Source organism: Miscanthus floridulus, chromosome 8, assembly GCF_019320115.1.
Source record: "Miscanthus floridulus cultivar M001 chromosome 8, ASM1932011v1, whole genome shotgun sequence".
NCBI lineage: Eukaryota > Viridiplantae > Streptophyta > Magnoliopsida > Poales > Poaceae > Miscanthus > Miscanthus floridulus.
Genome location: NC_089587.1, coordinates 219,941,707 through 220,013,795, shown reverse-complemented (window position 1 = coordinate 220,013,795; position 72,089 = coordinate 219,941,707). Strand labels below are relative to the sequence as shown.

The 72,089-nt window shown below is 44.6% G+C and overlaps 3 protein-coding genes and 2 pseudogenes across 3 annotated transcripts; 2 read left to right on the top strand and 3 right to left on the bottom strand.

Annotated features, from left to right (window-relative positions):
- The first annotated feature begins 3,197 nt into the window (after window positions 1-3,197).
- On the top strand, window positions 3,198-8,417 carry LOC136478200 (ATP-dependent DNA helicase Q-like 3). The gene is made up of 21 exons (XM_066476552.1): window positions 3,198-3,522; window positions 3,600-3,701; window positions 3,792-3,939; window positions 4,056-4,163; window positions 4,262-4,269; window positions 4,356-4,439; window positions 4,666-4,806; window positions 4,898-4,932; window positions 5,013-5,096; window positions 5,189-5,277; window positions 5,587-5,739; window positions 5,843-5,939; window positions 6,102-6,105; window positions 6,190-6,339; window positions 6,406-6,498; window positions 6,581-6,646; window positions 6,720-6,847; window positions 6,968-7,056; window positions 7,161-7,291; window positions 7,480-7,589; window positions 7,780-8,417. Exons 1-21 carry the CDS (start codon window positions 3,514-3,516, stop codon window positions 8,294-8,296), a joined length of 2,346 nt encoding a protein of 781 aa, XP_066332649.1. The 5' UTR covers window positions 3,198-3,513; the 3' UTR covers window positions 8,297-8,417.
- On the bottom strand, window positions 8,371-12,713 carry LOC136478199 (uncharacterized; annotated as a pseudogene).
- Window positions 12,714-17,837: 5,124 nt separating this feature from the next.
- LOC136475029 (uncharacterized) lies at window positions 17,838-18,679 on the bottom strand. The gene has a single exon (XM_066472586.1). It carries the CDS (start codon window positions 18,423-18,425, stop codon window positions 18,093-18,095), a length of 333 nt encoding a protein of 110 aa, XP_066328683.1. The 5' UTR covers window positions 18,426-18,679; the 3' UTR covers window positions 17,838-18,092.
- A 2,485-nt stretch (window positions 18,680-21,164) lies between these two features.
- Window positions 21,165-22,175, bottom strand: LOC136470672 (uncharacterized mitochondrial protein AtMg00810-like). Its single transcript, XM_066468429.1, has one exon. It carries the CDS (start codon window positions 22,173-22,175, stop codon window positions 21,165-21,167), a length of 1,011 nt encoding a protein of 336 aa, XP_066324526.1.
- A 12,786-nt stretch (window positions 22,176-34,961) lies between these two features.
- Window positions 34,962-43,755, top strand: LOC136470671 (potassium channel AKT3-like; annotated as a pseudogene).
- The last annotated feature ends 28,334 nt before the right edge of the window (window positions 43,756-72,089 follow it).

The window sequence follows — 72,089 nt, the reverse complement described above, 5'->3', positions numbered from 1 at the left end:
TGATATTGCTGTAATTAGATAAACAATGAAAGCAATAAGCAATATCGGTAACTTAATGAATCTACCAAAGACTGCCATACTAAGATAGAGCCGATAACTTGACCTTAATCTAATTCAAACAGTGAGGTGTGAGGCAGAATCATATAAGCCATACTTGAATTAGACAAGAATTGATAACTAGCCTATACCAGAGTCGCAGTGAGGGTCGACCGGATCGATGCAACCATACGAACAGAGGTATAAACCATGACGATACTTACAAACAAGCAGTGGAGGTCGATCGGATCGATGTAGCCATACTCGCTGAAGAACTCGTCGAGATCTACTCTACTCCTACCCCTAAGGGGTGGCCGGAGCCGAAAAAAGTAATTGACTTTGTATTTGATTGATTGTTATTTTTACAATAGCCGGGGTTTAGTATTTATATCCGGAGTCTAAACATAAACCTTACTCGAGTACGACTCAATACAATCTCTGGTATAATGAAAATATTCTTAATTTAAGATAACTTGGACTCTAATCTTTTCCTTTTTGTAGAGTCCAGTATGTCTCATCCCAGCGCCGATCGTAGCCTCTGTCGTCATCTGTTGGCGCTATCTGAAGAAAGTCGACTCTAGTGCATCCGAATCAACTAGTTCCGATCTTCACGCAGCTGATTCCTTGATGACATGATTTTCAGGAGCTTCCGAACCCCTGCAACTCTTCTTTCAAATTCTGGTGTAAACAAATACTTTAATTTATTTTTTGCTGATGTAAATTATTTTAATTAATTTATATTTTCATGATAAATACTATATAAATAATGATTGATTAATTGATACATGTTGGATCTACGTCTAACATACAGTCAGCGTGTCACGTCAGCTTATAGAGTAGGTTAGACCAAATTTAGACATGGATGATACCGCTTGCCAAGTATAGGGACCTGCGGTGATCACCTTGAAAATTCAGGGACCACAATGACACCGTCAACTAAGTTTAGGATATGCGGTGATCATCTTAAAAGTTTAGGGACCTAAATGACATCGTGGGCTAAGTTTAGAAACCCACATATATCATTTTAGAAGTTTAACGATCTGGATGACACCGCCGGATGTTCAGGGACCGGCGGTCAATTTTCCTCTATTAACTGATTTGCAGCAGAGAATCTCGTGACATCTGTGGCGTCCCATTTTACTGCCTCAACTTTGACACCGCTATGGTGTGATGTGGCTAAATACGGCCGGGAACCAAGGACCCCGTTAGTCTTTTGCTCTTCACCTAAGCATTGGTAATCGCAATCAGCACTCAGTTGGTGGGAACATTAGAAATCTATCAAACGATGTGGCAATGTAGTTGGACAAGGCATGCAAAGCAGCAAAGGTGTCCGTTCTTGCTTTTGTTCTTCATTCAGGTGGCAGCTGCTGGCTAGGCTACTCATGGTAGCATCGTAGTACCATGCTTTTCTCCCTGCAGCTCACCGCCATTGCAGAATGCAGAGGGATAGTTTAGTTGGCGTTTTTTTTTTTTTTGAAAACGGTACTGTAGCACTTTCGTTGTTATTTGGCAATTAATGTTCAATCATAGTCTAATTAGGTTTAAAAGATTCGTCTCGTGAATTTCGTCTAAACTATGTAATTAGTTTTATTTTTTATTTATATTTAATACTTCATGCATGCGTCTAAAGATTCGATGTGACGGAGAATCTTGAAAAATTTTATAAAATTTTAGGAAGGGTGGCCATTTCGCCGTCTCTCCCTGACTTGGGTTTGACGCAGCATAGCAGTAGCAGATAGGTACGACGAGTGAGTATTATTTTGGCGACGTCGACCGATTGGGTGAGCCGTGCCTGTCGTTAGGCGAATAAAGCTCGTCGTGGATCAGCATCACCAGATCAGGGAAAACATAATGCCCGTCCTTTGGATTATCCTCCTATACACCTACCTGATGCGATCGATGATGCATAAATTGCAATTGCAACATTTCGTTCACGCCGCATGTTGCGGAGATGAGTGGCAAGGGGACCATTACAGCAGAGACGATGAGCTTCTCATCAAGTTACTAGAACATGAGCTGTGTAGATTGACAGATTGAAAATAATATGGATCCCAAACCTCTCAACCTTTATGACACACCGGTTATCGCTCTATAATCTATCACCTCTTATATCTCCAACCTCCAACCTTTATATATGGCACCGGATATCTCTCTATAATACTATTGTCTTTCTTGCTTTGAGTAAGAAACTGCAAAATCTTCGTTGACGTCGTCCTACTCATGTTATGGACTCGCTGCCTGATCCCATTCACGGATGTATGGCTCATCCTACTCATGTTAAAGACACAATAGTTTCACCTAAATTTGTAATGTCACGCGTGTGCGGACATATAACTAGTCATTCATCTTTCTTGAATGCACAATAGTTGCACACAATTGCCACATAATTAAGTTGATTGAGTCCGTACATTGTCAAATTCCCATATTTGATTAATCCTTTATTACACTAGCATTTATTATGTGCTTTGGAATTTATTTGATTTAAGGTTGGATCAAACCTAATTAAATCTAAATAAATTGCTAGCTCATTATCATTAGCACGAGCGCAGCAACAAATCATATATCCCATTAAAACACACGGGTATGTTTTTTTTTACTCCCGGCCTCCATCTTAAATTATAAGACGTTTTTTCTTTTCTAGATATATAGATTTTGCTATGTACTTAGATATACACTATTTCTAAATAATAGTTAAAGCAATATATATCTAAAAAGCCAAAAATTCTTATGATTTGGAACGGAGGGAGTACTAATTAGACAGAGTGAATTCTTCCGTCTGTCGTATTTTACTTCTTGCAATGTCTTTGCTGCATAAGTCTCCGAGTTACGAGTCATCCAAATAACTACATAACAAGCTGTACGTTGTCTTGTAACTCACCAATATGTTTGCTTTTTAAATCGCACGATATATTTGCTAGTATTATTTAATATAACTATTACTAAGGTTAGAAGGTATACAAATCATAACTGTTTCGGGACTTTTAACATTCGGGCCTATTGGGCTTATTCTAGCCCAGCACGACTTCCGGCCCAATATAATGCTTTTAAAAGCCCAACACAAGGCCTGGCCCGGAACCACCCAGACATTGACACCGTCGTCTGAATAATTAACTTTTTAGCAGACCTATAAGACGAGTGGTATATAACACGTGTCATCGGTAAGAGTGGTAAAAAATTAAATGCCTCCCCGTCGTCGTCGTCGTCCCCACGCAGCCGGTCCGCCTCCTGCTCACGGCAGCACCTCGTAGGCGCCGTCCTCCGCCACCACCCCCTCCCCCCTCGTACTGGTCTGCAGAGGACTGGAGATCCATCCATCCAGACTTTGCATTGATTCTTCTTTTGGTAAGGAAACCTAATCTGCTCCGACTATAAGAGGAGTGAGTTCTGAGCAATTATTCCGAAATCTTCCTTCCTCTCCTCCATTAATCCATTCATCAGTGGTCCGTTTACCTTCCTGAGTGGTGGCGTCTTAATCCGATGCAACATGTATGGTTGGGTCCAATTGATTTCTTCTTCGTCTTTTTTTTTCTCCTATTGATTGAATTTCTTCATCCGCGAGCAAGAGCCACCTCAGTCGATGCCATAGGGATTGGGACATAAGGTGTGGGTTCGAAGTTTGTTTTCCAAGAGATTGTGATTCAACTGAATCTCCACGCCACCCTGCAGTAAGCCTGTTCCTATTGCGTCACAACCGTCGCAATGCTTGAGGTGATCATGGCATTCTCTGATTCCTTCTTACGCATTGTGGTGTTCAGCTCAAAATGAAAGGCGTACTTCAGATTAAGGGGGCATTAGGGCGTGAAAAGAAGGCTCCTAAGGAGCTCGAGAGCGTCTTAAACCGATATTTTGGATATTCGGAATTTCGCGGAAAACAACTCGAAGCTATAGAAGCTGTTCTATCAGGTCTGCTCGCTTACTGTGCTTGTGTGTCCTTATATTTGTATTGGCTAGCACTTGTGTTGCTGAGATGTTTTCAACATTGTGGGTTTTGTTTAATATGTTAAACAATTTATCTGCAGGAAGAGATTGCTTTTGTTTGATGCCAACTGGTGGTGGAAAGTCGATGTGCTATCAGATTCCAGCTCTGGTGAAGACAGGCATTGTTCTTGTCATTTCACCCTTGATAGGTGAACTGATCCGTATATTTTCCATAATGTGATAGTGTTTATTACTTGGAAGTTTATACTAACAGTTCCTTGATTTGATTGATCAATCTGCTAACCAGCACTAATGGTAAGATTTATTAGCCATATATCTCGTTTTCCTGTTACTCTTTTAATGTGATGGAACATCATGTGCTCTGCATATGAAATTTACAGGAGAACCAGGTTGCCAGCTTGAAAAATAAAGGGATTCCAGCTGAATTTCTCTCTTCCACACAGGCATCTCACACTAAACAAAGGGTAAGGTCTCTACTCTGCTGGGATAGCTCAATTGATGTGCCAATTTTGGACCCTCCTGTAATCATTCCAACTGACATCATAACCTCAAGTTGTACACGGCTGATACTCTGAGATTTGGAATTTTTACTTTTGTTTCTGCACTGACCACTGTCTCTAGTAGCGAAATATGAATAGCTCTTCTTTTTGGAATTTACAATTTTATCGTATGTATGCTCTCTCTCCTCAGATACATGAAGACCTTGATACTGGCAATCCTTCTTTAAAGTTGCTATATGTCACTCCTGAGCTTGTTGCAACATCAGGCTTTACGGCAAAGCTAAAGAAGCTCTACAACAGAGGTCTTCTTGGTCTTGTTGCTATTGATGAGGTCTGAATTAAGCAATGCCTTAACACTTTGTTATTCTTTGATCTGTTATAAATGGCGTTTGTTGCTTATTTCTGTCACTTATTTCGTACAGGCTCACTGTATTTCAACTTGGGGCCATGATTTCAGGTATGCAGTGATTTGTATGTGTTTTGTGAATACTTACTGTCAATCTTAAAATTAGCAAAGTGCTGTTTTCATGAACGCAGACCTAGTTACCGCAAGCTTTCATCATTGAGGAAGCAGTTCCCGGATATCCCTTTGTTAGCTTTAACTGCAACTGCTGTCCCGATGTAATGCAACCTACCAACCTCATGTTTTATCTCTTTACCTTTTCCTTTCAAAGTTATTGTTGTCTCATTTGCTCATTCTTTTCCTACGCCAGGGTCCAGAAAGATGTGATATCATCACTGTGTCTGCAAAATCCAGTAATTCTTAGAGCTTCATTTAATCGACCCAATATATTCTATGAAGGTAGCTTTTTCATTTTATTGATAATTTATTTGCCTGGCGGTGCAAGAACTTGTCAACATGTCAACATGAAGGTAGCACTTAGCATCAAGACCCTATCCATTAGTATTCCACATAAGAAATCCATTATAGAAACTAATACAATTGTTGTTCCCATATAGATTAGGGTGCATTATTTTCTAAATTTCGACACTGTTATATATTTACTTTCTATAGGCCTTCAATTAATGACTCATTGTCGATTAAAATATTCATCTGCCTCTATGTTCTGTTCTCCCTTAATGTATGAATTATGTTATGAACTAATTGCAGTTCGTTACAAGGATCTTCTTGATGATGTTTACTCTGATATATCAAATTTACTGAAGTCAAGCGGAAATGTCTGCTCAATTATATATTGTCTTGAACGGGCAGCTTGTGATGATCTAAGCATGCATTTGTCACAGCAGGGTGTCTCTTCTGCTGGTATGCCGATTAAAGTCATAATTAGCAGTTAATGACTTCCAAGTTGTAGCAAGATTGTTGCACTGGAATTCCTCTGATGTTTCTATGTTCATCTCCTTAATAGCTTATCATGCTGGCCTAAATAGCAAAGTGCGAAGTTCTGTTCTCGATGACTGGCTTTCATCCAGAACTCAAGTTGTTGTTGCAACTGTAGCCTTTGGGTATTGCTTCTCTTCAGTTCTTTTTACGCCATTTCAGTCATTTGTATGCTGATTCCTTGTTCACAAGTTTCAATTCTTAGAACTAATGTTTTTCCATATTTCATGTATATTTCTGCTTCGATATGGCACTTTGTCTATTGGTTTGCGGATGCCGCTCCACAGGATGGTACAAATACTCCTGTTGCATTTTATCCTGTTCCTGTTTCTGCAGAAGTGCTTGTTCATATATTGTCCTTATTGTATTTTTCAGGGTATTGATAGACAAGATGTCCGTATTGTATGCCACTTCAACTTGCCTAAGTCAATGGAATCCTTCTACCAGGAGTCAGGTCGAGCTGGTCGTGATCAACGACCTTCAAGAAGTGTTTTGTATTACGGATTAGATGACCGGAGGAGAATGGTAACTAGTTTTCAAACAATATATTTTACATTTTGAACAGTAGAACTGACATGTGTGGTATGACAGGAATTCATTTTGAGAAACCCCAAAACTAACAAATCCCAGCCGTCTTCCTCTTCAAATGAGCTTTCTGAGAAGGCTCTAGCTGACTTCAGTCAGGTTCTTACTGTCAAAACATATATATTGGTCTACTGGGCCATGCGGTTGATTCAAGTCTATTATGTTGCTTCTCTTGATGCAGATTGTTGACTACTGTGAAAGTTCTAGCTGCCGGCGAAAAAAGATCATTGAGAGCTTTGGAGAGAAAGTATGAGAACAATCCTGAACTTGTCAATATGTTTTCTGCTTTATGTTACTGAATTATCTTTAAAATGGTTTAGGTTCAACCAACTTTATGCCAACGCTCATGCGATGCTTGCAAGCACCCAAACTTAGTGTCTTCACGTCTGGAGGAACTCCGTTGTGTGCCCAACTGTCGCTTTAATAAGATTTCCCCAGTGTTTCAAAGGTACTTGACAAGGCTTGGTTGTATTTGTTAGAATTTTATCTGCTTGATTGATGATTGTAAGTGGGTTTATCCTTTACACTGGCATTTTCTATGCATTGATTTTTTTTGTCTGCATGACAGCTCAGTTAAACCAGCACACTTGGACACAGAATTCTGGAATCGGGAAGATGAGGCAAGCATATCGGCTGAAGACATCTCAGATTCTGATGGTAGAATAGTAGAACATTACTCTTTTCATTTCATATTAAGAAGATACCTCTGGTTGTTATTTGGAGGACTGGAGCGCACTAATATATGCAGTTCTTTATGGCAGATGGGAATGAGGTTGTGAGTAATATAGCCATTTCAAAGGTTCCAGCAAAAGCTGGTCTGGATGCAAAATTTAAAGCCCTGGAGCGTGCTGAAAATGCTTATTACCAAGGCAAAGCTCAGACCAAGCAGCAGGTGATTCAAATGCTGCCCCTTTGTTTTTGGTTATTGTTTGGAATCTCAAAACCTAAGTGACGTACGGGGTGGTTTTTGTATTTCTTCCATTAATGAAATACTAGTTTTCTATTTGAAAAAACCCTCCCCCTTGTTAGAGCTTTCATAACTTAATTACTAATTCTGATTTCAAATGGTGACTATTACAGGGTGGTGGCCTTGCTGACAAGAAAAGCATCTCTCAGACGCTAAGAGATGCATGCCAGAAAAGATTGTTGGACGCTCTTGGACAAGCAAAGCTGCGACTTGGGAATATCCCGTAAGTCTGCTTCCAGTTTGGCACTGTTTGAAAGTGTGGTTTTGACCATAAGTCACTTTGCCCAAACTGCTAACTAAAGCATGAGATGCATTGTGTTCTGAAGTTGTTTTTCTCATACACCGTATGACTTGCAGAAAACCTTCGATTTTTACATACTTGTTTGTTGTTCCATGACTTGTCATGCTATCAGGTGCAACGACGAGGCTTCTGCTACACACCTTGAAACAGAGTGCTTCAAAAAATATGAGAAAGTGGGCAAGACGTTCTACAACTCACAGATTGCCGCCACAGTTCGGTGGCTGTCATCGGCAACATCCAGTCAGATGCACGACCGCCTCCATGCTCTTATCGACCAAACTAAAGATGAAGGTGCGTCAGGCTCCCCCGACATTGTCCCAGAGTCACCTCCAGCATATCCTAAAATCGTTGGTACAAGGCCAGGAGAAACCAGTAGCTATGAAGCCGACGACAAACCACAGCATATTTGTGAGTTGGAGAAGAGGGGGCATTCAGATGAGTCTGCAAAGTGTGCTGCGGCATCGACTGGGAACATGGAGCTCCCCGCGATACCAACGTTCAGAGAATTCTTGAGCCAAAAAGGAAGGGATCGGGCAAAGAGCTATTCAAATTCCCAGCCATCTGGTATTCGTAGGAAGTCTAGTGGTCAGGTTGATAAGGAAGAAACCAGCAAGAGGATGAAATCATGAATGTCTGTTGGGCAACTTGATTTTTTTTTTATTTTGTTGTCTTTTCATCATTGATCAAACATTGCAAATTTACGTTGTAGTGAAGCATTCCTGAATCCCCATGACTTTTCTCTTTCCTCTATATCTAGCTTGTACAATAAAAAGAGTGTTCTTAGCTTCTCGTACGGATGGAATGCATCAAGAAACACGGCACAGTAGAGTTGTGGCAAACAGGAATAAATTTAAGCAAGTTAGACACACATGTCGGACCTAGCATCCTATTTGATCAGCTCTTACAATGGTCAATAACTACACCGGACTATCTGTATTGAACTCCTGGATCGAACTATGTAGTGTTGAGCCTATCACCCATAGGATCCGAGGAATCCTTCTCAAGCTCAGCGATCAGCTGCTCAATGTTTCTTCTGTATATAGGCATGTAATGATCATTGATCATCATTTTCGAAAGCCTCAGTTTGCCGTACAGAGATCTTGGTGTCAAGAAGATTCCCATGCTGCTATGTGACTCCCCATTCGTCGCATCGTCCTGTTGAACATCAGGCTCCTCTTCATGAGCTGCTTCTTCCCTGCTGGAGGTTAATATATGCATGATTTTTCCAGGAGGGTAGAACCTATGCACTTCCTTGGTCTCACTGAGCACATCTTCAGCCACGCCACACACCTCCTCAGCAATTGTACTTTCAGTCATCTTCCACTATGTCATCATCTTCTCCCTCCCTCTTCCGGTACAACTCACTTTTAAGTTGCTGCCACAGCTCCACATCAGTCATCCTGTCCTCGTCATGGTGATCGGCGATGTCATCATCGCTATCTACCTTGTCATCTACCAAGCCAATAGCATCGACCGCCACAGCAACGGAACTCTGAACCTCTTCTGGTACAGCTTCTAATGTAACTGTCTCTGAGGTTTCAACGGTTGTTTCAGTCAACAGCGAAGTCGATTCAGATCCACCGCTTGTAGATGTTCTTATTTCATCTGATGTGACAGTTGAAGTAGATGAAACATTATTTCGCCGTCTTGGCCCAATACAAGCCCATGTGGATAGTTGCAGTCCGGGTCTTGTCCATGCTGCCTGCGCTACACTGCGAGCTCTCCTCATTACAACCTGGCCATAAGAATATTATCACTGGAGTTCAAGGACAGTGCAAATGTTTCAAACTAGAATACAACTAAGCTTCCTGAAGATGGTGTAACATATGAAGCTCTGAAGGTAACCTGCGTCCCAGTAGATACAGGTCTTAAGATGGCGCCAGCACCAGCTACTCTTGCTTTACCATTTGCCATAGAAGGAAGTCGCGATCCCAAGGCTGATGCTGAACGATAAAAAGTGCTTAGGATTCTGGTTTGTTCAATTTGGTGACAGAGATCATTTAGCCAAGCAGATGCTGTAACCTGTTATAAAGGGATATTGTCATCATCTCATGTTCTTACAAAAGAAGTACAGTCAATGCACGTGCGCTAATAAATTTCTAGAAAAGAAAAGCTAATTATCATGCGGGATTAACAAAGTCAGGAATATCAGTAAGAAACCTCTGAACGAAGATCATCTACTGATGCAGCAGAAAATGTTGGAACTAAATCAGCTCCGTTGATGACTGTAGTTATAAAACGCATTCCTGACTCTGCCAGTTCCCATGTCATACATGCAGCTGCAAAACAGAGCATCGTCTAAGAAACACATATATTCCTTTAATATTTCTACATAGTTAAATGGAATTTAAGTTTTGTCCAAGATTCTAGTATGATAAAAACATCAAATTTAGGATACAAAACTTATAACAGCTCCAATCATAATATTAGCTAAGGACTTATCTACAGCATACTTCTAACATTTGGATTTTATCAATAAAGTTACAGCACCAATCACAAGTTCAGAAGCAGTCTGTACTATCTAATATACCAACCTGCCCCTGTGAGTATGAAAACATGACACAAGCAAGCAAGTATATAAGGTAACAAAAATGAGAAAATGCCAATTAAAATTAGAAAGAATGCACAGATCGTTTTCATGATTTGGTCGAGAAATTAGTGTTCTAAAAGAAAAAACAAACATAGCATGTAAACCTGGAGCAAACGCCACACAAGTAGTAGAGGTAAACTCCTGCTCCCTCAGGATGTATGTCAACAGAGCAGCTGCACCACCCCCCAGTGAATGTCCAACAACCTACATAGATTTGCCAATTGCTATGAGCACTCATTGATTGCAATAATTTGAAAGAGAAATGCAAACATAGTTATGATGCATTAAAGGGCGTACCCAGTGCAAAGAGCTCCCGCTCTGGTCTGGGGAAGGGTGTCAGTGGCAAGTCTTACCCTCGTCTATGCAATGCGAGGAGACCGTGACTCGAACCCGGGACCTTCCGGTCACAGGCGGTAAGACTCTACCGCTTGCACCAGGCCCGCCCTTCATAGTTATGATGCATTAAGTCCTAAAAAGGTTATGCTGTAGTGATGCTCATACTCTAGCATCAGAAAATAAAAAAGAGCTATGAAACAACTAATACCTTTATTTGGAAGTCTGGGTACATGTGCAATGCTTGTGCCAGACAAGGCCCTGAGAGCTTTGCAATCCACCTAACAGCTGCAACCATCCCAAAATGAGCATATCCTAGTACTAAGTCACTAACACCACCTTCCTGTACAATTGTATGGTGGAATGGAACCACAGCACCAGTGGCAGCTGTTAATGTATCTCTGATGCTATGAGTACCCCTAATTAATAGAAGTATGGTCTTTTTGTCTCTATCAAGCAAAATGGTGAAAGCTGGCTTCAAAATCTGCAAGGAAACCACAGAAATTCCAGGATCAATGCAAAGTAGACACTGTTCTTATGCTTAACTATTGGAATACAAAATCAGCAAAAAAAATGGCCATAAGAAAACAACAGAAGTTTTCACTCACTCCTGCTTTAGGTTCTTGCATAAGAACATCCTCCGCGGTGTAGCCAGTCGCCTCCAAAAACAATGGGAATGGCTTTTTGGAGAAATGCCAGCAAAGTGTCAGCAAATTGAGAAGATACTTTAAGTCAGCAATCACTTCAGCTCCTTTGAGCTCCACACTATCATTTCCAGCGTATATGCTTGCTACAGATAAGTTTCCCTGGCACACATTTCACAAGCAGAACTATCAGAAAATTTGTATTAATTTGGCAATCACAGTGCAATCTGTATTTTCGGTTCATCAAATAACAGAACTAATCAAATTTCATAATAGACAGCTCTGTCCTGGTTATGTATTGTCATAGAGGAAGGCTTTAAAGGGTGACATAGGCTAAAAAAAAGGAGTGAAATGTAAATCCAAGCTTCAGTGTACAGCACTCCACATTGGTTTTCAACCTCCAAGAATCAGAACAAAATCAAATGGAAACAAAATTACCAACAAAGCGTGAGCCACCAACCTGTCTCTTGAGGAGGAAACTGATCCCGAAAGCCAGGTCACTGATCGGCCACTTCCCAAGGGTCTCCGAATACGTGAACCGCAGCGGCGGTTCAGCGTGTAGTAAAGCAGTGCTGCGGCCCCCGCTGCGGTTGCCATTGTCGCTGTCGCCATATCGTGGGGCGCAGGCCGTAGGGGGTTTCGTCAGTTGGCCAGTGGGTCACAGCGTCCAGTGCAGTTCAAACTTCAAACCCAGGTTATTAATGGCGCAGTCAGACAGCGTTATTTAACCCCCGCTCCGAGGCTTCCACTGGCGATGCGATCTTGATCCTTGGGGGCAGTACAAGGTCAAACCTGGTATCACAGACAGAAAAACCGAGTTTTTATTCCAGGGAGGCCATCGATTGGGTGGCACTGATCACGGATAGCCTTTTTTGTGGCAGTGGAATGAACAGTTGGAGCATTCCCACCAATCCCATCGAACACTAGCATACTAGAGTAAAGTAATTCACAGAAACAACCAACAGGTCCAAGTCCAAACAGGTGAATGAACTAAGAAGAAATTGCTTATGATTTCCGGGACAACTGAACACGGGAAAAGGGTACCGAGAATCAAAACAAGAAAATCATCGAGGAAGAGAGATGTTCGATTGGAGACGATACCTCGACGACTCAACAAATGGCGGCAGCGGTCAATCCGATTGCCCTGGGAGGCCGGAACCCGCTAGGGTTTTGGGAGGGGGAGCGGAGTCCAGGTGCGCCTACCTACCGGTGCGGATTTTGCGGGAGGAGGAGGGAGAGAGAAATAGGGAGGAGACGGGGGGGAGGCTGGAGATGGTGGCCTAATTCGCGTCGATTCTTGCGGGGCGGCGACGGCGGATGGGGAGGGGAAGAAGGGCTTCCGTCCCGCCGGACGAGGCGCGTTTCCTTTTGCCCTTTCCGGGAAGAAGCGGTTGCGCTTGGGGTGGCTTGACTGAGCTGCTGCCCGGTGGGGCCCGCCTTGGAGTGGTGGGTTTTCTTGTGTACTTTGCGGTGCGGCAGGGCAAAGCAGCCAGAGACAACACAACATAACAGGGTGGGTGGCCGACCCAGTACGCCAGCCGCGTTTGCAAGGTTGCTTCGAGGCCAAGGCCAAAAGCCCACGGGCGTTCCAAGGGGTTGTCGACAGAGCAGGCGCAGCCAGTTTGGACCCACAGGTCTACTTCCATGTCAAACGTGCTTCTCTCAGTTTAGTTTCATCATGGATTTAAAAATTCAAACGAGTATATACATCTATATTTATATTTTATCTACATACTTTATATATAATATTAAAGAGTAGAATTTTTTTTCTTCATCTATCACTATCTACATCTGTCCACGTTACTCTTACGTGTCTATGGTCTCCCACTTGAATATCCAATTATTCAGATATGGCAGAACACCAGATCACTATTTCCTTGCATGAGGTTAATTCGATAAAAATCACCTTTAAGCCTGACCTTGAGAAGTTTAGCGTGACCCATCTAGATGATTATGCCACAGCCCTCAAGAGCAAGAGAGTTGTTGATATGGCAAGCATTTTCTAGGACTAACGTGTGACCACTACACAAACATCGGGAAGGGGTTTAAGAAGACTTTTTGAAGAAAAAAAACGTTAACATTTGATGGATTACTTGGCAAAGAAAAATAAAATACATTATAAGAAATTAATCAGTTGGGTGGATATTCAAGAGAAGTAATTTAATTGGCTCTAATTCGTCCACACCTGTGAATTTTACGAACGAAAGTCTTTTTAGATGCAACTGGAAACCTTTTTTGTAGAGGTGGTTTTTTTTGGTTCGCCTCTACTTGGCTTAAAGAGGTGTAGAAATCCATCTCTAGATGCTGCCGAAACCCAACCTTGTCTAGAAATCAGTTTTTAGAATTTGTAAACTGAGCAAAAAAAAAAGAATTCCAAAATTATTAATCTTAAAATAGAATTTATGGGCCCAAAATGATTTCAAATGCAACTAAAAAGTTGCAGATCACTTCGAACTTTTATTTAGGTGGTTTCTCGAATTTGAAAATTTTAAAAACAAAATTTTTTGGCCTTAAATGATTTTAAATGGAAAAATCAACAACTACAAAGTTGTAGATTTCTTTGAGTAATATAGCTTTAATATAAAGTTTTTTTTTTCATCCGACGTGATTTGAAGAAATTATAATTTTTACCGTGATGCATTTATTTTTATAGGTGGGCCAATTTGCCAATCGCCTATAAAAATCCATTTCTAGAGACAACTATAATTTCAAGCCGCCTCTTGAAATGCCTCTAGTTCTAGAGGCGGCTGAAAAAATTAGCCGCCTTTGAAAACATTGAACATTTCTAGAGGCAGTCCCTTCTAAAAATTGATTTCCAGAGATAGTCCGACTCAAGCCATTTTTAGAGATGGATTTTATAGAGCCAGCTCTATTTTAAAAAGGAGGTTTTCTGTAGTAGTATGTTTAACGCCAACATGATTCAGTGTTTCAAGGAAGAAGACTCTCTTCTATACTATTAATTCAAGTCTAGGCAAAACTCATGTCAGCTTTACGTTCAAAAGATTCAGCGTTTCAAGGGATTTTTCTACATTTTTATATAAGTCTTAGGCGGTGTTCGGATACGGTGACTAAAATTTAGGAGGTGTGTCGGGAGGATGTTGCATGGGGTGTTCGGATACTAATAAAAAAACAAATTACATAATCTGTTAGTACTGCACGAGATGATTTTTTAAGCCTAATTAATCCGTCATTAGCACATGTTTACTGTAGCACCACATTGTCAAATCATGGACTAATTAGGCTTAAAAAATTCGTCTCGCAAATTAGTCGCAAACTATGTAATTGGTTTCGTAATTAGTCTATATTTAATACTCTATGCATGTGTCAAACATTCGATGGGACAACGACTAAAATTTAGGAGGAGCAACCCAACACCACCTTATATCATCTTACTATAGGTTTCACACAAACGTCACTTTAAATGTTGTTATGTCCACAAGTCAAAAGCTCTTACATACTGTTTTTCTTATCATCTTCGCTTTTCTTTGTTTCAGTATCTGCGACAAGGTTAATGGTTAGATCACCGGGAGGTGTGTGTGACTACGAAATGTAAGAGGGGCAGGGGCTCTACCGCTCTAGTGATGATTATTGATGGAGCATAGATCGTCCTTGGTGCAAGGAGAGGGCTGCTGACGTGATGGTAAAACAAACTGTAGTTTTCTGATTGTTAATTTCAGAGTTCAGTGATATTAGGAATTAGGATAATGGACTTTGTTTTATTTTGCTCAGTGGTACACATGGTATATCCAGGAGAAAGTGTTGTCTTGCTGGCTTGCTGCTGAACGGCGACCAGCTAGGCAGCTAGTAGGGTCTACCAATCCACCACCTAGCGTCTGGCGATACAAACCGAATTTCATCACTAATTCACCACAAAAAGGTTATTTACGACGAATGACAGTTCTACCATGACCAAAGTTGTTCGTCATGTATGTTTACATCCGTATTAGTGTTTGGCCACACTGGTTTTTTGTTTAAACCTGTCTTGGCAATGACTATGTGAGAAGAATAAACTGGTTGTGCTTGAAATTAGGAGATTATATTATTAAATGTTCGTTCAGCGAGAGAAGTAATTGCTTGGTGCCCCGAAAGATGAATGAAGGCAGGAAAGGTGCCATGGTTTCCTGCTCGTTGCTACGGCTCCTCATCCCGGCACGAGAACGGCCGCTGAACAAAAGAACAACACTAGCAACTGAATTAGGCATGAATGTCAAGAAATGCCATGAATCATGAGGAAGCCAGGTCAGTCCTGGGAATCATGGCCCATACTGGTGTATTCAGTGTAGGCGGAATTGTGAGGAAGGTCTGCTTCTGTCCTGGTGTCGAACTTTGCAAGCTTGTCACTCCACTGAACAAGTTGAAGCCTGGCCTGCCTACAAGGCTACAAGGACTGAAGCTTGTTGCTGAGTGGGTTCAGAAAGATTAGGAGAGAGTGCATTGTTGCTCAGGTACCGTTTAGATGGCAAAATTTTTGGCGAAATGCTACTGTAGCACTTTCGTTGTTATTTAGCAATTAGTGTCCAATCATAGTCTAATTAGGCTTAAAAGATTCGTCTCGTGAATTTCGCCTAAACTGTGTAATTAGTTTTATTTTTTATTTATATTTAATGCTTCATGCATGCGTCAAAGATTCAATGTGACGGGAAATCTTGAAAAATTTGGCATTTTAGAGTGGAACTAAACAGGGCCTCAGTGGACTGAAACTTACATCTGACAGTAAAGTTCAGAAATTAAGATTAGGAAAGAGAGTGCAATCGTATAGCTCGTGGGTTATCCCAATTAGCAATACAAACGGCGCACTGCAACTCCCGTGCTGTTTTGGAGCGAGAGTAGTGCTCCTTCTCCTCTAGGCGAGCTCACTGCAACTGATTGTAACATATCTTTTATATTGTATCGTATATAAGATCTCTGTTCTGCCAAAAAAAAAATGCTAAATTTGATTCAGGCAAATTCTAGTAACAGCCGCCATTGAGTTCTCTTGTTCATATGCACTTTGGCCTAGAGCCACAAGGATTTAATTGTGATGCGATGTGCTCAGATCCTAATATCATTATTGTATTGAATCTAATTCTAACAGAATCAAGAAAATCATGCATGCTATTTGTTGGAAGATTTGGAGTCATTACTGATTGGTATAGTCTGTCTCACCTGTCACATCACTTGTTGATGATGATTTTTTTTGCAAATAAAAATAAGAATTGTCTCGCTCCTTCTCTCGATCTCTCGAGTCTATTTGGCTTAAAGGCTTAAGCTAATTTATTTTGAGAGAAAAATATTGTTCGTTCGCTGAAAAGTACCGGTGAAGTAGTTCAAGCGAACAGGGCTTGCAATCGTTTGAAATGTGCAGTTGTGTCCAACATAGGCTCCGTTCGCTCCGCTGAAAAAATAAGTCGAAATACTGTTCCGACTGATTTGTCGTGAGAGAAAAACACTGTTTCGGCTAAAAAAACGAGCCGAAAAGTACCATAAAAGTACCATAAAAGTTGCGGTGTTTGTTTCCTAGTGCTCGTGTTGATTCCTTGGTGGATTATCGGTGTTGCGGACTTGCAGTTGTGTCCGATCGAAAAAGGATGTACTTGCCGGAGCGAGTGGTCATTGTCTTTCCCATCAGGGCCTACTGTAGGAAACAAACACTGCAACTGCAAGTCAGTCGTGGCGACAAGTACCGGCCCTGATGATACTGCTCTGGTTTCAACAAGACAGTCGTGGCGACATGAACCACAGGATCTTTGAAAGGAAAGATGCCAACCCATCAAGAAATGTCTCTGTTGTCGCCTCTCGGATCGGAGGGAGGAAGACGGTGGTGGCAACGTGTTTCATTTCAGATTTCACCGACATTATAGGGATATTTAAAGCTTGTCAAGTAGTAAGCAGGGCGGTCATGCGTGAGTCATAAACAATTAATAAAGAGTAAAAGAGAGCGAAATGGGGAGTAGTATATAGCTGATGAACTAACTAGCTTATTAGTTCTCTATAGACATATGGTGCATTATTGTATAATGTGGTGTGGGCGTGTGGCGTATATACAAGCAAATAAAGCACCGAGTTAAACTATTTTAATATGTTCCAAAGTATAATGAATATAATACTTTCTTTGTTTTTTTTGGGGAAAAAGAGACTAAAAAGCTAACACAAAATTTGAAAAGAAATTTGTACTGTTGGTCCTCTGAAAAAGAAAAAAATTGCATTATTTTTTGTTATATATTTCGCATCCATCCTGCCCCCGTGATTTCTGGATGAGTTTATCAGAAATACTACTATACTAGTAGATATAAAAATATTTCTATAACTATGCTACAAATAAAAACTTCATCATGTAAGTAATCAGTCAGGCGCATCGTACGACAATAAGAAAAAGAGAGCGCGTGTAGTACTGCACGGCGTATAATGCATCTGTTTCAAATATGTTATATAATTATTAATTAGTGTACGTATTATTGTAGGGTAAGAAGGGAAAAAAAGAGAACGTTCTTCTAGTACTATGTTGCGTGCGATGAATATGCAGGCAGAATGGCAAATAGAGAACTCCTTTTTTCTCTTTTAGAATTTTTTTTATCAATCAATAGAAACGTACGTATAGGAAATATGCATTATTATCAAGCAAATCTGAAACAAAGAGTTCTATTTCTTTTATTTGTTTGTGTACTCTTTCTGATTCTTGAGATCGATCCAGAAAGATGCCATGAAGTACACATGGAGAGATGAACAAGATTTGGCGTGCTAATTGTGAGATGGAGGAAAAGCGAGCAATAGAAAACGAGAGAGAGAGAGCGATCGAGATTCGAGAGAGATTGGCTCTATACAAGCAGACCTCCATACGGGCTCGCCGCATGCATGCAGCCGGCCAGACGTGAGAGCTCATCAGAGGCCGACGGTGACGACCGGCGCGAACGCGGTGCCGACGCAGTTGGCGCCGGCGGTCGGCCCGCGGAGGGAGCTGATGACGGCGGCGCCCTCGAGGAGGTCGTTGATCGCCGTGGCGTAGTAGGCGCGCAGCCGCCGCAGCGTGCGCCTGTACAGCATGGCCAGCCACCGCATCCGGAGCCGCCGGATTGCGCCAAAGAGCCTCCTTTTTCCCCCGAGCCTCGCCACGGCCATCTTCTTCTTCTTATTCCTTGGCCCCGCCGCAGGCACCGGCGGCGACGCTCCACCCGCCGCTCTGGCCACCAGTCTCCGCGGCACCCGGAACATCATCGGCCGCCGCGGGGCGACGCGGGCCGCCGCAACGAGCTGCTGGTCGTCGTCCCCCGTCAGATCACTGCGTGCTCTCCCCTCTCCCGCTTGGCTGTGCTTGCCCTGCAGGCAAGGCAAGGAGGAGGAGGCCAGCTAGCTATCAGTTGAGAGCCAATGGACAATGGCATGTGATGGTAGACGACCGTGATTTGTTCGGGAGTATGAGTAGTTTATAGGATACTGTTAGTTAATCACTTAAGCTTGCAGAGCATTGTTTATAGACTCTGCTCTCGGGAAATGGTAAGGTCAGAGAGGGCGTCGTGCTATATACTGCTGATAGCCTGCTATTACCAGCTCAATAAGCAAGAAATAAAACTAGGAAAGCACCTTGCTTAAACATGCAGGACTTAGCTAGTTTTTTTTTTTGAGAGAAATAAAGCTAGTAGTTTTGTTTCTTGTTACCAGTAAGTAGATAGGTAAAGAAGTGGGTTAATCTAAGATCAGGTTGTGGTCTACATGCACTGTGCACCGAACATTCAGCTTTCAGTTGTGCTGCTGCATGCTGCGTGTGGGAGAGGGATGTTCTGAGTGTATACGTTGACAGACAGCGACTGCTTGTGGAGCTATGCAAAGTAAAATAAAACTCCATGCAAATGATAGTGCATGGATATCAATTAATTTTGGTTCAATCTCAGCCATTCCCAACTGCTTGATGGAGACATATCTGAAATCTGAAGTGGAAGGGCCAAGAGTGGTGAGCGATGTCTCCTCAGGTAGCCATTCGTTTTCGATAGAAACTCATACAAAGCTGCGTAGGAATAGGATCAACAAGCCAGCTGAAACGTGATCCTGTTTTATCTGCGGATCATTGTCTTGGCACAGCATGACTTGAGGAGTATGCATGCATGGGAGTTAAAGAATGGGCAGCATGCGTCAGAGCTTACCTCGGTCGGTATCGGAATGCATGTTACTACAATGCAGCGCACCAACTGTACATTAGCATGCTGACGATGCTGACGATGTAATCATAGTACACGGCCGTTGTTGTTTATGGTATCAACCACTCGTCGAATCTCTAGGGTCTACAAGGTCAAAGCTTTATTATTATTATTATTATTATTATTATTATTATTATATATATATATATATATATATATATATATACACACACACACACACACACATGAAACACATGCTTGGCCTCATCGATCACAGGCACAGCGCGCGAGGATATGCTCTGCTTACTATGCGTTTTTTTTTTCTCGAATAGGTAAGAGCATTGATGCTTACTATGTGTTTTAAAATATTTAGTGAGGTACACGAAAGCTAGCTCAGAAACCAAAATAATAATAATTAAAATGATGACAAGATTTGCTGATTTTATATACGTGAGCGTCGCGTCCGTATTGGATTTCAAAAAAACATATCTATATACAATAGAATGGATTATTTTCGGTTCATTCTACCTTTAAAGTTCTTCTCAACATAATCGGGGTCTCTAACTGCCGGCGACGAAAGTGCAGATACCCACTTGCCGAGTGTACAACTAAGTATGCGCGGGGCATTAACCACAATCCAAGATATCACTGCCTCTGCTTACGATCAAGCGGAGCCAGATATGGCAACAACCTAAAGATCTGTCATCATCAGTACTATAAAAGCTGACTGTTAGAGGTGCCTTTTTTTTTTTTCTTTTTACACGAGGCTGTTAAGAGAATCATCTCTACTATCAGAGACGGTCCACATTTACGATCCAGACAATGAATTTTTTGAAGACATCACTAGCAAACTTTTTTATTTGAATTGGGTTTCTTTGCATTACTCAACAGCTGATTGTTCATCACTAGCAAACTAGAAGAGGTTTGTTATTCACTTCATCAATCGGGGTTATAATCATGAGGCAACAGGTAATCTACACAGGTTGTTAGACTGAAGCCTATAGTCGTTGAGCTAGTTTCCCATTCTGAAGTTTTAGCATATATATTGTTTCTACTTCCGTCTAAGTTTTAGCATATTGTTTCTGAAACATCATTAAAAAATGTATCTATGGTTGTCCAGGACCTCAGTTGCTTATTGCTAACTATATGTATCTCTGTGTAGGTTGTATACAGGATCCAAAAATTATTGAAGACTGCTCAGCTCGAACATACTGATCCAGTTGACGTGTATTATGAATCTGCGGGCAATGAGAAAAACACACTGGAAGAGATTTTAAAGTCACATGTAATTTACTACCGGTTGATCAATACAGTTATTGTTTTGGAATATCTTTTTGTTGGCCCCTGACCTCCTGTAGGGGTGAGTCGATCGCTCATCAATGTTGCCGACCACATACTATAGCTAGAGGTAGAAGAAAGAAGGGAGAACAGAGCACACACAGAGCACAAGCATCAGCGTTGGCCGGAGCTCTACAGAGGAGATGGCAAAACTAAACTCGTTCAATTTACTGAGTCGCAGTGGGAAGCTATATATATAACTCTACCCATCTAATCCTAGTACACAAACATGTCAGTCTGCCATGCTGCTACAGTCACTAGATGTGACAGCAGGTCTGGCTTTGATGTCTGCCCCTGTTGTGGCTACAGTGCGGCAGGAGAGCCTATCGACGCCTGCCCCTGCAGCGGCTACAGTGCCGCAGCAGGGAGCCTTTCGGTGTCTGTCCCTGCTGTGCGTTCATACAGGGGAGCAACAGATTACTTAACAATTCTTCACCTAATCCCACTACTAACCATAGAACCCCCTTCATGCTGATCATCTTCTTCAGCTCCGTGAATCGAAGACGGCTGAGCGGCTTGGTGAGGACGTCCGCGAGTTGCCGACCAGTTTCGATGAACTCGATGACGATCTACCCTCCATCGACACAGTCCCTGAGAAAGTGAAACTTAACTCGATGTGCTTGCTCCGGTCATGGAGAACCGGATTCTTCGCGAGGACGATGACGGGCTGGTTGTCCATCATCAGTGCTGGTGGGTGAGCTTTCACACCGGTCAGCTTGTCCAGCAGCCGGCGTAGCCACACAGCTTGGCACACCGCTGTGGCCGCCGCCACGTACTCTGCCTCGTACGTAGACAGCGCCACCACCTTCTGTTTCAGCGACAACCATGAGATTGGAACCGACCCGAGAAAGATGAGCACGACAGAGGTGCTCCGCCGTCCATCGATGTCCCCCGCCATGTCTGCATCGCTGAACACAGTGAGATACAACCCACTTCCGCTGGTCTTAGGGAAGACGATCCCCTGATCCACCATCCCCTTAACGTAGCGTAGCAACAACTTCACCGTGGCCCAGTGATCCTCTCGGGGATCCTCTATGAAGCGACTGACGTAGCCCACGGCGAACGTAATGTACGGCCTTATGTGGACTAGGTAGCGCAGACCGCCAACGATGCTTCGGTAGAGTGTTGCATCTAACTTTGCCGCGGCACTGGCCTTTGTCAGCTTTAGCCACTCCTCCACCGGAGTCACGCACGGCTTGCACTCAGCCATGCCACTCCGCTCCAACAGCTTCGAGGCATATGCGCTCTGACCGAGCATGAGCGCCTCCTTCCCTTGTCTCACCTTAATGCCGAGGTAGTAAGAGCGCACACCGAGATCTCTCATTTGAAAACGAGCCGCCATCTCGCGCTTGAAGCTATCGATGTCCTCCGCACATGCGCCGGTGACGATCAAGTCATCCATATACACGCCGACAATAAGCTCCTCCTTCCCCCATCGCCATGTGTAGAGCGCGTGTTCGGCTGCGCACCGCTTGAACCCAAGCTCGCCCAGCATGGCATCAAACTTGGCGTTCCACGCTCGCGGGGCTTGCCGCAGCCCGTAGAGCGAATTGCGCAGTTAGAGCACCCTGTGCTCTGCTCCCTTGATGATGAAACCCAGAGGTTGCTTGACGAAGACCGTCTCCGCTAGCTCGCCATTGAGAAAGGCCAATTTTACATCCAGGTGATGGACGCGCCAGTCCTTCACTGCTGCTAAAGCCAGCAATAGTTGGATAGACTCTATGCGTGCTACCGGTGCAAAGACTTCCTCAAAGTTGATGCCCTCGCGCTGGACAAAGCCTCAGGTGACGAGGCGTGCCTTGTGCTTGACAATGACGCCACGGTCGTCTCGCTTGACCTTGTATAGCCACTTCAGGCCAATCGGACAACATCCTAAAGGTGGATCAATGAGCTCCCAAGTCTTATTTTCCTCGATCGCCTTTATCTCCTCTAGCAACGCCCGTTGCCAATTTGCATCACGCTTGGCCAACGCGAATGTGGGTGGTTCCTCTACACTAATGAGAAGCAGCTCTAGGTCATTAAGCAGCCAACCCGCCAGGCCTGAGGACCTTGTGCCACTGATGATGTTGTCCAGTCTGCGGAAACTGCACCTCCTCACAATCATGGAAAGCATCCACAAACTCAGTGATGTCGCTTGAAGATGAGGCAAACTCGATCAGTGTCGGAGTCCCCTATTCTATCGGAGTGGTCGGCACAACACCTGGAGTGCTCGGCACCCTGGCTGCAGTGCTCGGCACTACTCCTGGACCGCTCATCACCACTCCTAGAGTGGTTTGCACACTACAGGAGTGCTCGGCACCAGTCTTAGAGTGGTCGGCACCACTGCAAAGCCTCTCGGCTCTGCTACGGAAGCATTCAGCACCCATCCTAGAGTGGTCGGCACCACTACCAGACTGCTTGGCACCACTCTTGGAGTGCTCGGCACCACCCCAGGAGTGCTCAGCTCTATTGCTGGAGTGGTCGGCACCTCCTTTCCAGTGTCTCCACCACCATGGATGACCAAGTGCTCGACAACGAAGGTGCTGGTGAAGCCGCCAGGTTCCCTCGTGCCTAGATTGTCCTAGTCCTAGGCCACCTTCTTATTGAACATGACATTCCATAAGACAACCACCTTGCCTCTGTGTGGGTCGTAGAGCCGGTATGCCTTGGTACCTTTCGCATAACCTAGGAGCACCATCGGTGTGCTCCTGTCCTCTAGCTTGGTGAGGATCAGCTTCGTCTTCCTGATGTGGCCAATGCAGCCAAATGTCCAAAGGAAGGACATGCTTGGCTTGTGCCCATACCAAGCTTTGAATGACATCTTGCCCTTTAGGGCCTTAGTGGGCGCGCGGTTGAGGATGAACACTACCATGGTCACTGCCTCACCCCAGAACCTTGCCGGCATGCTCTTGGCCTTTATCATGGATCAAGCCATGCCAACCACCATCTGGTTCCACCGCTCCACCATGCCATTCTGCTATGGCGAGTACGGTGCGGTGTGGTGTCATACCACACCCTGATCCATGCAGTATGCAGCAAACTCCACCGAAGTGAATTTGCCGCCGCGATCAGTTCACGACACGCGTAGCTTCTTGCTGCTCTCCACCTCCTCATGCTCCTTGAACTTCTTGATTGTCGCTGCCGCCTTGTCCTTGCTTGTCAAGAGTTGCAACCACATATAGTGACTACAATCATCCACGAGTAGGAGGAAGTACCGCCGACCCCCATTTGTGGCTGGCGTGATTGGCCCACAGAGATCACCATGGACGAGCTCGAGAGCGTCCACCATGCGGTACTTGGCCGTCTTTGGGAATGATAGCCTCCTCTGTTTCCTGGCCAGACAGCTTTCACACAGCTCACCTCTATGCTTGATGTGGGGTAGCCCTTAGACCATCTTCTCTAGCTGACTGAGCGCGTTGAAGCTACGAGGCCGAACTGGGCATGCCACAACAACGGCTCCTCGGTGTGCCGTGCTTCTAGGCACATCGGCTGCTCCACCTTCAAGTCAAGCAGGTATAATCAATTATGTGAGCGTTTTACCTTCATGAGAAGACGTCGCTCCTAATCCCGAATCTTTAGGATCCCGCTCTCGATTAGTACCTAACATCCACGCTCGTCTAACTGGCCAATGTTGATGATGCTTGAACACAGCTGTGAGATGTAATATACATCCGTTAGCGCGTGGTGCTCACTGTTGTGGCACCTGAAGATGATGGTGTTGTGCCCTCGGATCACCACCCTTAAGCCATCATCGAACTTCACCTTGTCGGTCATGTTGCCGTCGAGCTCAGAGAAGGCTTCCTTGGAGCCCATCATGTGGTTGCTGGCGCCGGAGTTTAGGTACCACCGCTGCTCCTATTCACCACCCACATGTCCAAGGTGGACTTGGGCACACGGTTCATAGAGGTAGACAACATTTAGAGCCTTGTCATGCCCTTCCACCACCATCACCTCTCCCTTCTCCTTCGCCTCAATATCATGCAGTGCATAGAACGTCGCCATCGGGAGAGTGGCCTCATCATCCTCATCAGCCTATGCTAAATGAGCCTTAGCCTTCTTCTCCTGCTTGCGATTTGGGCACTCCTTTGCCTAATGGCCTATCTTCCTGTAGCACCGGCAGGCGTTGGGGCCAACCTTCTTCTTCTTCTCCAAAGAAGCCTTACTGCATCGCTTGTCATTGCCACCGTGGCTAGGGGAGGCTTCCCCAGAGTTCCTCCGAGTAGCCTACTCTTCCTCTGTCAACAATAGCTTGCCATTGTCCATCGTTGTTGTGGAGTGCTCTATACGCTCGTCCACCGCCCATAGATGGCCTGTCACATCCTTAATGGTGAGAGTGGACAAGTCCAACATCGTCTCTATGGAGAGAGTGATCTTGATGTACTTCACCGGCATAGAGTGGAGGTACTTAGAGACCACCTCCTCTTCATCGATGGTGACACCACAGCTCCTTAGCTTGCTGATGAGCGACTGCAGGTGGAGGGAGAAGTCCTCCACTGATTCACCATCCTTGAACTTGAGGTTGGCATACTCCTGCTTTAGCAGCTAGGCCGTCGCCTTCTTTGCGTGGTTGGAGCCGACGCGCATCGCTGCAATGGCCTCCCACGCCTCCTTAGCAGAATTCTTCACCCCCAACGGCTCCCTGTACTCTACTGGCATAGCAGCGAGGATAGGCTCCAACACTGACATATCGTCTTCTTCATTGTCGGTGCCCTTATTAATAGCATTCTAGAGCCATCGGGCTATGAGCTTGACCTTCATGGTCACCGCCCACTCGCCATAGTTGGTGAGAGTCAGCATTGGCCAACTAGTGTCATTGACCTCCCACACCATGCGTAGGACGACCTCCTGTCATGGCTGGATAGCCACAGCAGCGCCGCTGCTATCGTCCATCTCCAAACCATCCATCATCGCTAGCAGTTAGTTCGGCGACGGCGCTTGTACGGCTTTGATACCACTTGTTGGCCCCTAGATCTCCGACAAGGGTGAGCTGACCAGACACTATGGCTAGAGGTAGAAGAAGGGAGGGAGAATAGAGCACACACACACAACACAAGCACCAGCGTTAGGCGGAGCTCTGTAGAAGAGATGGCAAAACTAAACTCGCTCTCTTTACTGAGTTGCAGTGGGAAGCTATATATACAACTCTACCCATCTAATTCTAGTACACAGACATGTCAGTCTGCCATGTTGCTACAGTGACTGGATATGACAGTAGGTCTGACTTTGGTGCCTGCTCCTGCTGTGGCTACAGTGCAGCAGGAGAGCCTTTCGGTGCCTGCCCCTACAACGGCTACAGTGCAGCAGCAGGGAGCCTTTCGGTGCCTGTCCCTATGTGCGTTCATATAGGGGAGCAGCAGATTACTTAACATATTTTTCCTAGAAACTATTTTATTCTGTACAGGGTCAGTATATTAGAGACACACTTGGTTCGACAATCGTTCTGAAGGAAATGGCACCAACGGATGTGGTAAGTTTCGATCCTCAATCCTTCTTTGGTTGCATTGGTGATCTTCAAATTCAGCTCAAATATTGCATCCTACTCAACCATTTGCACCCTTGGTATCTTCAGTTGTCCATTAGTATTTGCTTTTTGTTGTAGCTTAGTATACTACTTTATTTAGCAAGGCTCGTCTTATGTATTTTTTGCATGTTTTTGAACTGGTTCTGTACCATTTGTTCTTTAATAGAATGATACACAGCTCCCATGTGTATTCAGGGAATGTATTCTGAAAATGTCCTTTTGTTCCAAGGCAATATGCCTTCTTTTTTGTTTAAGTTTCTTGTAATAATATGCTCAAGTACAAACAAATATTTCTTTTGCTTGGCTTAACTTGCAAGTTTGACAAGCTATTTGATGGATAAATCAAACATGTTGTGCTTGTCTTATCTATGTTTGAGCCTATCATTTAGGATTACATGGGCAATATTTAGAGTTTATCAAACTGGTGTTTGCAGGTAGTACTTGGTGAGGAGTCACACAATGTACATGACATGTCATTTGTCCTATGCAGAGCAAGGTCCACCCCTATTCTTTCACCAGATCTTCTTCCTCGTGCCTCAGGACTCAAGTGAATCTTGCTGAATCCATAGTACAATTGTGAACTACCCATGCAGATACTAGCTATTTTAGTTTTGGTACCATGCGGTCCTGTGGACTATATGTGAATAATGTATGTGTGTACTTTGATGAAATAGGCAACCTTCTTCATAGCTCTCTGACCTTCCTCTTCTTCATCCTTCCTCTCCTCTTGTCGTTTTGGGACTGCTTGGGATTCTATGGATCCAAATTCTGGCATGATAATGATACGTTCTATACATTGAATCTTTTTGTGGGCAGAAGTCAATGAGTAAATCTTCCTAATGTTCATTTATTGCTGGAGTAGGTTTGCTCATGATAGTGAATTGTTAACGCAAGCTGACTTATTTACTCCCTGTGTATTTTACTTCTCTACAAAATGTGCTTATTTGTTCTCATGACATGCAAATCAGTTATACTAATTTTGGTCATAAGCAACTTGTTTGATGTTTTACCTTCATGCTATAAGTTGCTATGCAAAGTAATAGGAAATAAAAATGCAAACTTAATTTTTTGGCCTAATCTATCTATTGCGCTGCTTTGTTTTACAATTCATGGTCTCAATGATCAGTCATTGGTAGGTTCTTCTAAAACTTTAATTTTGGTTCAGTCATAAATAAAATTGTTCACTGAGTCCGAGTTTCTGAGTACGTATTGTTTTAAACGCTTCGATCTAGTTGAACAATTCTAGATAACATCAGTGACGTTGGTTTAAACCAACTAAATTTATCAATTACTATTGCTATTTTGTCTTTCCTATTAGACATATTTGTTATTTTGTCTTTTCATATTATTTAACAATATGTGAGAATTTGATATGCTGTGAATTTTCAGCTTTCAGAAAAAATGGAGACATGTGAGTCTATTAGTTAGGAAGATAACTTGCAAAGCGCATATGTGAATTGGAAGGATTATATCCCACTAACATCTGGTATGGTCTTGTCTAATCGGGATTGGTGAGATAGTACTTCTAAACATGATTTAATTGGTGACTATTTCTCAGCTGGCAGTGCTTCTTCTGATCATAAAAGTTTCAACCTAAAAATTGTATGTTTGTCTATCTTCTGTGTTGCAGGGACATGCATTGTTCGTGCTTTTAGCGAGGGCATTAGCTCTACAAGAAAGATAATGTCATTGAGAAACAGGGATTTGGTCAATATGGGTGGACACGTTTCCATTTCATTGCTAGTACATGAGTTAAGTGTTGGCTCTATCACTCGTGTTGGAGGAAAAAGCTTTAGAGGCCTATGAATTTATAGTAAAATATGGTGCGCTTCTTAAAAGGAGAAACAAGACAAGCAAGCGAGCATATATTAATGACTACATCCTAACAAATCTGGTGAACTTACAGTAGATTAAGATCTTTGATCTTCTTGATGTGCTTAACCAAGTTTAGTTTGCAAAAGCATTATAGCAAAGAGTAGTATTATTTAATGCAGGTTTGCGTTGGCCTTATGCAAATAGAGATGAATGGTCCATTTGTTGGAATATTTAATGCAGGTTTGCGTTAGCCTTATGCAAATAGAGGAGTATATTATGATGATTGTGGTGGTGCGGAACTCCTATCGAAGAAGGATGATTCCACAAATTATGGTATGTATACTACCCTAGTTGATGCTTCGACAACACAACCAATGACCCTTTTGCTGTTGAGTTTTTGCTGCAGGACAACATGAGTCCATTAGCTCATACAAAGGGGTTGTTGCATGAACATAAATTCCTTTAGAGGATACATTGCCTCAAATATTACATACAATGGTCCATCACTAGACAAATGCTGCCTTATACTTAGTAATTAATTGCCATCATTGATTTAGCTACTTCTATCTATTCCGGATTGTTCATGAGTTTCAATATCGTATTTCCATTTTTCACACTTGTTCTGAATATCACTATGTCTAAGAAAAAACAATCAATACCACCGATGAATTAGGATTTCTATATGCAGATTTGTTATTACAGTAACTTTTTTATATGCTCTAGGAATGAATATCCTCTTGGTTCTTCTATAAGGTGTCAAAACCTTATGGGGACTTTGATGTCTATGCTTATTTGTTATTACAGTAACTTTTTATGTGCTATAGGAATGAATATCCTCTTGGTTCTTCTATGAGGTGTAAAAACCTTATGGGGACTTTCTAGCTACCTAGGAGAAAATGACCAAGTGAAGTATGTTATATCATTTGCACAAGGATGGTGTGAGAATGTAGAAAAAGCTATGGATAATTTTGTGGTCTTTGTGAGGAGTGTATACAACAATTGGTTAATAAGTTTGATTTATCGACGTAGCAGTTCAATAGAAAGAATGATTCTACCAATCATACTGGATATGGAATATTGCTAGTACATAACACATAATGTGGTGTTAACATTTCTTTCGCAATATGTGGTTTACTAAGGTCCTATGAAGGGATATTTGTTGGGATTGCAATCCTGAATAGGTTTAGGAGGGAGAGTGGAGACAAGAGGTGGCGGAAATTAGGGTTTGCAAATGAGAGTGGGAGGGAGAGAGAGTCTCTCTTGCCCTCTTGCTCTTGCTCTATACATAGTCAATGATAATTTACATGTGGCCCTTTGGTGGGGGGATTTCACAAGTTACTACATAACTCCTATTAGACCTCTTCTATGGGAGACTTGGCCCATATGTCATATGGGCTCCCCCAACACTAGCCCCTGGTTATGGCCAATACACTACATGACATAGTATATGCTCATACAAGAATAGGCACAATATAACTCGAACCTTGGTTGCGAGGATCGCCCTTCACAACCTACACGTGAGCCTAACTAAAAACTCCATCCAAAAACCCTACTAGAAAAGGGCATGAAGAAAAGAACACATGCATGTCTCTATCCTAAACATGTTCTAACTCCAGAAGCTTATAGCTCCAAGTGCCTTGATGTTGATTTCCCCGATGTATCCATCTTCAAGCTTTGACTCCTTTTGTTGCTTCTATGACATGGTTCATCAGCTTTGCTTAGCGCATAGGTCTTCACTTCTAGGACCTTCTCAATGTATAGATCTTTGGCTTCTAAGGCCTTCTCAGCATGCATGTTTTCATTTTTGGTACTATCAGAAGTGTTTACTCTAGCAATATAGATCAACGTATTCATGCATAGGGAATCAGAAGGGTAGCACACAAGACAAAGGGTTTATACTAGTTTAGGTATGTGGTACCTATCGACAAAAGATGCTCGGTAGTCCACCAAGGGGGCTACCTACGATGGTAGATTGATCAGAGAGGTGAGCGAGATCAGGAGCAAGATGGTCACAAGACACAAGATTTATACAGGTTCAGGCCATCAGCTTGGCGTAATACCCTAATCCTGTGTCCCATCGGTTTGTATTGGCTATTGTATATAATTGTTGTAACACCCTCGGTGTTACACCCTAAATCATACTAAAACATGTCATGAGCATCATGTTTATGTGTTAATGTATGTGATAGAATGTGTAGATAAATTTCTTATAACTTAAAATGATCAACAAAAATGCTAAATAAAAGTTGATTTAATAGCTCATGTATATCAAGTAGGGTTGAAAACCAATTTTTATTAAGCAAAAATACTATAGAACATGTGTGTGATACTTAAATAAAGTTTGGAGTACAAACTTTGTAGATGACAGTAAAATACTTGCTATTGAAAAATGATATTACTAGCTAATATTTCTACTAGCCTAGAAATTGTAAATTGAAATCAAGTTTAGCTCAAAAACTTAGAAAATTTTCAAGTTTGTCAACAGCAAGACATTGCTATGTCTAGCAAATTATTTTGAGAGATTGGGTTAAGGGTTGGTGTAGTGTTATAGCTCAATTTGATAGTCTTACATGCCATCTTGAGTATGGTGAAGATGGTTTGGCTACTGAAACAATCGTTTAGTTATTTTGGATGCTTTAAAATTCATGCACGCCACATTCTTGGGCTGGCTCGTAGAGTGGACACGGTCACCAGGCTCGGGCGCTCAGCATCATCATGTAGGTCGTGCGTGCACGCATTGTCATGCGTGGCCGACTGTGGCTACCTCTGGCCTAGCTACGGCTCGGCCACCGCTGGCCCCACTACGTGGAGCCATCGCTGTTGTCGCCTGCCTCGCCCCATGTCACGATGGAGCCGCTATCGGTGCCATCACATCACCATCGCATCCGCACTACTACCCTGCCTCACATTGCCACTACCAATGCCACTGTGATGCTGTGCTGTGCTACCGCTCGCCTTGTCCTCACATGCACATTGGTTGTCCCCGCTGCCTCGTGCCGTCGCCTTGCCTTAATGGCGCTACGGCTGCGCATGTCGCGCATGCATGTGTTCTGGCCGCATTGTCACGTAGTGGGTGCATAGACGCCACCTCATGTTTGGCCAACCACCTGCCACCAAGGCGAGGACGAGTTGAGCCAGACCTACCCCTCCCTCTCTGCCACCATGACCGATCGACCCCGCTTGCTTAATTAGGCATGGTTGAGTCACCATCGCTCAATTCATCGTGTCCCTGGGTCGCCGTGCGCTGGGTCACCGGGGGTACGCGCTGGTGAATTGGGGAAAAGCCAGGTGGTTAAGTGAGAAGGTTTGAGAGAGGGGAAAATAGCGTTAGGACTTAGTTGTGATTCAGGAGAAGATTGAGGTCTCTTTTGCAAAGTTGTCGATGTGCGCGGGATTTCCCCGCCACGGGCCGTCTTTGTGTGGGCCAGCCTCACGTGGGCTGTGCCTACGGGCCGTTGCTTGCCCGCGTGCTGTGTCATGTGGGCCGCATGAGAGATTTTATTTTTCTTTTCCTAAGGAATTAGAAATAGTTTTCTAATTTAATTTTTGAGCTAATCTTTGGTAAATCATATAAAATCATGTAGGTGTTCAAAAATTATAAAACAAATTTTGTTAGATTCCTAAAATTGTGCTCTATCTATTAGTGTATTGATTTCATATATATATATGGATACTAGGAGCTATTAAGTCATTTGAGAGTGCTTAATATTATTAGGTTAAATGTTGTAGGAATTTTTGTGGTAAATTGGTGAGAGCTTTAGTCCTAAAATTTTTATGGTAGCTTCATTGTATTATTATGTGCTCACTGTAATTTTTATAGCCTTAGAATAGACTAAACATTAGGGTAGTAAATGCTCTTTGTTTTAAATATATATTAAATTATTAGTAGAAATAAATATATATCCTCCATTTGTAAAGCTAGGTGTTTGTTAGTTAAACCCAACACTTTGCTTCGTAAAGATGATAGTTAGCTTAGTGCCTTAGTCATGAGAGCTAGCTTAGTGGCTTAGTATGTGTATTCTTATTTTAAGAGTTGTTGTTGCATAAATACTAAGTGTTGCATCATCATCGCTTGCATGTAGAGAACGAGTTGGTGGAGATCGTGACCACCAACGATCTCGAGTTCGAGGAGATCATCGAGGAGTACGAGGAGATTCTCATGTAGGATGAGGTCCTAGAGTCGCCACCGACTGACTCAGCTGACACCGCGCCTGCCCAAGGCAAGCCCTGGTGCATAACCCCTTATTTTTTGATAATCACTGTTTATATATGTATGTGCATTTACGTTACAGGAATTTTATGGAAACCACATGCATAGATATACCTGTCGTAAGAGTCTTACTAGTATAGGTTTGAGTAGCTGCTATGCTTAGGTTTTGGTAGCATGAGTAACCTAACGTTACTCACATTAGGTGATTATTATTACTCTCATAATAAAATGATGAAAGGAAAAATACAGACAGAGTAGGGATATGGTATGGGTATTGGTGGGTGTAACAGGTTATGTCCCATAGCCAATGGGGCTTAGCTTGGTTACACTGTTTTCCCTATTCGTGTTGATTAAGGACCGTTCGTTGCTATGGATGGTAGTCAGGTCACAGACTTATTATCTTGAGCACATACTTGCTTATAGGAGCGGAAAGGCTCATTACGCTCTTGTCGTAGATTCCGGCTCTTTCCAAACTAACTGATTGGAGGTGGGGAAAGGTGGAGGTCTAAGCACCATGCTGAGACTAGGTCTCAAGTGTGGGGGCTTGGAGTCTAAGTTTGGATGAGGACCTAGACCCCTCGACAGGAGTGGAATGGGTTGGTCTTATTTGTGCCTGGGGTATAAATGGGACATGTGTTTCAGGGTACCTAGCTAGGATACATTGGTTTGTGAATCACCGTTTCCATGAGACGGCATGACTTGGTTATGGTCTAGCACCGTAGTAAGAATTAAAAGATGAAAGATGGTGAAATGGTTCTGATTGTTCAACCCTTGCTTGAAAGTAAAACATATGCTTACCTGGAATGGTAAGCTAATGATGTAATCTTGACTGCTAATAAAACTTGACTGTTAGGATGAACTATTAGTAATGCTTTTCGCAAACAAAAAGAAAACAACAAACCCATATTGCCTATCATACTCCTTGGAGTCGGGAAATTATTCCCACTAGTCGGGTAAGTGTTGCGAGTACATTATGTACTCAAGGTTTATTTTACCCCTGTTGCAGGTGCTGCTTGAGGAGTAGCTCTTGTGTGGAGGATTCTTCTGGTGGGCACAGATGGATCCTTGTATCATTTCCGTTGGATGTTTATTTTTATTTCACTGTTTAATTATCACACTCTAAACTCTGTTATTGTAATAAATAATTTCTAAGAACTCTTGTTGTATGAAATGGACTAAGTATTGTAAGCTCATACTCATTATTGGATTCTAGATATAAAACATGGATTGTTTTGAGTTCTCCCTTAGGGTGTGCTCGATGAAACTGTTCGATGTAGCTCACTTTCGAGGTGCTTAGTGTCTAGTGGAAGACGAGCGTCTCCAAAAGTGTGCTATTTTGGGCAGTTCTTCCATAATTGCGTGTGTTTTGAGGGGGTCCCCAACCCACCTTATATAGCCTAGTTGGTAGGGTTACATGCCGATCAGGTCAGAGTTCGATCGGGTAAGAGATAATCTATACATGGAATCATACATTCGGCATATCCTAATAGATTCTAAGCGATCTTCAGGATGCCACTGAGATGCCTTGCGGCGTGCACCGAGCTTTGTCGTGCACTGCAAGCCTTTGTCTTGTGGGCTGGACCATCTCTGTTGGTGTAGCCCATGTGCATCGCCATGGGTACTTGGGTCACACCCCCCACAGCTAGTCACCGAGTGCCTTGTATCTGCTTGTTAATGCCATCTTGATCAAGTCCGAGCAGTTTGCCATGAAGCCAATCAGTTCAACTGAAGATCCAAGTGATGAAAATGAAAGCCAACTAGTGTAGCTGGTGACCTGAGAGGTGAAAATGCTTGCTGACCAGCTTAACTGTCCTACTAACCTATAAGGACGGTTGTCGACTAGTTTGGCTACCCGGAAGACCTCAAACTTAGCCAAGTGAGGATCACCAATTAGGATGTAAGGAGCTCAAGACAAAAAATTGAGAATTCTTGGTCGATGAAGTGTGCACACTTATGTGCCAGCTGCAATTGCACCAATGACGAGGTCACCAAAGCAGAGCATAGGTATTTTCATGACAGACTTGGCGTAACCAGAACATCATGAAAAAACCAGCACATGCATAGCAAGATGCATTGTACACAATGTAGTCCCCAAGCCTGCTAGAAGATGAATGATGAATCTTGTAGTAGGTCGAGGAAAAATATGTAGTCGCCATCATAGCTGAGTATGCAACAAATTTTTGGTGTTGCCGAAGAAATTAAGCCATTAAGAAACCAGTACATTCACCACAAGATAAAGTGTATACACTTAGTCCCTAAGCCTGCTAAAAGATGAATAATGAATCTTGTAGCAGGGTCAAAGAAAAGCCTTAAAAATATGTCCCTAGACTGGAGAAAATCGTGTACTCAGTAATTGTGGCACACAACAATTCACCATGTACTTATTAATGGAGCAGATTAAGAAAATAGGCCGCCCGTTGGTGGCTTCCTGGCGAAGGCAAACAACGGCCCGTTGAACGGCCCATTAGTGAAGAAACAGAGAAAATAGAGAGACACGCAATTATTGTGGCTAACGTGTGCGCGGGGCGTGGTGACTGTGGGAGCGGGCGTTCGCTGTGCGGCATGGTTTCCCAAAAATCCTAGAGATGAAACGGCGAGGGCGAATCGTTATAAACCCATCGCAGTTCTAAAGTAGACGCCCCATTTCTCCACTTGCCCCCTCATCTTCATCATGCCTCATGTTCTGTCAGCTGCAACCACTCTGCCATTAGAGCAAATCCAAGCACCAAGCCACCACCACTCCCTAGATCTGCTCAATGGCATCGAAGAGAAGCTGTGGGGGCTCAAAGAAGGCAGTGCACGAGATCAACCATGATGAGGAGTGGGTGCGATCCATCAGCAATGAAGCAGCGCTGAACAACCTGGTGGTGTACGACATGTAGCCCGATAGGACGACAACAAGATGGTGGCCGGTGGCTGGTGATGACTTTCCCACTCCCTGTACTGATGAGTTGGTTGTGTTCGAGGTTTATTTCTTTCGTTGATTTGGTGTTCCTGTTCATCCTTTCTCCACAATATGATTACTTATTATTCACGTTGCAGGCGGGGCGGGCTCTTAACGAGACCCGCACGCTCGCCCCACAAAGTTTCCCTTTGTGGCTGTAGTGGCCCAGCTACAAATTTTTTGTGGCCCAACGTCTTCGAACCCGCCAAGCCCATTGGGCAATAGACAAAACCCGCAAGATCCACAACAAGCTCGCAAGAAGCCACGCGCACGAGGAAGCGGATCAGAGCATGCCACGATCTGGCGGCAGCACAGAGGAAGGGCAGTCGCATCGCGTGCATGGCTCGCCGCCGCCGGCCACAGTTACGTCGGGAACCAGCCACCACTAGGACGACCGAACGCGTGCGCCACGCCGTTGTGTTGCGGCGGTGGCAGCTCAGGGCGGCTGGCGGCCGGGACCACGAGCAGCCGGTACAGCACCGTGATCGGCGCGCTCCTGCCGCCGCTGGGCGCGCACGGTGACGGGTGTCGACTGCGGCTCCGTCTCCGTCTTCGGAGGTTCATCGTGTCCCCCTACGACCCACGGTACCTGGCATGGGAGAACTCGTTGGTGGCGCTGGTGGCGTACTACGCGTGGGTGGCGCCGTTCGAGTTCGGCTTCCTCCCGGATCCACGCGGCACGCTGGCCATCGCCGACAATGCCGTGAACGCGGCGTTCGCCGTGGACATCACGCTCACTTTCTTCGTGGCGTACACGGACGGCCGGACGTACCTGCTCCAGGACGACTCCCGGCGGATCGCGTGGCGGTACGCCCAGACCTGGCTCGCCCTCGACGTCGCCTCCACCGTGCCCATCGAGGTGTACCGCCGGATCTTGCCACGGCAGGCCAGGGACTACAACTTCTTTGGCATGCTCCGGCTCTGGCGCCTCCACCACATCGGCACCTTCTTCACACGGTACGCACACGCGCACGCTGCTTTCTAGATGGATTGTTCGATGCTTTTTTCTTGAACTGATCAACAATGGCATTGCTTTGCTTGGTTCGTTGATCTCTACCTAGACTGGAGAAGGACAGGAAGTTGAGCTACTTCTGGGTTCGATGCATAAGGCTCATCTACGTGACACTGTTCGCGGTGCACTGCGCGGGGTGCTTCTACTACCTGCTAGTGGATAGGTACCATGACCTGGCGCACATGTGGCTAAGCTCCTCCATGCCGGACTTCAAATAGCAGAGCGTGTGGAAGCGGTATGCGGCGTCCATGTACTGGTCCATCACCACGCTCACTACCGTCGGGTACGGTGACATGCACGCCGTCAACACAGGCGAGATGGTGTTCACCATGCTCTACATGCTCTTCAACCTCGACCTCACCGCCTACCTCATCGGCAACATGACCAACCTCGTCGTCCACGGCACCAGCCGCACTAGGAAATACATACGCACGCACGCTTGTTCTGCCACCGCCGTCGTCAGACGACACCTATAGCCCTGCCGCCCTGACATCTTCTTATCTGCGTGCACCGTCGCCATGGAAATGGACACCGATCGAATGAATGAATCTAGAGGGACGCGATCAAGGCAGCGACGAGCTTCGCGGTGCGGCACCAGCTACCGGCGCGGCTGCAGGAGCAGATGGTCTCCCACCTGAGCCTCAAGTTCAGGACCGACTCGGAGGGGCTGCAGCAGCAGGAGACGCTAGGCGCGCTGCCCAAGGCCATCTGCTCCGGCATCTCGCACCACCTCTTCTTTCGTTCTTCGCCCTCGTCAAGGGCATCTACCTCTTCCAGGGCGTCTCCAACGACCTCATCTTCCAGCTGGTAATTAGTAATTACCATTTACTGTAACGACGCCACCATCAGAGGCATTGGAACCTCCGATCCGTGCAGCTCTGAATACTGTACCATACGTCTTGCGGGACTTACGGGTTTTACATACAAATTTGTTGTTTCCGCGAAACACTTGTCCGCAAGATCACAGCTTTGTGACAAACCGTAAACCTGCTAATAAACTTTGTGGCAAGCAAGGCAGGTTAGCGGCCGGCCGCGAACGAGGCCGCTTACAAGTTGACTTATTATGGCATCAGTCTATGCAATCTTTCCCTGAACTCCATATTTCACGTTGCAATTTTTATCAATTTTTGTGAATCGTATTGGGAATTCTCCCCCATTTTGATCTATTCCACCATTTCTTCTACCTCAAAATCAAGGGGTTCTAGATCTAGGGTGGTTGGCAGTGCCTATCTATAGCTGTAGGATGGGATGGCAAGTCAGTACATCACTATCCCACTGAACACAAATATGAAGTACTAGGCCTGTAGATGGTTCTACATTAGGCAGGTGGAGCCATATGTGCCATGTGATGTCGATCAAGTCCTAGGGAGCGACCCCAAGTGGTTGGACTTGCCTAATTTTGATGGAATCGAGCAGGAGAGGGAGCTCCAGACACTGATAAATCACAAGAGGTTGGATGGAGTTGTGGTGGCGACGAACTTCACCTTCCACCGGATCTTGCCCTATAAAGAGAGGGCACATCCTAGATATGAATTCTGGGGAGACACTAATGGGATCCACAAGGTGCTCGAGGAGATCAATCGGAATGAAGTCATGCATCGCATCATGATGCTGTTCAACCTCGCGAGGTGCGCTTCGATCAAAGACCAGCAAAGGGCATATAGAATCACGAGCCTTCCCCGACGGTAAGAGTTTGCTTGTAACATGTAATTGATCTTTGTCTTTGTACATTGTATTCATTTGCGTTCTTGAAGATTCATGGATAGGACCGGGCGATGTACTTTTTGGCGATGCCATCTGAGGACTGGCCAAGGGTTGTAGACACCCAGCCGAGTAGTCCCTAGCTTTAGTCTAGCTTAGGGACTGGCGAGGAGATGTCGGACGGCACTGGTGATGGAGATGAAGCTGCACAGACTACCTATGTCCATGAGAAACTTCGAGGAAAATGACCTACATAGGATAAGCCATCCCCAAAGAGAAGGAAGAAGTTAGGCTCCTCCCATCATGAAGAGGGGCCAGTGAACATTGGGGGTGCCGCATAGCCCCGATGGTGGCATATGGTACTATCGGACTCGTCCTCTGATGAGACGGTGGTGCTTCCTCCTCTGACCACTGAGGCACCTCTACCAGCTGCATCAGCTAGAGTGGACATGAGGGAGAGGTGCTGAGCATGGGAGTCCACAACCATAGCCCCTAAGAGCGCTCAGATGACCTAGGCGACAACAGATGGGGCGGTGGCCACAGTCCCCGAAACTGCTCTGGCGACCCTGGCAACGGCCACCGAGACCTCTAGGCGTGTCCCTGAGCCTACGTAGGTGACCCCAGGAGTAGCAGCTGAGACCACCAGCCTAGGGAATTTGGAGACTCCAACTAGCCCTGCTGCTGGATAGGGTGGCTCTAGGCGAGCGTGCCGCTTTAGGACAACACGATGAGAATCACAGTTGTAAGTGTTTCTTCCATTGTGTTACTTTGTTAAGTTGATATTATTGTTTGACGAATCTGTTTCACTAGCTTAGCATGGAGACCACTACAGAGCTACACCCATCAGTTGCTGATGATGGTCAGCGTGAGGCAGAAACTAGAGCTCCCAATGCTACACAAGGACAAGTGGGAGTAGACCTAGGCGTCCTCATTGTGGAGGAGCCATCGGCTACCGGGCTGACCTCCCCTAGTGGTGGGCGCATGATGAGGGTGACCCCACGGATGTGCTAGGTGATGAAGGGGCATGGGCCATGACAGGTGGGCCGATGGAATCTACGGGAGCAGGAGCGGAGACCGCAGGGCCCATGATGGGAAGCACAACATAGAATCCTCCCACGACCATGGTGCATGCAGTGCCCAAGACATCGTTGGTGATGGAGGTAAGCCCCGAACATTCTATCCGGGCATAGCAGGGTCTGAGGAGATCTCCTCTGAGGATAGCTGCTATAGAAATTAAAGAAATACCATGGGAGCCTACTCGACCTCCTCAAGTTTTCCGCACGGTTATCCGGCGTAGAGACGAATTTGATTTGCTAGAAGAGGAGGATGCAACCACGGAGGTGAAGAGGTTGAGGGCCGACCTACCGGCAATGATGGGCCGGATTGAGGTAAGTTGATAACTATCTTGTTTGCTGCGTTCTGTCATGGATATATTTTTTGACAGATTGCTTCTGTAGAACGTGATGAAGACGTCCGAGCAACGCCGGTGGAAACTGGATGAGATGGCTCCGGTCCTAGAGAACAAGGAGTTGCAGTCGACGGTGAAGGACCTCAAGGTGAGGCTGACCTAAACACGCCATCAAGAAGAGGACTTGAAGGTTAAAGTCCTAGCGTTGGAGAAAGAGCACCAACTGCTAGAGGTAGAGAACCGGTCGTTGACCGAGCGGTTTAGTCATAGTTCCAACTAGCAGAAGGGTAAGATCTCCAGCGCTCACCCTATGACTGTTTGGTGTCATTACTTGCTTATGCACCTTTTCTTATGTAGAGCTAGAGATAGAGCTTAGCCTTTCTCGTGAGGCCGTCGCCCAACTCCAGAAGGAGAAGGAAGAGGTGGAGGAGAAAACCGATAGGGTCATGAGGGACCATGAAGGTGAGGGTAACTTTTGTAGAATCCATTCTTGTAGTGCTAGGAACATGCTCCAACATGTTAATGCCTTGTTGCAGAGTATCGGTATAATGCCCAAGTGCAATTTAGGGTCTTTGGAGACCAGGTGAAGGCCCAGGAGGATAAGCTAGTGGCAGTAATAGCAGGGATCAAACCCATACTCGACTATGTCAGCTTTGAACCACCCGAGGGGGCAACGTGGCTGCCTGGCGACATGCCCCCCCCGACCGATCCTAGATCGGTGCTAGAGGGCCTGGGTGGACTTCAAGGAGTTCACACACAGCGCCGCCCAAGGAGCTGTCATCCACATACTCGCGGTGCTACGGTCGCATTATCCTTCAGTGAAACCTAAAGTGATAATGACTGGTTATGCCCGAGGGATGAGTGCGGATGAAAATCTTGAAGCTAGGAGGACACGAGTTGGAGAAAGCAGGCGGTGAAGCTTGCCAGCGATGTCGACCTATTCGAAGAAAGACCAAAAAATGCCTAGTTGATTAGGAGAAATACTTATGTTTGAATTATGTACAGTGTCTTAGCGACTTTTGTTGAACACTAAATGTTGGTTTTGAAGCTATGTTTAGTTCATATGTTAGATATGTGTCGACATAGAATTTTTCGTCTCCGTGCCGAGGACACACGCAACAAGCCAAAAGGGTCTGCTCAATGGAGTAGATCCGCCTAGCTTCAGCGCAAGGGTGGTCGATCCTACACAATCCTCCTGAGATGTGCTAGTCAATTTGACCCTACAATTGACAAGGAGAGAAAGCTCATCAGTAATTAAGGGCAGAACATGTTGGTGTTGCCAGACAGTCCCAAATGTGTGGCTCGGAGAGCTGATATGAGAGGAGATCAACTAAATAGTCGATTCCAGCATATTCGTAAGAATAAATCAATTAAAACTCATGGGGTCGTATAAGAAGAATCAGTTATCATTTAGGATAAATATTATTTAAGCAAATATTAATCAATGGTAATAAGATATCAATGATGATCGGTTTATACTGAGCCAATGATTATAAGTAACCAAACTCCTTTTTGTATAAAGAGACAATTCAATACCACTTAACCATTTAATAAAGATAAATCTAATGAACATGTTAGATCTCATCCATCACCATGACCAGTGGGGCATGAGGTAGATTCAAGCAAGCCATAGTAACAACAATAGACTCGACGACCCTAACTCATTACCAATATCAGTGGGGCATGAGGCAGAATCATGCAAGCCATAATACAATAATAAGATCATGGGGCTAACATATCTTTCTAACTTATCTCTACTTTAATGATCTCATAATGTGAACTATTCATGAAAGCGCTCGATATTGGCTAAACAGCCAATTCAGGCATAGCACACAATTAAGGTCATGCCTTCTCAGGAATGGGTCTACCAACTAACAATCCCCACTCCATGGTGCCAATAGTGGGGAGAGAGGCAGAATCCCACAGGCCATGATGACGAGCCATGGAACAGGTTTTCATTAACTAATAGATCTACTCAAGATTGGACATGCCTTAACCGCACGCCATGCATGATTAAGATTGATGCAAAACAGCCTATAAAAACATAACTCATCGCTTAAGATGTAGATTAGATCAATTTTAAATTAGCAAATGATGAGTTAAACAAGATATAAGGCCGATCCAGATCAATCTCAATCGGGCAGAGTGATATTGCTGTAATTAGATAAACGATGAAAGCAATAAGTAATATTGGTAACTTAATGAATCTACCAAAGACTACCATACTAAGGTAGAGCCGATAACTTGACCTTGATCTAATTCAAGCAGTGGGGTGTGAGGCAGAATCACACATGCCATACTTGAATTAGACAAGAGTCGATAACTAGCCTATACCAGAGTCATAGTGGGGGTCGACCAGATCGATGCAACTATACAAACAAAGGTATAAACCATGATGGTACTTACAGACAAGAAGTGGAGGTTGACCGGATCGATGCAGTCGTACTCGCTAAAGAACTCACCGAGATCTACTCTACTCCTACTTCTAAGGGGTGACCTGAGCCGAAAAAAGTAATTGACTTATATTTGATTGATTATTATCTTTACAATAGTTAGGGTTTGGTATTTATATCCAGAGTCTAAACATGAATCCTACTCAAGCATGATTTGTTACAACATTTGGCATAAAATGAAAATATTTCTAATTTAAGATAACTTGGACTCTAATCTTTCCCTTTTTGTAGAGTCCAACATGTCTTGTCCCAGCGTCAATCATAGCCTCTATCGTTATCTACTCATGCTATTTGAAGAAAGCTAATTCTAGTGCTGCATCCGAATCAGCTGGTTCCGATCCGCACACAATCGATTCCTTGCTGACATGATTTTGGGAGCTCTCGAGCTTCTGAGATCCTCCTTCCAAATTCTAGTGTAAACACATGCCCTCCAATTTTGGGATAAAAGTATTTTTATTCCAAAATTATCCTTTCTACATCCCTGATTGGTCCACAGTCACGGGTAGAGAACCTTGATCTAGGGTCCACCATTTGTCGCCGCTTATGTCCATTCACGAGCCTATACCTCAAAACTTTTGCAAGAGCACCACTATTTTATGGGCATTTGGATTCATCTTCCTAGACTGGCTATAAAATGCTCGTCTGACCCTAGCGAGAGCAACTTGACACTTCAGCTATGTTTTTCTTCCATCCATCTTTTCGAGTGCTCCCAACTCCGCTGGACCCTCTATGGCCTATCTCTTTAAAGATCTTGAGCGGTTAGAAGAATTCTTGTGCATAGGGTGATTGTGTCACCCATTCTAGCACCTTGTTGAGCAAGAGGATCAGCTGCTACAGCTAAAAGAAGTCTTATGACACGCCTATGTCTTCTCACCATGCTCGTAAAGTTGTTCTAGTGTTTGCAAGGGCTAGAATGTGTGGACACTTTTCTCTTGTTCGTTCCATCAAATGCCTATCGGGAGAACCACAAGCTTCTTTCTAGCGGTTTCCCTAGTCATCGAGAAACCTGTGGGTATCTGCTAGTCAGACAGCCTTTCCCTTTCTTTGGCATAATCTTATTAATGGGCCGATGTGACTTGGTTTATGATGATCCTCGGCCTTGTGGGGATCCGGACTTTCTTTAATCCAAAAGAAGCCTTGGTGGGTTGATCTTTGCTCCATGTAAATTCTTTGTATCTGTCCCACGATGCTTCATAACTTGGGGAAGTGATAAGTTCGAATCTATTACCTTTCTATTATTCGTCCCCTGAATTCCTGTTGTGTTGATCCATTTTTGTCTCTAATTTCAATTTCATATCTCCGGCGAAACTGATTTTGCCTTCCTGGGCTATATATACGGGCCATGGCTTAAGGTCGAGCAACAATCCACTTCGTCTCAATCCCTTCGCATCCTCAATATAGCCCCTGTTGTTTCTGTAACCTTGAGATCATGGAAATCAGCAAGAGGTCTGCTGAGGGCGCTCTCGATGGATCTGTAACATCGCACCAGCGCATTCATCATCGAGAGGGTGCAGCCCGTGATGCACCCACTGCCTCAGGTCATAGGGCTGACTCTGTTCAGCCTCTGGGGTCTTCCTTATCAATAGCTTATTGCCAGCTTCCTTGCTACCTAGGGCGGCGGATCGGCAATGATGACCTGCTTGCCACCATTGACAGCCACGACCAGAGTCTTGCCGAATGTCTTTCTCTCGCAGAATCAACCCTAACCATGGCTTGATGCCGATCGCCTCTCATGGTTGATTCAGTAGATGATAAATTGGCCAAAGCCGAGGCTAGAATCATGGGTGAAACATCATAACCTTTGTTTTGTTTCAACTTCACCTTTAGGATTCTGATCATCTCCCTTTTGAACTTTTCAGATTTGTCCACTCAACTGGAGAGCCTTCAACTAGCTGCGGAGTACGCAGTAGGATTTGTCAATGCTAGAGGTGCCATCCCAATAGTTCACCTATATGACATCCCGAATCACATCAGGGAGGTCGCTCTTCATGGTGTCCATCATGGTGCTACCACGGCGTTGGCTGCTGCATAGGCTCATTCTAGCCATAATCTTCGGCTTCTTCCTCATTGTTTTCTAGATGCGGTGCACCCTGGGGATCACGAGCATTTGACTAAGGATTTCCTTAGCGCTGCCGACTCCGTGGCCTTCAACACCCTGGCCGATGATATAGTAGGCAAAGTGTCTTCTAGACCATAACTTGTAATAGGTGGTATTTAGCAAACAATTTCTTTGTCTTGAGTGATTTCTCCTTTGTTTTATATTCCACATTACACGCATCACTCTATCAGCATAATCGATATGCAATATACCGACTTTCACCCCTTCAGGTTTACTTTCTCGCTAGCAACGATACCCTTCCGGTATCGGCTACTAAAACTGATGACCGGGCAAATCGGTTGTTAAGTATCAATCCAAATGCTAAGGTAATATTCCTTCAAATATTTCCCATTTGATTGCTCTGCCGAATTTTCTTTCTCTTCTCAGTATCTACAAGCATCACCATGTGCATAACATTTGATCTGATAAGGTCCTTCCTAGTTGGCTAACCTTTCGCTGAACCTGCTGTTCCCTAACTTGATCGGTGACTTTATTTTCCTAGACTAAGTCTTCTTCAGAAAATTGCTTGATCTTGACCTTTTAATCATAATACCTTGCAATCCTCAGTTTATTGGCTTCAGTGTTTTTCAAGAGCATGCAGCCGAAGGCACCTCAAGTCTTTAAAGTCATCCATCACAAAATTCTGGTAGACTTTGGCTTGATAAATCATTTTGCAACGTAACACGCCTTGATCTAGTTTGAACTTCCCTAAAGAAAGACTGCATTGTGTTTATGCACAAGTCCATAAGGTGGTCATATTAGCTCCTCTGCTCTTGGTCATCAAGGACAACCTATTCTCAGCCCTCCCCAGAGTCTTGTCTCCCTTTTACATTTTTGAAGATCAGGTCCTGAAGGTGAAACAGGCTCAGAGGAGTTTGTTTGACTATGAAACCCCTTTGGCCAAGGGGCATTCGAATAGGCGGGAGGTTTAAAGAATCACTATAGTTGACTAATCACCTCCGCTTCGGCTAAAGAGCTAATTCTTTTGCAAATAACCGATTCTAGACTCCCGATCTCAATCCCACTTAGGTTTGAAAACACGGCTTTTGTCAAGAGAGCCCTTTGGTCTCCTATCCTCAGTTATATGGCATCGTATTTTGACATTTGTGGAGTGGCGTTTCGCCTTCTATTAATTGTAGTTGCCTTTTGCACATCCCAAGGCTGTCCGCCTATTCACTTCATGTCTTCAAATACCAACCGAGGGCTTTAGCTTCAAACGCCTCTCTATCTACAATTGTTCCTTCGCTTTCCTCTGTCTGCCAAAACCTTACAGTGGTTCAATTACTATTTTCTATAGATTCAATCATTCCTCATGGCCAGGCGAAGGTAATCAAGGTAAGCGCATGGCAGAGGAGATCCCGACAGAAGACATGTCGATGAACCAACGTCTCTAACGCATAAGGTAAGATTGGCAACCCCTGTTCATGATGATGATCTATTCCAACTTGCCTATAAACTCATTGTGAATGACAACCTTCACCCTTTTCCTAGCACTAACAATCCCACCGACACTACATCTTTCGCGCTGGCTTCATCGTCGGGTTCTTCCAACTCGTATAACAGTGATGATGCTCGGTGCTTCTTCCGAGAATGGAGGGTGGCCGAGGACCGCTATTCCGAGGTGATTCGGAACAACAACCAACTGGAGATTCGTCTGGGAGTCCTCCAGGCTGCACTTAATGCAGCGGAGGAGGAGACCAATGCCATATGAGCGTGGCTGGCTGAGTCTGATGCCACAATAGCAGGTAAGATGAGCTCCATGAATGTTCCCATTCTAGTTTCCGTTGCTTTTGTCTTGATATTCTTCTACAATCGCTAGCCCAAACGGTGCAATTGGAGTCTCTTCAATTAGCGGCGAACACGGCCATGAACGCCGTCAATGCCAGGGGTTCCCTCATTGACGCTCATCTCCAAGACATCCTGATCTGTGTCTAGGAGATTTCCCTTCATGGCGTTCGTCATAGCGTGTTGGTGGTGCTAGCTGCGGCGCAGGTCCAAACCGAGCATGATCTCCACACCATGGAGGTTGGCTTCCCGACCAACGATGGACCTGAGGGACATGAAGATCTGATAGAAGATTTCTCCACAGTAGCAGAGGCCATCATGGACATCACACCTACTCAGGATGTGGTGAATAAGGTCTTTGACTAGTTTGTATTTAGGATGAACTGATGAATGAAGACTCCTGTTCCTTTATGATTGTGCTTTAGTGTGACATCCTTGCGTATGACTGTTTTTTATTTTTGTTTTTGCTCTGTAGGTGATACATATCGTATTGACTTTTATTATCTTTGAAGATTTTTACTTTTTGAACTAGAGGCGATACCCTCCTGGTACCGGCTATTGGAGCCAAGAACGAATCGGCTATCAAATTCAGATGTTAGGATAACATCTCTTCATGCATTTTTCATTCCAAAGATCAAACGATCAATCAATCCAAGTCAAGCATCCTATTAAGCGAAATAGAACTTCTCTTAAGAAATCCATTAACTCTGAATCACACTTACATTTTAATTTAGCATTCACATACGTCGGCCTAAACCCATTTCCAATACTTAATGTTTATTTTTCCTTAACTCAATGGTCGACGCGACGCCACAATTATTGATTAAAACAAACTTTCAGAGCCAATTGCTTGAATTGGCTATTGGACTTTAATATTAATCTTAATGAAGCCTCCTTCCCATGTTTTGCTAGAAAGGCATTCGAAGTCTCCTAATTCCCAAAACACTAGATCAGTTGTTGCGATGCTCACAGACTCATCAGCGCAAACCACCTCAACATCATCCCCATGCCATTGAATCAAACATTGATGCATGGTTGATGGCACACAACAATTTGCGTGAATCTAGTCACGACCGAGGAGTAAACTGTATGAGCCATTTCCATCGATGACAAAGAATGTGGTGAGTAGAGTTTTACTCTTGATTGTCAACTCGACGTTCATTGCCCCCCGGGTCTTAGATGTATTCCCTCTAAAGTCTCTAAGCATCATATCGGTCTCAAGCAAATCTCCTGGTCCCTTGCTAAGCTTACGAAAAGTAGTGTAAGGCATAAGATTGACAGAAGCACCTCCGTCCACTAACATTTTATTTCATCGGCTTCCCATCAACAAAACCTTTCGTGTATAAAGCCTTCAAGTGTCAATGTTTGACTGGCTTATCAAATATCGCTTGGTGGGTAACCATCAACTTGGCAACCATCTCTTCATACTCTGATTCATCGAAGTCTGAGTAAACTTCCTAACCTATCGGAGCTCTAAATTCTGATGGCAACAGAAAAGCCATTTGGATATTAGCCGATGGTTGCTTCTTATCAGCTATTTGCTTGGTACGCCACACTTGAGTTTTACTAGATGACTAAGCCTGCTCTATCTCCTTATTCCTTAGGCATTGCACTCTTCTCTTCTGGCTTCTTGTTAAACCTCTAGGGCATCATTGGCCTTCCTGCCAAACATGTTCCCTCTGGTTGCTTCTTTCTTTATGATCAGCCCAGTCTTGGTCAATAACTCTTTTTCCCAGCTGATCATGAATACTTTTATTTTTTTAAGCGTCGATCCATGTTATTATGATGAGATTGATCGGTGGTTGATTTGAGATTAACTAAACTCCCAATATTGATTGCTGCATTCTGGACAGTCATGTCTGGTAGGCAATTTTAAACCTTTGTTCCAGCAGTATCTGAAGAAAGAACAATTCTAGTGCGATTCGGCTTGCTTTCTTTCATACCTCTCTTCTTCCAGTTGACGCTGGTATTCTTGATCCTCTAACCATCGCTGATAATCTTTTTTCTTCTGCCACTGCCACTTGTTTAACAGGATCCGAGATGTGACTCGTGGCTTTGTCACTCCATCCTTTGATGTTTCCCCCTGTTCATATCGGCTCCTTTGCTGATTACGATGTTTTCTAATCTCTTTGTATTCATCAGCCGATATTTGCATTTTGGGATCAACTGTTCCCGTTTCTCTTGATTTGACTGATGTTAGAACCTTAGTTTTTCCTTTGAATAGCCCAACATCAACCATATTTTGATCTCCTAGGAAAGGATTATCATCCACCTTCATCTTCCAAGGTGTATCAAACTTGAGCCTCGCTTGCTGAATAGCTCTCTGTATATGCTGCCGAAAAATTCTCCATTCATTGGTGGAATGAGAAGTAGCATTATGGAACTTGCAGAACTTCTTATTCTTCAACTAGTTTAGGGGGCAACATAATATGATTATCTGACAATTTTGATCTTGCCCTTCTCAAGTAAGAAGTCAAAGAGCTTGTCTGATTTTATGACATCAAAGTCATAGCTCTCCTCGACTCCTCTTCCCCAAGGATTTGGCACCATTACTGTCTTCTTGCCCCAATTCCATTCAGCTATAGCAACCTCCTCTTCTTCATCTTCATAGCCATCATCTGCTGATTATGGATCGTAAGCGTCGACTACGGTGGTACTCTTCTAGAATCGGGTATCTCTGCGCATACTCTAGAATTGGCTATTGAGCGCTGCTACTCGTTGAGCCAATTAACTTAAGTTGTCAAATTCTTGTCCTACCAACTTTTCTTTCCATATTAGCAACATTCCTTGGACAGCTAAAGCAGCTAGCTGATCATCGGCCAAGTTCAATGAGAAGCACAAGTTTCTAGTCTCTCAGGAATCTCTGAAGAAACTCAATGCCCGATTCATTAGTCCTCTATCTCATGATTGTCAAATCGGTTATCTTCTTTTCTCCAGTTCCTAGTATAAAAATACGTATGAAACTTCTTTTCTAGGTCAGCCCAATTGGCAATGGAGTTGACTAGTAGTGATGAAAACCAAGTGAAGGCTGGCCCTGACAGGGATAAGCAGAAGAAACGAACTCGATGGGCATCTTCAACTGACGCTTCACCCAATTATGTAAGATACCGACTAACATGTTCTATTGTGCTTGTACTGTCTTAACCGGTGAACTTAGCGAACTCTGGGAGCCTATAATTTGTAGGAAGAGCGACCAAATCATACCATTTTGGATATGGCATTTGTACGAAAAGGTCAGCCCCTTTGGCTTCAGACCGAACTGATTCTTCATCATCTCGGTCACCTTCAGCAGCAACTCATCAGCTTGTGGATTTGAATTTCTCGGTACTTGCTGACCCATCCGTGGATTGAAATCCTGCGTGCCTTGATATCCTAGATTTGGCATCATATGGAGGGTGTTATAATCCAGTGCCATAGTGATAGCCTTCTAGAATCTCAATCTGTTGGGTCCTTTGCTGACTCAGCTGCTTGAAGTCTCTAATTATAGACATAAGGATCTATATCTCTATGGATCCTTTGAATTGATGGTGTTATTTTTTGAGCCGACGACGGTATGTGGCCTGATGTGCCAAAATTGATCACCTGATTCTGACCTTGCTCCACCGGCTGTTGCACATGCTGTATTAATGGTCTAGGATTGTACTATATCTGATTCGTAGTAGTACCTGGAGTTTGTTCAGATGAACCTTGAAGTATGTGGACATCATCATTAGCAGCTGGTGCTGCTTCTTGATGGTTGGTACCGACTTAATTAGTCCCTTGAGTCGATGTATCTGGAATGTTGTAACAAGTCGATCCAACCTGACCAACTAGGAATTCCATGAATTGCCTCTTTCATGGCGTTGTGAAATGCGTCAACGAAAGCTTCATTGCGGCTTGATATGACATCACGAATAGATTTGTCTATGGCTTCCATAAAGAAACACCTATCTTCAGCTTCGACTATATCTGTCTACCCGTGTAGTAGAACTCTTGGTAGTGAAAATTTCTGAATAATTGTGCTGTCACGTGTTTTGGTGTAGGACAACAAACACTTCTTCTAAAATTCTTCTATAGCTTTGCTGATGGTATCCTTATCTTCATCAGGTAGGTCTTCATAATGTACCATAAGGATATTATCATTGTTGTGAGCCGCCATGACAATTATGGTGTCCCACCAGGCGTGCCAGAAACATGTGCCGACATAGAATTTTTGTCTCTGTGCCGAGGACACACGCAGCAAGCTGGAAGGGTCTGCTCGATGGAGCAGATCCGCCTAGCTTCAACGCAAGGGTGGTCAATCCTGCACAATCCTCCCGAGACATGCCAGTCAATTTGACCCTACAATTGACAAGGAGAGAAAGCTCATCAGTAATTAAGGGCAGAACGTGCTGGTGTTGTCAGACAGTCCCGAATGTGTGACTCGAAGAGCCGATATAAGAGGAGATCGACTAAATAGTCGATTCCAGCATATTCATAAGAATAAATCGATTAAAGCTCATGGGGTCGTATAAGAAGAATCAGTTATCATTCAGGATAAATATTATTTAAGCAAATATTGATCAATGGCAATAAGATATCAATGATGATCGGTTTATACTGAGCCAATGATTACAAGTAACCGAACTCCTTTTTGTATAAAGAGACAATTCAACACCACTTAACCATTTAATAAAGATAAATCTAATGAACATGTTAGATCTCATCCATCGCCATGACCAGTGGGGCATGAGGTAGAATCATGTAGGCCATAGTAACAACAATAGACTCGACGACCCTAACTCATTACTAATATCAGTGGGGCATGAGGCAGAATCATACAGGCCGTAATACAATAATAAGATCATGGGGCTAACATATCTTTCAACTTATCTCTACTTCAATGATCTCAGTAATGTGAACTATTCATGAAAGCGCTCGATATCGGCTAAATAGCCGATTCAGGCATAGCGCACTGTTAAGGTCATGCCTTCTCAGGAACGGGTCTATCAACTAACGATCCCCACTCCTACGGTACCAACAGTGGGGTGAGAGGTAGAGTCCCATAGGTCATGATGATGGGCCATGGAACGGTTTTCATTAACTAATAGATCTACTCAAGATCGGACATGCCTTAACCAGCACGCCATGCACGATTAAGATTGACACAAAATAGCCTATAAAAACATAACTCATCGCTTAAGATGTAGATTAGATCAAATTTAAATTAGCAAACGATGAGTTAAATGAGATATAAGGCTGATCCCGATCAATCTCAATCGGGCAGAGTGATATTGCTATAATTAGATAAACGATAAAAGCAATAAGCAATATCTGTAACTTAATGAATCTACCAAAGACTGCCATACTAAGGTAGAGCCGATCACTTGACCTTGATCTAATTCAAGCAGTGGGGTGTGAGGTAGAATCACACAGGCCATACTTGAATTAGACAAGAGTCGATAACTAGACTATACTAGAGTCGTAGTGGGGGTCGATCGGATCAATGCAGTCATATAAATAGAGGTATAAACCATGACGGTACTTACAGACAAGCAGTGGAGGTCGACCGGAGTCGATGCAGTCGTACTCATTGAAGAACTCACCGAGATCTACTCTACTCCTACTCCTAAGGGGTGGCCAGAGCCGAAAAAAGTAATTGACTTGTATTTGATTGATTGTTGTCTTTACAATAGCTGGGGTTTGGTATTTATACCCGGAGTCTAAGCATGAATCCTACTCAAGCACAATTTATTACAACCTTTAGCATAAAATGAAAACATTCCTAATTTAAGATAACTTGGACTCTAATCTTTCTCTTTTTGTAGAGTCCAGCATGTCTCGTCCCAGTGCCAATCATAGCCTCTGTCGTTATCTGCTCAAGCTATTTGAAGAAAGCTGATTCTAGTGCTACATCCAAATCAGCTAGGTTCCGATCCGCATGCAATCGATTCCTTGCTGACATGATTTTGGGAAGCTCTCGAGCTTCTGAGATCCTTCTTCCAAATTCTAGGTGTAAACAATATGATGTATGTGCTCTCCAGCTAGTTTTGTATTGCGTCACCAACCCTGACTAGCTCCGAAGCTCTATAGCGTTGAGTGGCTGGCAGCCCTTGTATGCATAAGAGAAGAGAGCATCAGCCAGGGAGCCGCTGTTGACTATCCATAGCGTAGAGCATGGCTCATGCATGTGTAGGAGGAAGTCAAGACTAGGGCCGCTTCTAGGATGGCATGGGTAAAAATGTAGCTGGTCGGTGGCCTTAGTAGGGCATTTATCAGTGATTAAACTCACGAAGAGTCAGTGAATAGTGCGTTGTGGAGTTGTTAAAATTATGGAGAGCAACCGGAAAGTTAACGTTTGGAGAAATAAAGTGAAAAACTAGAGAAAATGTGGAGAAGCTATTTGTAGCGGCAAAAATAATGGAGGACACAATTCGGAGAACATAATTGGCGAAATCTTTATTGAATCATCAAATATAGAGAAATACATATCTTTGTTTCAAGGGTAGAAGCGCTTAAGGAGATCGATATGCCAAGAGTTTGGGACATCGACCCCCTTGGAGTCATAGAGCCGATAAGACCTTGGTCGGGTGACTTTCTTGATGATGAACGTCCCTTCCTAATGGGATGATAGCTTGTGCAAGCCATCGGTCTTCTGCTTTCGATGGAGAACCAGATCTCCAACCGTGAAGGAGCGCTCATGGATGTTGCGATTGTAATATCCCCACAAGCCCTCTAGGTATTTGGCTATATGGACACATGTAACTAGGTGCTCTTCTTCAAGGCGATCCACGTCTTCGTGCCGAGCAGTAACCGACTATTCTTCATTAAAATTCTCAACCTGTGGTGTGCGGAAGGTGATGTCGGCTGGTAGGACGGCCTTTGAGCCATACACCAAGTAGTACGGGGAGACACCGGTGTTATGACTAGTCTGAGTCCGAAGTCCCTAGACGATGGCTGGCAACTCCTTCAGCCATCTACCCAGGTGCTTCTCATCTTTTTTGTACAGTCTCTTCTTTAGGGCATCAAAGATCATGTTGTTTGCCCATTCAATCTGGCCATTGGCTCTAGGGTGGGCAACCGAGACGTATTTGATAGAGATGTGCTAGTCCTCATAGAAATCCCAGAAGTCATTGCCAGTGAAAGTAGAACCCAGATCGGTTATGATGTTATTCGGTAGGCCAAAGCGATGCATGATGTCTTCAAACAGCTCGACTGCCTTCTTTGCGGTTGTGGTGACAAGGGGTTTGTACTAAATCCATTTGGAGAACTTGTCTATGGAAACGTATACATATTTGAAACCTCCTAGAGCTAGCTTGAAAGGTCTGATCATGTCTAGTCCCTAGCATGTGAAGGGCCAAGATGCAGGGATGGTCTGAATGGCTTGTGCTGGCACATGTATCTGTTTGGCAAAAAAATGGCAACCTTCACAGCATTGAATGAGTGCCTCAATGTTTGCTACGATGGATGGCCAATAAAAACCAGCTCGGAAAGCCTTGGTGACCAGATTTCTAGAGGCGACATGATTGCCACATGAGCCAACGTGGATCCCGAGCGGTAATTTTTCACCCTCCTCTTGGGTGATGCACTTCTACAATAGCTCTTCCTTAGCGTTCTTCCACATGGCTTGCCATCCATGAGCACATAGTGCTTGCTATGATGAATGAGTCATTCCATCTCTATTCTATTGATCGAGACCTCAGCTATGGTGAGGTACTTGATGAACTGCTCTCTCCAACCAGAGCTAGGGGTAGGCACTGCTTGGACTAACTACTTGGAGAGAGGCATTTCATCGACTGGTTACTCTTCCTTGATGGATGGAGTCACCAGATCTTGGACAAACACACCTACTAGGACTTTAGCTCTAGAAGACCCAAGTTTAGACAGGCGATCGACTGCTTGATTAGCATCACAAACGATATGATGGAACTCGATGCCGTAAAATTTGCCTTCCAATTTTCTAATCTCGGTGCAGTAGGCATCCATGTTCTCACTGGTGCAGGACCAGTCCTTGTTAATCTGATTGATGACCAAGGTGGAGTCGCCAAAAACCATGAGTCAGTTTTACGCCGATATGAAGGCCATAGAGGCATGCTTCGTATTCGACGGCGCTATTGGAGGCTAGAAAGTGGATCTGGAGTACATAACTTAGCTCATCCATGGATGGAGTAATGAATAGTACACCTACCCCGGCGTCTTCAATGTTGAGAGCCCCATCGAAATACATCTGTCAATGCTCGGGGCGATCGGCCGGGATCGGCTCTTGGATCTCAGTCCATTCAGCGATAAAATTTGCCAGAACTTGTGACTTGATGGTCAGCCAGCTCCTGAACTTGATGGAGTAGGTGTCGAGCTCGACCGCCCATTTGATGATACACCCACTGGCTTCTTTGTTGCAAAGAATGTCACCAAGAGGGAATTCGGTGACTACGATGATCTTGTAATACTCAAAGTAATGGTGGAGCTTGCGGGATGTAATCAGGGCCGCATATAGAAGCTTCTAGACCTAGGGATACCGAGTCTTAGACTCATTAGGACCTCACTAATGAAGTAAATAGGTTGTTGGACCTTGTACGCATGCCCAGCCTCCTTGTGCTCAACGACGATAGCTGTGCTGACAACCCAAGAGGTCACGACGATGTAAGCTAGTAAAGTCTCACCAGATTAAGGTGTGGTCATAATTGGAGGTGAAGTGAGGAACTATTTGAGTTCAATGAAGGCCTTGTCGACCTCTTCCATCCACTCAAAATGCTCATTAGCCTTCAACAGCTTGAAGAAGGGGAGACCTTTCTCACCCAATCACGATATGAAGCGACTCAGGGCCTCCATGCATCTCGTAAGCTTTTGGACATCTTTGACGTAGGTCGGCTACTGCATTCTGGTAATGGCTGAGACTTTCTTAGGGTTCTCCTCGATCCCTTGAGCACTGATGATGTAGCCTAGAAGGATACCTGATGGGACACCAAATATACACTTGGTGGGATTCAGTTTCCATCAATATAATTTGAGAGCTTTGAACGTTTGCTTGAGGTCGACGATTAGGTTATCAGCGGTCTTTGACTTGACTACTACATCAATGATGTAGGCCTCCATGTTGTGGCCTATTTTATCTTTAAGGCACCATTGGATGGCCCTCTAATACATCAAACCAGCATTTTTGAGTCCAAAGAACATGGTGGTGTAACAGTAGGCGTCAAATGGCATGATGAAGGACGTTCTAATTTGGTCCTCCTCCTTTAAGGAGATCTGGTGATAACCAAAATAGTAATCTAAAAAAGAAAGCAATTCACAACCAGTGGTGGAATCTATGACCTCGTCGATGCGAGGGAGACCGAAAGGGTCTTTAGGGCAGTGTTTGTTGAGATCGGTGTAATCAACACATATTCTCTATTCTTTATTCTTTTTTTTGAATGAGCACTAGGTTAGCCAGCCACTTGGGATGATACACCTCTTTGATAAATCTAGCTACTAGAAGCTAGTTTAATTCTACCCTAATAGCCTCATCGGAGCTTTTGCTTGACCGGCTTGGTGGTTGGCGAGACATGTAAGGAGTGCTCGATCAACTACCATGGTACCCTAGGCATGTCTGCATGTTTCTATGCAAACACATCCATGTTGGTACGTAGGAAGCTTATGAGCGCGTCTTCGTATTTAGGGTCTTGGTGGGCCCTGATCTTCACGGTCTTGGCTAGATCGATGAGGTCGTGGCTCACTTCTTTGGTGTCCTTGGCCGTAGCAGCTTTCTAGGGCGCCTCCATCATCTAGATCTCCTGAGCTTCTTTGGGCACCTTCTTGGATTCGGTGAGACAAGCCTCCATGCGTGCGAAGAGGTTGAAGGCCTCGGCAAGGGCGAGGCTCTCCTTCTCGCAATCATAGGTGATGGTGAGGTTGGCCTATAGAGAAAGGACTCCTCTAGGCACCGACAACTTCAAAACTAGATAGGAATAGTGTGGTATGGCCATGAACTTGGTAAGCACAGGTTGGCCAAGAATGGTGTGGTAGGTGGTGTCAAAGTCAGCGACCAGGAAGGTGGTGTACTCAATGTGGAACATGTTGAAGGTGTCAAACTGCACAAGCAGCATAATCTAGCCGAGAGGCTGAGATGCCCTACCTAGGACAATCCCCTAGAATGGAGAATCTATGGTGGTAAGGTCTTGCTCGGAGAGGCCTAACTCCTTTAAGGCGCTAGTGAAGAGGATATTGAGGGCACTCCCCCCATTGCAAGAACCTTCGTGAAGTGGACCTTTTTGAATGATGGCATCCAGAACAAGTGGGAAGCGTCTAGAGTAAGGAATCTCCACCCACTGGTCAACCCTAGTGAAGGTGATGGGCTGATCCGACTAGGGGAGGTACCTAGGATTGGTGACGATGCTAGCAGCTTTGACGGACAGGATCCACCGTCCTATGAGCTTCTGGTCATGCCTATTCTCGGTGGCTGCTCGGCCCCCGAAGATTGTATGGACAGTCTTGCTAGGTTCTTGGAAAGTGCCGCCCATATCCCTAGGGGGCTCGCAATCCTTGCCTGCATCATTATCACGATCATCATGCTTCTTGTTCTGCTCATTGAGTAGGGCCTTGGCAAGGCCCATGTTGTGCTTCGCACCCTTATGAACCGGGCATGGACCATCGAGCATGTTGTCAAACTACGCACTATAATTGCACTTGGCATGAGGTTGCTCGATGGAAGCAATGAAATTGTCTGGTCGATGACATCTCAATTGCCCTTGCCTAGAACCCTCTGGCCTGTTGTGGCAGTCGCGGTCGTCGAATCGATGTTCGCAATCGTTGCGATGACAGTCATGGTCATTAGGGTGTCTATCCTCGCGACGGTCGTCATCGCGGCGTGCAGGGTGATCGGTCTGAGGATCCTAGCCAACTTCTTTCTTGTGGCATTGTTCGGCTTCTTCAACATCGACATACTGGTTAGTCGTCTAGAACATCTTGCCCATCGATGTCAGTGGCTTTCTGTTGAACTTCCTTTGGAGCTCATCATGATGATAGAGCCCTTGGACAAAGCACGTGATTACCTTTACCTCGAGGATGTTAGGAATCTAGTTCCTTACTTCTAAGAAACACTGGATGTAGCTCCGAAGGAGCTCTCCTGTCCTCTGATAGACCCATGCTAGGTCATGCTTCGTGGTCGGCCGCTCACAGGTCACCTTGTAGTTCTCAATGAACATATTCTTGAGGTCATCCCAAGAGTCGATGATATCTGGTTGGAGTCTAGTGAGCCAATTATTGCGATAGGTTGGAGCATAACTGGAATGTAATTTGCCATGACATTGGGGTTGCCATCGCTGGCCTTCATGGCGATGGCATAACATGTTAGACATTACTCAGGATTGGTGTGGCCATCATATGGCTAGACTTCGTAGATCTTAAAGTTGGTGGGCCACTGTACGGCGTGGAGCCTCATCGTGAAAGCTCATGGACCATAAGTGATGATGGCGTCATCAACGATAGCTTGTGGAGCGGTGGCTCCTGTAGCTCATGGGGTGACAACACCAGTAGTAGGTCAGGATCACCCTACTCTCAGTCATACTCCTACAGGCAAAGAATTTCCCCCTCGTGGCACGAGTTGTGGTTTCTCTTGACGTGACGATGAATGTCATGGAGCTAGTTGAAGTGGCTCTGAGCATCACCACCATGGGGTTGGTTGACTTCCTAATTGGCGTTAGGGTTGACATAGCGCGACGGCTATCCGTGGTTGACAACATAGTTGCCTCATGACCCTCTTTGGAGATAGGGGCCACCAGCTTGAAAACGGTTGCCACCTGGATGGTTAGGGCAAGACCGCCGTGACCTCCTAGACTGGTTGGACCTAGTGGAGTGAGATGGAGATTGATTCTCATGGATTTCGAGGACCTAGACTGCCGCTGCCTTAAGCATGGCGGTGGCTTTGGCGAGCTTGGGGTCTATTAGAGCCTACCGAGCTTGTTCATGGCCACCGCAAGATTGGCGCTCGGCGTCGGCTGGACTTGGTGCCCATCGACTTGTAGGAACTCATCTTCAAGATAACGGGTGATGTGGCGGCCGCCCTGCTGGTCGGTGTCACCTCCTACCACTATGTAGCTGCAGCGGCGCCTTCTGCTGCATGACGTTTGGCACGGTTGGCGTTCTTGTGCTCCAGAGCGACACGCTGGGAATCGGTTTCCCTATCTCAAGGGGGACTATCATAGCTAACCAAGAAAAGTTCCCCAAGGAAACGCCTGGGCCGTGATGGGGTCTCGGCGAGGATGTTGGTGACGGTCTCGGTTCGGTCTTGGTGGAGCCCTCAGATTTGGCCCTTGGATCCTCCTCCAAGATGGGGAGTATGGACTCTTCATTGAGCTGCCAGATCTACACCATGTTGATCGCCGAAGCGAACTGATCTATGATGGGCAGATCAGGCTTAGAGAGCGGGTAAACATGGCCGATCTGGTCAGCATAAAATTCGCGCAAGGCATCTTGATAGATGGTAGCCGCGTTGGCCATCCATAGGGCTAGGCAGCCATGGAGTCCTACATTATAGCTTCTTGCCTAGCCCTAGGCAGACCGGGTCTGGAGAGAGGTTGGCGCTGCACCGTGCGCCCCATTGGGGTCACCGTGATGATCAGATCTAGATCATGTTGCCTCGGGCGGTGCGGTTGAGCATAACGCTTGGTGCAAACCATCATGAAGTGCTAAAGAGACGGAGACTCGTCATCGTGAAGAGTCCGATCCATGACCGACTCTACGAGCGACAAACACTCGACTAGCTTTTCATCAACTCGATCTATGGAGGGGATCAGATTGTCCTGCTGGATGGGCTTCCTCTGCTAGCATGGCAGCAGCGGTCGAGTTGCTAGAGAGGAAGGCAACCTCGGGAGAGTTCCCAAGATTGGATCTGCTGACACAGACGTAGGCACAATCGGTGCAGGGTTGACCTACACTGCCTGGGCGATCTCCCCATCGCCATTGGCGTTGATGATTGTAACACCCTGGTGTTATTCTTGCCTAATTGCACTTGCATTTCATATTCATGAGCATCATTCATCAATTCATGAGCATATGTCACTTGAAACATGGGAAACATGACTTTGAAACAAATGTATCATTTCAAGTGTTTTCATCATTTCAGTACCTTTAGTGCTTGATTATTGTATGACCAATGTGTGATATAGCTAAATCTATTGTTAAACATCTTAGCTATGCTTAGAAAGTCATTAGGAACAATGTTCATGTTGACCATTTTGACTAATTAAGTTTTCAAATAGTGGTTGACTTGTTTTGACCCTAGGACTTTTTGGTTTGACTGTTTAAAAAGTACCACTTAGAATGTTTGCATGTCAGAGCAACCTAAAACAAAGTTGTAGCAAATTTCATAAGGAACAAAAGTTATTTTGTGACCAAGTCATGAAAATGTGCACAACATACTCAAAATGGTCCCACAAGTCAGAATTTGGGTTGATTTCAACACTTAGCAATTTCTAAGTATAAATTCCAGTTTTCAGTTTCTTGAACACGACTTTGGCATGATTTTTCTCTCTATCCTTTGCGAATTAGACAGTGATCCTTAAATGAGTTTTGTAGCTGGCATGTAGGTGTACAACTTTCGTTTTGATTTCTCTCGCTAACACTCAACGGATTAGGAGATCGAGCATCGTCTTTTGGCGCTGTCAGTCAGCCTTTCGTTCTCTGAATCACTGCTACAGTGCCGACAGGTTCAGAAGATCACCGCCGCGTGGATGCCGCGCGTCGCCGGTCTTCTGCTCGCGCAGGCCACGCGCCGCGGCCGTTCTGGCACCGCTGGCCTCGCCTTAAGCCCCCGCGCGCCTGCCCGACCCGTTCCCGGCTCATTTTTCGTTTTCGTTCGCCTTCTTCGCTCGCTCACAGCTCCACCGCCGCAGCCGCAGCAACTCCGACGAGCTCGCTCTTGCTCGCCGTCGCAAAATCGCTCACTACATCTTCATCGCAGTGCCGCCTTGTTCTCTTCTACCTCCTGCACCCCTTGGCTGCACCGTCTGAGTTTCGGTAAGGGCGCGTTGTCCGTTCCCGACACCGCCGCCATGCGCGTGTCCTCACCGGAGTTGAGGCCGCCGTGGTTGGGGTAGCTTGGGACTCTTACGTCTTCTTCTAGTTGCTTAGATAGCTCCGTAGTAGCCTAGTAAAGCTTGTACCAAGCTTGGTTGTGGCAATGTGAGTTCGCCGTCGCCGGAGCGCCGCAGCGATCTCGCTGCCGCCCGCCGTTGCTGACGCCGTCGTTGCTAGGGTACGGTAGAGGTTGAAATGAAGGTCTGGATGGGTGCGCATAGTGGTGGGGAGCACGCCGGTGCCGTCGGGTTCACCGGAGAACTCGCCGTCGGCGAATTTCACGGCTGCCGCGCCGTCGTCTCCCTCCTTCCCCTGTTTCCTCTCGCTGACGCGCGGGTCCCATTTGCCAGTCGCCGCTGCTGAGAGGAAGCCGGTGCTGGGCTACGTCGTTCTGGGCCGTGTGCGCGCACAGTCATGGGCCAGCTGTTCCCTTCGGGCCGGCCCAGCATTCTGAAGCGAATTGTTTTCCATTTATTATTTGTTATTTGAAATCAAGAATGGTTTGAAAAATATTTGGATACTCAAAGTTGCTCCAAATTTGTTGAAACAAATTTTTCTAGGTTCCTTATCACCAGATCTACTTGGGAAAAATTATGCATGTCATTTTTGAGATACTTTTCTGTAGAACTTTATTTAATCATGGATATTGCTGATAACTTGAAAAATATGTAGAAAAATATATAGGCTTCAGAAAAATATGATTTCAAGTTTGTTAATCTTCTTGTGTCATGTACTCCTTAGGAAAAATATGTTTCATGCATGTGCTGTGGAAAAATTTTGAGGTGTAGTTCAAGCTCCTTTTATAACTGATTTTTGTTATTTTTGCTAGAGAGCAAACTTTGTATAAAACATGCATGTGGTAATTTTTGTACAGTCACTATATGCTATTAAGAACTTAGGAAAAATACTAATTCTGTTGTTTGACACTTTTCATAGTACAAAGTAATTTCATGCTCATTTTTATGCTATAGCTTGTCATTTTTGTGTAGGATGGTTTACTTATCCAAATGCCATGAAATTTTTATGGTAGTCTGTTTAGGGTAGTAGTATGCTACTGCAATTTTCTCAGATTTTTAGGAGCATCAGAAACATAGGTTGCTATTCAAACCTATTATTAACTAGGGTTTAAGCCAGTGTCGCTTTAAGTGTGATTAAGAAAGTCGTAAAGCTTTGGTGTATCTTTGAAGCATTTCATAAGATAGGTTAACTTAACATATTAGTAGTAGAAGAGAATGCAGTAGATGACATGTGCTTGTAGTATAGTTCTTCGATGATGTTGACTACCTTGCATTTCAACATATCCATTGCATTCATCTCCTTCGATGCACCGTTTGCATAATCACTTTCACGCATTGCATCATACAGGATCGCAAACCGAGAACCCAGTCGTCATACCCGAGGAGCCCGAGGAGCAGCTCGAGGTGCAGCAGCAGGAAGTGCCAGAAGCCGATGAGGAGGACGTTGAGGAACTTCCGGAGTGCCCCGATCACCGTCCGAGCTCCTTCGAGAGAGGCAAGCCCCGGAGCATTTTTCTCCCGGTTTGCAATTAATCAATTAAATGCTTTACTTTAATTGATGCATTACGTTCAGGAGTTGTTTGCAACCGTTGCTGCATTATACCTTGTTTACCTTTGTTATACTATATCCTTGTTACCCTGGTATCCGCAGTCGAGTCAATGCTTAGCTGGCTTAGACCGGTAGAAGTCGGGTGATTTCCTGTCACCTGCGAGCTATAGGTGGTTACCTGGATCTGCTTGGATGACTATGAAGTCATAGTATAACTAAGTGTTAAATGAAGTTGAGACCGGACGGAGACTTGTAGAGTTTTGAACTGTAGTGTTTCCGTCTGTGTCGATTAAGGACCGACCGTTGTTGGGCCTCGAGTCATGTTGAACGCATGCCTTACATTTAGCTGGCCGGATAAAGTACCTTCCGACCGCGAAGCTGGGAGATTTTTCGGGCCGAGTAGATTGCCCGCAACGCACTGTACCGGAGCAGGTGTGGTAGGACACGGGGGCGGGATGATAAGACCAAAGTGCAGTCGGTCGGCCCCCGGGTACATGTGGTTCCTGGCAAACTCGAGATTCCTGGAAAGTTGACTCGGTGATCAATATCTCACTTTAGCGGGTGAGTGAGGTTTGTGTAAGGAATAAATCACCAGCTGGTTAGGAATTGATTCGAATCGCCATCGCTCCTGGATAGTGAGCACTTGACTTGAGTTACTTCATCGTAGTAAATGCTATGGAACACTTGGACAGTTATAGTGAATATGATAGTATGGAAGTTGTTTAATGATCATTGGTTATCATTCTCTGCTTAATCACATGTTTACTCTAGCATAGGTGCAAACCTAGTTGACAGGTTAATAATAATTAACTTGGCAATAATGCTTTTAGACAGGTTCTTGAATTGCTAAAAATGCTTCTTTTTGCAAATGAGTCAGCTACCCTACTATAAAGCCCTTCATAATCCTTGGTGTCATTATTTTCGGTTATGTCGGGTAAGTCTGGCTGAGTACATTCTCGTACTCAGGGTTTTATTCCCACTTGTTGCAGATGGGCAGATGTACTATGGCTACTGTATCAACTGCCTGTATCCTGCGATGGGTGATGCTTAGGACCATGGGCATGGTCATTCCTTACGTCTCATCTGATGCTTTTGTTGGAGATGATCATTCGCTGGCACTATATTTGAACTCCGTGTGAGTGTGTGTGGTTTTAAGCAAATGACTTCCGCTACTTTTTATTCGAACTTGTTTTGTAATAACTATGTTTAAACTCTGATGTATCTGTTATGCAAACTTTTATGTAATATGTGATTGGTGACCGCTAAACTTAGTACGATCATGGCTGGGACATGAGTTGGTTTGAAATCCTTCGTGATTTCACGGACTACCGGGTTATACGGGCTTAAGTTTGCTAAAGCGTCTGCGCTGGCGGATGATTTTCTTACTTAATTTCGTATAATTGGTCGGTTCTGTCACAGCTGGTATCAGAGCATGGTTTAGCGTGTTACTGTTCACAAGTGTATTTAAAACAAAAAGGCATTGGAAAACGTGATTTTAAAACTATAAAGTGTGCCAGTGATCATATCCGTTATGCCCAGTTAAGGACTTTAGGTGGCTTAATTAAGTACTAACTGGGGTTCTTGCATCATATTTCTCTTTCGTCGCTCATACGGCGTGCTATTGTATGAGTGCCACTTGTTTGAGTGGTAATGAATGGATCAATTGCCTCTACGCCTCGGTAAGTGTGAGTTGTGAGAGCATGATCGGATACACCGCCGATCTAGGGTGAATGCTTATATGATACTGGAGTAATTACATGTTCTACGCATGTTTTACCAAGGTATCTCATGTGAGGGTCTTCCGTCTGTGGAGGCGATGCCATCATTAGGATGATGATTCGGGTAGTTACTACCGTTGTACACGTATCTAGGGATTCGTGTAGAGCGTGTAGATAAAATTTTACTGCTTTTATGCATTCATTGGGAATTGGGCTGAAATGAATCTTCTGCAGGTACATAACAACGCTATCGTGTAGAACGTATTAGCTACGTAAATGAGAGATCATTGTTATGCCACCGAATTCGTCGTTAGAAATTATTTATTTCCTAAGTTTGTGAGAACGTACGACCCGTACATACATCATGTACTTGTGCATCTCATTCATCTCATGCATACCTCCCCTTATAAATTGATTATCTCATTTTGATAAAAGTTGTATCACCTAAAATATGTTTCCCCGAGGTAATAAGAGAACTTTTGCTACAGATGGCCCGCACGAAGCAGACCGCCCGTAAGTCCACCGGAGGAAGAGCACCTCGACGTCCGTTGGCCCTGAGGGAGCACCGCACCACGGACACCTTCTTGAGCGAGTTTGGTATGCCGACTTTGCTTTGGAGAGTGCTCCATGATGTGGGGTACCCAGAGGGTCAGGAGCCGGTGTACTCTTGGAATGAGAGCCAGTTAGCAGATGATGGACTTGCAGTGGTGGAGATCACGGTTCCTGCTCTCGGTGATGCTCCAGATTGGGATGGTTGGCATTTGGAGTTTGAGGGTCGCACTCCAGCTGAGGGTGCAGAGGGAGCAGCCTTCCGTGTCATCAGGGACATTATGAGCAGATTTCCTAGTGAGCTTGCAGCAGCTTTAGCTGGTACTTTTCCTAGGGATGATCCCCGCGATGCCATTTGGGTTCAGCCTGAAGGAAGCGCATTGGTCAGAGGTCCAGCTGAGGGACAGGCTAGCGACAACCAGGCAATGAGTGCTATGTTCGCCGCCATCAGAGCGTATGAGGGTCTTGAGAGTACCTACTGGACTTTGACTGGCTTGCGTAGTGAGGATAAGCTCAAAGGGAAGAAGCAGAAGAAGAGACAGGCTCGAGCTATAGCTAGCTTGCAGGAGCAGTTGGCTGATATGAATCTACAGCGAGATCAGGCGGTTGAAAGAGGTGATAGAGCTATGCAGCGAGTGCATACGTTGACTCAAGCCAACAACAATGCAGATCGCATGATTGGACAGTTGGTTCAGGAAAGGAATGAAGCCTGGAACGCAAGAAACCTTCTGTTGCAGAGAGTCGATGAGCTAGAGGAATACAACGGCTACTTGCACGAGGAGTTTCACGCGCTCTACAATGGGGTTGGCCCATATGCTCCACCGAACGCCGCTGGCATGGACATCGACGACGACAACCAGGATGAGCCTGTAGTTTCACCTGGAGGCGATGGTGACGTCTCCGATCCCGACGATGGCCCCGAGGAGTAGGCTAGTAGCTTTGCGCTAGTATCTAGGTCTTGTCGCGATGACCTTTCTTTTGTTGGCATGTAATCTATCGTATGTTGCTTCGAACGTATGAGAATTGGCATGTGTTTGGAACTTGATTTTCGAATGCGATATCTGAACGCATAAAAAGTCCAGTGTATGTATACTGGCAATGTGATTGTATGGACGCGATGTTTGCCGTTTAAGTAACTCGATTAAGTGCTGTTGTTTTAATTGGAATTGCGATTGTTGTGCCTCTGTTTTTATTGTATGAATTTATTCTCTCCAGTAAATTCAGTATGGCATAATTTTTCCCTCACTCGCAATTATTACAGCTTCACTCAATCATACTTGTTGCTGAAATATGCAGATGACAAACACTCGCCGAACCACGTATGAGGCCGCTGAGCCCGGTGCCAACGGTGCAGGGACCGGTGGTGGTGGTGGTGGTGGTGGAAACCACAGCAACAACAATGAACCTCCCCATGAACCGCATTTGCCACCTCCGCCCCCGTTTACCCCGAAATGTTCCTCGCACAGCTACTCGGGAGTCAGCGCAACACAGAACAATCTCAGAAGAACATGGAGGATCTTCTCAGAACCATCGCCAACAACGTTCAACGTGGTAACAATCAAGGTGGTGGCATGGGAGGGAACCAATATAGCAGCTTCAAAGATTTCATGGACACCAGGCCACCAGTCTTCAAGGAAGCAACAGAGCCACTTGATGCTGAGGAATGGATCAACACGATGGAAGATAAATTCCGTGTGTTGAGAATGACTGAGGTGCTAAAAACGGAGTATGCTGCACTTCAATTGCAAGGACCGGCGGGAATGTGGTGGAAGCACCATCGCACCACCTTCCCTCCAAATGCTCAGATTTCTTGGAGAGAGTTTGCTGAGGCCTTCCGCGGAGTCTATATTCCACCCGGGCTGACAGAGATGAAGTTGGGAGAGTTTCTGGCATTGAACCAGGGTACCAAGACCGTGACGCAATACCTGCATGCTTTCAACAACTTATGTCGCTATGCTCCCGACATGGTTGACACAGATGCTAAGAGAATAGCCAGTTTTAAGAGGGGTCTCAATCCAAAAATGATGAAGCATGTTGGTACCAACAACCGCGTCAGATTCAACGATTTCATCAGTGACTGTCTGAAGCAGGAGAAGAATAACAACGCCAGCACCGCAGCCAAGACACGCAAGAGAGCCTTCGAAGGTGGGCCGTCTCAAGCTAGAGCACCTATGGGAGGTCGTCCTCCTTATCGCCCATCGGCACCTGGCGCTAGATTCAGGCCACCTCAGCCAAGAAGCCAGAATTTCCGTGGACCTCAAAAGCCGTACAAGATGGCAGTACAGCCCAACAAAGCAGCCGCAACTGCGGTACAAGGCAGTTCCAAGGGAGCTGTGGGATCTGCCGGGACAGTGAGAGGACCCTGCTATAACTGCGATCAACCCGGTCATTTCTCGAGGTTTTGTCCATACCCGCCCAAGAAGAAGCAGCAGACTTATAATGCTAGAGTGCACAGTACAACAGTGGATGAAATTCCAGAGGGAGAGCCCGTCACTGCTGGTAAGTTTACTGTCAATGAAAACCCTGCAGTTGTTCTATTTGATTCCGGATCATCGCATTCTTTTATGAGTCAAGCATTTGCACAGAAATATGAACAACTATGCACAGAATTGGGTTATGGTTACCGTATAAGTTCAGCAGGGGCTGATGTTTTGACCAACCGGATGGTTCGAGGGGCAACCCTTGAATTAGGTAGCAGAAAGTTCCGAGTGAACTTGATAGTTATGCCTGGGTTAGTCTTGGATGTCATTATAGGGATGAATTGGATGAAGGATTGGGGAGCAGTCATAGATACTGGAGGTCGAGCACTTACCCTTAAGGATCCCCTAGGTGAGGGTACTTTCCAAGTACCATTGCCTCGAAGAACAGACCTTATAAGTGTTACATGCGCTACGGCAGTCACTCCTATTCATCAGATTCCGGTAGTGTGTGAATTCCCGGACGTATTCCCGGATGAGCTACCTGGTCTTCCGCCAGATAGAGAGATTGAGTTTGGAATTGAGTTAGTCCCCGGAACAGCTCCGATTTCAAGGAGGCCCTATCGGATGCCTCCCGACGAGTTAGCTGAGCTAAAGAAGCAATTAGAAGATTTGTCGAAAAAGGGGTTTATTCGGCCAAGCAAGTCTGAATGGGGATGTCCAGCTTTGTTTGTGAAGAAAAAGAAAGAGGGCACATTGAGAATGTGCGTAGATTATAGGCCACTCAATGCTGTGACCGTCAAGAATAAATATCCCTTGCCACATATTGATGTTCTGTTTGACCAATTATCCAAGGCCAAGGTGTTCTCAAAAATAGATTTGAGATCCGGTTATCATCAGATCAAGATTAGGCCACAGGATATACCAAAAACTGCATTTTCCACCAGATACGGGTTGTATGAGTATCTTGTCATGTCTTTTGGCTTGACAAATGCTCCCGCATACTTTATGTTTTTGATGAATACAGTTTTCATGCCAGAATTGGATAAGTTTGTGGTAGTGTTCATCGATGACATTCTGGTGTACTCCGAGAATGAGAAAGATCACGAAGAGCATCTGAGAACTGTCTTGACCAGACTTAGAGATCATCAATTGTATGCTAAGTTTAGCAAATGCGAATTCTGGTTGAAGGAAGTTCCTTTCCTTGGTCACATTCTGTCAGAGAATGGAGTTTCAGTCGATCCAAGTAAGGTGCAAGAAGTTATGAATTGGAAAGCACCGACCACAGTTCCTGAGATTAGAAGTTTCTTAGGACTAGCGGGTTATTACCGTCGCTTTATACCAGATTTCTCAAAGATCGCCAAACCGATGACGAGTCTCCTACAGAAGGATCACAAGTTTGTGTGGACAGAGGAGTGTGAAGCAGCTTTCCACACTTTGCGGAAACTGTTGACCACTGCTCCTGTTCTAGCACAACCGAATATAGAGAAACCATTTGATGTGTTTTGCGACGCATCAAAGACTGGATTGGGTTGTGTTCTTATGCAAGAAAGGAGAGTCATAGCTTATGCATCACGTCAATTGAGAAAGCACGAGGTCAACTATCCAACACATGATCTTGAACTTGCTGCAGTTGTGCACGCCCTAAAAATTTGGAGACATTACCTACTTGGTAATGTGTGCAATATTTTCACGGATCACAAGAGTCTTAAGTATATCTTTACCCAACCAGAGCTAAACATGAGACAACGTAGATGGTTGGAATTGATCAAAGATTACAACTTGAATGTGCAATATCATCCTGGCAAAGCCAATGTAGTGGCAGATGCTTTGAGCAGAAAGTCACATTACTTGACTGTGCAGCCCTTACTTGAAGATGGATTCGATCTAATGCATCCTGCTGTGTTAAGTAGTATTCAGATTAGTTGCTCTTTGGAGAGTAAGATAATAGAAGGTCAGAAAACTGACAAGGGGATATTCCACATCAAAGAGAAAATAAAAGAAAAGCCGTCTCAACACTTTAAAGTGGATGAACAGGGTGTGTTGTGGTTTGACAACCGTCTTGTGGTTCCCAAGGATCGAGAGCTTAGGAATAAACTCATGGATGAAGCTCACCTGTCTAAGCTATCTATCCATCCCGGAAGTAGTAAGATGTATCAAGAACTAAGATCTCGTTATTGGTGGACCAAAATGAAGAAAGAAATTACAGCATATGTTGTCAGATGTGACACATGTTGTCGAGTGAAAGCCATTCACATGAAACCTGCCGGTATGTTGCAACCCTTATCAGTCCCTAGTTGGAAGTGGGACGATATCAGTATGGATTTTATCACGGGTTTGCCCACTACTCAAAAAGGACATGATTCGATTTGGGTAATTGTGGACCGTCTTACCAAGACCGCTCATTTCTTGCCTGTCAAAACAGATTATCGACCACCTCAATATGCCGAGAAGTATATCGCAGAAATTGTGAGGTTGCATGGTATACCCAAGACCATAATATCTGATAGAGGCTCACAGTTCACGGCTCATTTTTGGGAACATTTACACAAAGGCTTAGGAACTAGTTTAATTCGCAGTACCGCTTATCATCCTCAGACAGATGGTCAGACTGAACGAGTAAATGCTGTTTTGGAGGATATGTTGAGAGCCTGTGTATTGTCTTCCAAGGGATCATGGGAGTCATGGTTACCATTAGCTGAGTTTTCTTATAATAATAGCTATCAAGAAAGCATCAAGATGGCCCCATTCGAAGCTTTATATGGCAGAAAATGTAGAACACCATTGAATTGGATCGAGCCTGGTGATAGAAGGTATTATGGCATTGACTTTGTAGAAGAAGCCGAGAAGAAAGTTCATATTATTCAGCAGAATATGAAAGCTGCCCAATCACGTCAGAAAAGCTATGCAGACAAAAGAAGGAGACCCCTTGTGTTTGAAGTTGGTGATTATGTTTATCTGAAAGTCACACCAATGAAGAAGAAAAGGTTTGGAATCCGAAGAAAGCTTGCCGCAAGATTCGTAGGACCATACAAGATCTTGGAACTGAAGAGGCCCGGTAGCCTACAAGTTAGAGTTACCTGAGACAATGAGTACCGTTTTCCCAGTTTTCCATGTATCACACCTCAAGAAATGTTTGCGTGTTCTGGAGGAAAGAATAGAACCTCGAGGTATCCAACTCAAATCAGATTTGGTGTATCGTGAACAACCAGTCCGAGTGTTAGACACTAAGGAACGTGCTACTTGGAATAGTGTGGTAAAAACATACAAGATACAGTGGGATCATCATGATGAGGGAGATGCAACTTGGGAAACAGGAGAGTATCTACAAAAAGCTTATGAAGAATTTTATAACAAATGGTTCGTAACCCAAATCTCGGGACGAGATTTTTATAAGGAGGGAGGGCTGTAACACCCTGGTGTTATTCTTGCCTAATTGCACTTGCATTTCATATTCATGAGCATCATTCATCAATTCATGAGCATATGTCACTTGAAACATGGGAAACATGACTTTGAAACAAATGTATCATTTCAAGTGTTTTCATCATTTCAGTACCTTTAGTGCTTGATTATTGTATGACCAATGTGTGATATAGCTAAATCTATTGTTAAACATCTTAGCTATGCTTAGAAAGTCATTAGGAACAATGTTCATGTTGACCATTTTGACTAATTAAGTTTTCAAATAGTGGTTGACTTGTTTTGACCCTAGGACTTTTTGGTTTGACTGTTTAAAAAGTACCACTTAGAATGTTTGCATGTCAGAGCAACCTAAAACAAAGTTGTAGCAAATTTCATAAGGAACAAAAGTTATTTTGTGACCAAGTCATGAAAATGTGCACAACATACTCAAAATGGTCCCACAAGTCAGAATTTGGGTTGATTTCAACACTTAGCAATTTCTAAGTATAAATTCCAGTTTTCAGTTTCTTGAACACGACTTTGGCATGATTTTTCTCTCTATCCTTTGCGAATTAGACAGTGATCCTTAAATGAGTTTTGTAGCTGGCATGTAGGTGTACAACTTTCGTTTTGATTTCTCTCGCTAACACTCAACGGATTAGGAGATCGAGCATCGTCTTTTGGCGCTGTCAGTCAGCCTTTCGTTCTCTGAATCACTGCTACAGTGCCGACAGGTTCAGAAGATCACCGCCGCGTGGATGCCGCGCGTCGTCGGTCTTCTGCTCGCGTAGGCCACGCGCCGCGGCCGTTCTGGCACCGCTGGCCTCGCCTTAAGCCCCCGCGCGCCTGCCCGACCCGTTCCCGGCTCATTTTTCGTTTTCGTTCGCCTTCTTCGCTCGCTCACAGCTCCACTGCCGCAGCCGCAGCAACTCCGACGAGCTCGCTCTTGCTCGCCGTCGCAAAATCGCTCACTACATCTTCATCGTAGTGCCGCCTTGTTCTCTTCTACCTCCTGCACCCCTTGGCTGCACCGTCTGAGTTTCGGTAAGGGCGCGTTGTCCGTTCCCGACACCGCCGCCATGCGCGTGTCCTCACCGGAGTTGAGGCCGCCGTGGTTGGGGTAGCTTGGGACTCTTACGTCTTCTTCTAGTTGCTTAGATAGCTCCGTAGTAGCCTAGTAAAGCTTGTACCAAGCTTGGTTGTGGCAATGTGAGTTCGCCGTCGCCGGAGCGCCGCAGCGATCTCGCTGCCGCCCGCCGTTGCTGACGCCGTCGTTGCTAGGGTACGGTAGAGGTTGAAATGAAGGTCTGGATGGGTGCGCATAGTGGTGGGGAGCACGCCGGTGCCGTCGGGTTCACCGGAGAACTCGCCGTCGGCGAATTTCACGGCTGCCGCGCCGTCGTCTCCCTCCTTCCCCTGTTTCCTCTCGCTGACGCGCGGGTCCCATTTGCCAGTCGCCGCTGCTGAGAGGAAGCCGGTGCTGGGCTGCGTCGTTCTGGGCCGTGTGCGCGCACAGTCATGGGCCAGCTGTTCCCTTCGGGCCGGCCCAGCATTCTGAAGCGAATTGTTTTCCATTTATTATTTGTTATTTGAAATCAAGAATGGTTTGAAAAATATTTGGATACTCAAAGTTGCTCCAAATTTGTTGAAACAAATTTTTCTAGGTTCCTTATCACCAGATCTACTTGGGAAAAATTATGCATGTCATTTTTGAGATACTTTTCTGTAGAACTTTATTTAATCATGGATATTGCTGATAACTTGAAAAATATGTAGAAAAATATATAGGCTTCAGAAAAATATGATTTCAAGTTTGTTAATCTTCTTGTGTCATGTACTCCTTAGGAAAAATATGTTTCATGCATGTGCTGTGGAAAAATTTTGAGGTGTAGTTCAAGCTCCTTTTATAACTGATTTTTGTTATTTTTGCTAGAGAGCAAACTTTGTATAAAACATGCATGTGGTAATTTTTGTACAGTCACTATATGCTATTAAGAACTTAGGAAAAATACTAATTCTGTTGTTTGACACTTTTCATAGTACAAAGTAATTTCATGCTCATTTTTATGCTATAGCTTGTCATTTTTGTGTAGGATGGTTTACTTATCCAAATGCCATGAAATTTTTATGGTAGTCTGTTTAGGGTAGTAGTATGCTACTGCAATTTTCTCAGATTTTTAGGAGCATCAGAAACATAGGTTGCTATTCAAACCTATTATTAACTAGGGTTTAAGCCAGTGTCGCTTTAAGTGTGATTAAGAAAGTCGTAAAGCTTTGGTGTATCTTTGAAGCATTTCATAAGATAGGTTAACTTAACATATTAGTAGTAGAAGAGAATGCAGTAGATGACATGTGCTTGTAGTATAGTTCTTCGATGATGTTGACTACCTTGCATTTCAACATATCCATTGCATTCATCTCCTTCGATGCACCGTTTGCATAATCACTTTCACGCATTGCATCATACAGGATCGCAAACCGAGAACCCAGTCGTCATACCCGAGGAGCCCGAGGAGCAGCTCGAGGTGCAGCAGCAGGAAGTGCCAGAAGCCGACGAGGAGGACGTTGAGGAACTTCCGGAGTGCCCCGATCACCGTCCGAGCTCCTTCGAGAGAGGCAAGCCCCGGAGCATTTTTCTCCCGGTTTGCAATTAATCAATTAAATGCTTTACTTTAATTGATGCATTACGTTCAGGAGTTGTTTGCAACCGTTGCTGCATTATACCTTGTTTACCTTTGTTATACTATATCCTTGTTACCCTGGTATCCGCAGTCGAGTCAATGCTTAGCTGGCTTAGACCGGTAGAAGTCGGGTGATT

Bases quoted from the DNA above. Each gene is read 5' to 3' on its own strand.
- LOC136470672 (XM_066468429.1), bottom strand. From the start codon at position 22,175: ATGCTGGGCGAGCTTGGGTTCAAGCGGTGCGCAGCCGAACACGCGCTC.
- LOC136475029 (XM_066472586.1), bottom strand. From the start codon at position 18,425: ATGATGTTCCGGGTGCCGCGGAGACTGGTGGCCAGAGCGGCGGGTGGA.
- LOC136478200 (XM_066476552.1), top strand. The intron at 5,278-5,586 runs GTAGCTTTTTCA...AACTAATTGCAG, and splicing joins ACCCAATATATTCTATGAAG to TTCGTTACAAGGATCTTCTT. The intron at 6,647-6,719 runs GTATGAGAACAA...AAAATGGTTTAG, and splicing joins TTGAGAGCTTTGGAGAGAAA to GTTCAACCAACTTTATGCCA.